Here is a 72,089-nt window from a genome sequence, read left to right as displayed (position 1 = left end):
AGGAACAAAATGTCAGAGGCCAGTTTTTAGGGCAGAAAATAGATATTATAATGTGCAGCATAGAGACAAACTTGAAAGGCCACCAAAATTGTTACTCAGAATGTCAAATGTTTGAGACCAACTTGTTTGGCCATAACAACACAAAATGGAATAAGAATCTTCTGTGACATACTTCATATACCTTAGTTACCAATGATTCCTGTAAGAACATGCAGTTTCATATCCCTGCGATGGTGCAGAATTCCAAACTCCAGTGGAAAACCGACTTCTGATTTCATGGGCCCATTCTGGTTTTGAAATGAAGGCTGAAGTAAATGTAGACTTGTCTTTATAATGGGGAAAAAAAACCTCTATTTTTTTCCATTCAATTCCCTTTACTTATGATTATGTATTTAGACCAAAGTTGGCAAACTGTAGCCTGGGCAAAATCTGGCCTGCCACTTGTTTGTGTAAAGTTTTATTGGAATACAACTGTGCCATTTATTTCTGTGTCCTCTATGGCTCTATATTTGCACCACAACCACATGGTTTAGTAGTTACAACAGAGATTGCTTGGCCTGCAAAACTGAAAATAATTTCTTCTAGATTAAATTTTCACCAATCGCATACCAGATTGTGATATCCATGCCCCACCTCGTGAGAAGGTAAGTTGCATGGCAGCATGAACTATACATATATCTTATTCACTACTGTATTCCTTTCCCTTACCACAGTGTCTGGTACATAACTGATGCTCAATAAATATTGGTTGAACGAATGAGGGAATAAATATTACCCTGAGCATATTCAGGTGTGCAGTCTTTTTCTCCATGCCCAGATACAAGAAAAACTGTCATACTGCACTGCCCCTACATCTTCAGACAGCTACATCATGAAACCTGAATAAGAAGATTGGAAGGAAATGAAGGCTGGAGCAGTAACTGGAGCAATGGCTTAACATCTGAGTCACATTGTTGGCATAGTCCACTCATGTACATCTCTCTTAGATTGTGTGGCTATGATAATGATGATCATCATTTGTGAAGCACTTGGCATGTATCAGGGACTTTGTATGCACTGTATAATATAATATTTATAGCCCTGTAACATATGCACTATTATTATCATTCCCATTTTACAAATGAGCAATGAAGACACAAAGCTTAAATAATTTGCTAAAGGAAGCAGAATAGGAATCCAGGTAAGGTGATTCCGGAGCCTGGTATAGAAGAAGCAGAATTCCTTGTTCAATAGAAGTGTGTTTTGTTTTGTTATGATGGTCAGAATAGTTGCAGGAATTCTCTGATTTTGTCACAGCTTTATAAAATGCTGTTCTGACCATAAATACCAACTTTCCCCCTTCCATCTTTGTGACAAAAAACAAAGGAGTATCTCTGTACTAACTTCTCCAAGGGGTAAATGCTGATGGAAGAGAAGATTTTGAAGAGGTGAAAATTAATGATAACAAATGCAAAGACAGTGACAAATGTTTTGAAGAACTGGGGCATCAGATTTGGTCATCTCTTCTAGAGCAGTTTCAGTGGAAGGGTGAACATTAATAACTAATCAGTTCAGTTCAGTTCAGTCGCTCAGTCATGTCCGACTCTGTAACTCCATGAATCGCAGCATGCCAGGCCTCCCTGTTCATCACCTAATAGTGGAAGGTTGAAAGGAAACAAATATACCCAAACCAGGCAAAGCCATCACAAGAGGGAATAAAAAAACCTCTAAACCAATACCCCTTATTAATATAGATATAAAAACCTTTAAAAATTCTAGAAAAGCAAATTCTGCAATAGGCAAAAAAAAAAAAAAGGAGTACATACCACAACCAAGTAGAGATTATCCCAGTAATGCAATAGTTGATTCAGCATACATAATCAATGCAATTCACCATGTTAATGCATTAAGAACAATATTCTCAATAGATGCAGAAAAAAACACTTAACAAACTCCAGCATCTTTTACCATAAAAACACTTAACAAACTAAACAAAAAGGGGTGGTTCTTCAATCTGACAAAAAACTATGAAAAGTTTAGAGCTAACATCTCAATTAATGATGAAAAATCAAAAGCTTAACATCAAGTACAAAACAAGGATGCCCAGTCTTCCCACTTTTATTTCATATTATTCTGCAAGTTCTAGACAGGGCATTAGGAAAGAAAAAGTAATACAAGGCATTCAAAATGGAAAGAAAGAAGTAAAACTATATTCATAGATGACATGACCTTATACTCCAAAAATGATAAGAAATAGCCACCAAACTATTCGAACTAACAAGCAAATTCAGCAAATTTTTAGACTGTAAGAACAATACACACAAAAGATTGTACAACTATATACAATTGCATTTTTTATACAATTATATTGTATTCCATTGCAATCCCTATACAATGAACAATCTGAAAATCAAATTAAGAAAATAATTTCATTTAAAATCAAAAAGTGTTAAGTACTTAGGGATAAATTTAACCAAAGAGGTGTAAGACTTACACAATAAAAAGCTATGAGAACATTATTTAAATAAATCAAAGATGTATGTAAATATAAAAAGTCCATGTTCAAAGATGGGAAGACTAATATTGTTAAGATGACAATACTCTCAAAATTTATCTACAGATTCACAGCAAGTCCTATTGAAATCTCAGCTGCCCCTTTCTGTAGAAATAGATAAGCTGATACTAAAGCCACATGGAAATAGGAATAGCCAAAACAACTGGGGAAAATAACCAGGTTTGATGGCTCATACTTCCCATTATTAAAGTTTAAGCTCTTGTAGTCAAGATTGTTTGGTACGGGAATAAGGATACCTCTTTCTCTCTCTCCCCCTCTTTTTCTCTCTCTTTCTCCATATATATGTACACTATTGACTTCTCAGGATAGATACCCATAGTGGAATGGTTGGGTCATATGGTAGTTTTATTCCAAATCTTTAAAGTAATCTCCATACTATTCTCCATAGTGGCTGTATTTATTTGTATTCCCACCAACAGTGCAAAAGGGTTCCCTTTTCTCCACACCCTCTCCAGCATTTATGTTTGTAGATTTTTTTTTTATGATGGCCATGCTCACCAGTGTTGAATATTTATATATGGGATAAAAATGAAAGTATAGAGATGAATCTACATATTTATAGTCAATTGATTTTCAACAAGGATGCCAAGATAGTTCAATGGGGGATTCAACAAATGATGCTGTGACAACTGGATATCTACATACAAAAGGATGACTTTGAAACACAATATACAAAATTTGATTCAAATTGTATCAAAGATCTAAATATGAGTTTAAACTATAAAACTCTTAAAAGAAAACATAGGCATAAATCCTCATGACTTTGGATTTGGCAATTTATTTTTTTAGATATAATACTGAAAGCACAAACAACTAAAGAAAAAAAATAGATAAATTGGAATTCATCAAATTTTTTTTCTTCAAAAGACACTATTTTAAAAAGAGAAAGACAATCCATAGAATGGGGGAAAATATTTGTAAATCATATATCTGATCAGGATCTCATACTCAGAGTATATGAAGAACTCTCACAACTCAATAATGAAAATGCAAATAATATAATTTAAAAATAGGCATAGGATTTAAATAGATATTTCTCCAAAGCAGATATACAAATATCTAATAAGCACAAAAAGAACGTGCTCAATTCATTAACCATCAAGGAAATGCAAATCAAAACAGTAGTGGGATACAATTCATACCTACCAAGTATGTCTTTCAAAATGACAGGTAATAACAAACATTGACAAGGATGTGTAGAAACTGGAACTTTCATACATAACTGGTGCAGATTTAAAAATATGCAGATGCTTTGGAAAACAGTTTGGCTGTTCCTCAAATTTTAAACATAGTTACTATACGACACAGCAATTCCATTGGTAGTTATATACCCAAAAGAACTGGAAACACGTCCACAAAGAAGCATGTACACAAATACTCATAGCAGCATTATTCAAATTAAAAAAAAAAAGAATACGCTAAAAAAAATAAATAAATAAAAAATAGTCAAAATGTAGAAACAACCCCAATGTAATCAACTGATAAATGTATAAACAAAATATGGTATATCCATAAAATTGAATATTGTTCAACCATAAAGAAGAATCACATACTGATTGGTGCTACAGCATGGATGAACTTTGAAAACATGCTAAATGAAAGAAACCGAATACAGAAGGCCACATATTGTGTGATGATATTTATATAAAATGTCTAGAATAGGGAATTAGTAATCGGCAGGCTTGGGAGGGGAGATTGGGAAGTGACTGTTAACGGGTATAGGGTTTCTTTTTGGGGTAATGGAAATATTCTGGGTTTGGACAGTGGTGATAGCTACAAATATACTGAAAACCATTTAAACATTGAGTCTTATTCGTCCGTGAATTATACCCCAATTTTGATCATTCTGAGGCTAAAATATAGTAGAGAACCAGAGAAATTCAGATAGGAGATCAAGGTCAACTAAAAAGTTACAAAATGAGGAAACTTAGGTATGTTTCAAAGTATGTTTGAAGATATTAAGGAACTAGTGGAGAAACAGACCAAAAATGTTGGATGGAAATAGAGAACACACTTCTAAATGTTTATCTTTAACTATAGCAGAGAATACAGCAGAGAATACTAAGAATGCATAGTGCATTTGGTTTCCTTTCCATATGACATTAGTAGCTTCTAAGCCCAAACACAGAAAAGAGCAAAATGATCCAATTAATCTTTCCAAGTGCAATATTTATGATACATGTGCATGACAGTTTTTTTAAAATAACAAATGCACATGAGATTTAATGGTTGCTATTTTGTAATAGGTATAAAATTGATAGCATCCAAATAAATGAAAATGAGAAGAATGAGTTGGACTGGGTTTATTAATTTTCCAGTGTTGAAAGGGAAGGAAAAAGCCCTTGTAAATATTGTATGTTGATGCCACATATGATAGAGGTAATACACTATTATGTTTTCAGAATAGCAATTTTTCTCATGCCACTTCTCAAAGTATAAAGCAAACATAATCTGCTTACACTGTAAAGTTTTTTTTCCCCCAAGAATTTGATATTTTATTGATTTGTCTTGAAGTTCAATGAGGGTGAAGATAAGATCCTCTACAACAGAAAAGTGATTCCAGAGCTAGAAGCAGACCTTACAAAATGACAGAGGAAAGTACAGATGTAGCCTAAACAATGCATTCTGGCCCATTTTTGTGCAGTTCCAAAACTGTCTTTTCACATTAGTGACTTGCCAAGAACCGGATCCCAGAAATCTGCCTGAGTTATGTTGGAGAGGAAAGATAATTTCTTCTTTCATGTTCTCCTTCTAGGAAGCTGAGATATCCTTGTAATAAAAAGACAGATTACCTGCAGAAAAACAAACAGAAGTTTAGTAACATGTAGAATCCCTTGGACTGCAAAGAGATCCAACCAGTCCATTCTGAAGGAGATCAGCCCTGGGATTTCTTTGGAAGGAATGATGCTAAAGCTGAAACTCCAGTATTTTGGCCACCTCATGTGAAGAGTTGACTCATTGGAAAAGACTCTGATGCTGGGAGGGATTGAGGGCAGGAGGAGAGGGGGACGACAGAGGATGAGATGGCTGGATGGCATCACTGACTCAATGGACGTGAGTCTGGGTGAACTCCAGGAGTTGGTGATGGACAGGGAGGCTTGGTGTGCTGTGATTCATGCGGTTGCAAAGAGTCAGACACGACTGAGCAACTGAACTGACTGAACTGATACCTCCTTTATACATGAGAGAGACCCAGGGAAACTGAGTAACTCGCAGAAATGGTCCAAACCACCATCTTAAAAAACATTTCCAGCTAAAGACAAAGATGTTGGTGGAGCAGGGATTCTAGTTCAGTTCAGTTCAGTTGCTCTGTCGTGTCCAACTCTTTTGGACACCATGGACTGCAGCATGCCAGGCTTCCCTGTCCATCACCAACACCCAGAACTTGTTCAAACTCATGTCCATCAAGTCAGTGATACCATCCAACCATCTCATCCTCTGTCATCCCCTTTTCCTCCTGCCTTCAATCTTTCCCAGCATCAGGGTCTTTTCCAATGAGTCAGTTTTTCGCATCAGGTGGCCAAAGTATTGGAGCTTGAGCTTCAGCATCAGTCCTTCCAATGAATATTCAGGACTGATTTCCTTTAGGATTGGCTGGTTTGATCTCCTTGCAGTCCAAAGGACTCTCAGGCTTCTTCTCCAACACCACAGTTCAAAAGCATCAACTCTTCGGTGCTCAGCTTTCTTTAAACAACTTTTCTTTTTTAGGGATGTTAGTTACAGGAGGTTATCAGGCAAATCACAATAAACAAGGGCATGGTTGTTATGCAGATTTAAGTCTCTGCCTTTTCCATTGATAACAGTTTCTTAAGTTTTGGTCATACTCCTCTTTCTGGTATAGCCAGGAAGATACAAATGGAAATTTCCCTCATTACTATTACTATCGTTTAGAAGAGGGTAACTTTTGCTATACTTTCATAGCTTCTCCTATATTTGCTGTTTAAAAAATAATCAGACTAAAATAATCCTTATGCCAAAAAGCCATATTTTGGGGTAGCAAATTCTCCTCCCCTTCAAATGAATGAGTACTGACTGTGACAAATGCTTCGAGAAGAACCAGTGATTTTGAACTATTCAAAGCGCAAAAGCTAACCAACACATGCTCTTTATATGCTGAATATTTAACTAAATAAGTTTCCCTTCATGTTCTTTTAATGCTTCAGGTAATAAATAGAAAAATAGATAGACCCACTATCTTGTCTTAGATTAATATGTGCTACTATTAACAGGGCATTATGAATGATAAGATAAACCATCATTGACTCTGTAGGTAGATTTAACTCTCTTCCCTACTCCCTCAACAATTATAATCAATTTTTAAAATTCCTATGGTATACCAAGAGAAAGAGGGAGAGATGTGGGGAGGAAGAGGGATAGAGGTAGATTTTCCTTGTCACTGGAGATCAGGAGATCAGTTTAAATGGTAAACAGTCTTGTTCTCTCACTCTATAACAGAGCTGTGTGACAGAGTAAAGCAATCTGTATGTGGGTGTGCTATTATGCCAGTCCCCAAATAAGCCCAAATAGATTTGAAGCCATAGAATTTCAAAATCTTGAGGAGCTCTGAATACTTGACAGGATTAATTTTTAAAAGCTTCTGACTAAGAAATGAGTTTTATAAAACAGATTTCTATCTAGTTTAAAAGACGCTCTGCTGTTTAACTCTACTCATTGCAGACTAATCGACTTTGGCATTTCACTAATTAAAGTCATTTGGAGCTGAAGCACATTTTCAGAAATTTCAACAGATTGAAAATTCAAGGCATCTATACATTACTGTCTTCCTCTATCTTCTGAAATTTAGCTCTTCCTGATTATATTCTTTAATAGTTTATTTACTTCACTGGTACTTTACTGATTCATTTGCCACTAACAGTTATGGCATTTAGCTAGTGCTCTGAGTAGAGGTTGGAATGGGAGGCCAGTTGGCTTTGAAAGTTGCAAAATTCTTTATTCAATGTCTTTTATTTATCTACTGGTATCATTCTTCTTCTTACTCTCATATCTGTCTATCTATCTACCATTTGTCTGGGCTTCTCAGGTGGTTCAGTGGTAAAGAACACACCCGCCAATGCAGGAGACACAGAAGATGCAAATTCAATCCCTGGGTTGGGAAGAACCCCTGAAAGAGGAAATGGCAACCCACTCCAGTATTCTTGCCTAGGAAATCAGAGAAGCCTGGTGGGCTACAGTCCATGGGATAACAAGAAGTCAGACACAACTGAGCTACTGAGATACACATGCACCATCTATCATCATTATCTATTAATATCTATTATCTAGATATCCAGTTTTCTATATATGTGTGTGTATATATATATATATATATATATATATATATGCATTGTCACCCTGCTTATTTAACTTATATGGAGAATACATCATGCGAAATGCCAGGCTGGATAAAGTACAAGCTGGAATCAAGATTTTGCTGGGAGAGATATCAATAACCTCAGATATGCAGATGACACCACCCTTATAGCAGAAAGTGAAGAGGAACTGAAGAGCCTCTTGATGAAAGTGAAAGAGGAGAGTAAAAAGGTTGGCGTAAAATTCAACATTCAGAAAACTAAGATCATGGCATCCAGTCCCATCACTTCATGGCAAATAGATGGGTAAACAGTGGAAACAGTGACAGACTTTATTTTGGGGGGCTCCAAAATCACTGCAGATAGTGATTGCAGCCATGAAATTGAAAGATGCTTGTTCCTTGGAGGAAAAGCTCTGACCAACCTACACTGTATATTAAAAACTAGAGACATTAATTTATCAGCAAAGGTCTGTCTAGTCAAAGCTATGGTTTTTCCAGTAGTCATGTATGGATGTGAGAGTTGGACTATAAAGAAAGCTGAGCACTGAAGAATTGATGCTTTTGAACTGTAGTGTTGGAGAAGACTCTTGAGAGTCCCTTGGACTGCAAGGAGATCAGACCAGTCAATCCTAAAGGAAATCAGTCCTGAATATTCATTGGAAGGACTGGTGCTGAAGCTGAAACTCCAATACTTTGGCCACCTAATGTGAAGAACTGACTCACTGGAAAAGACCCTGATGCTGGGAAAGATTGAAGGCAGGAGGAAAAGGGGACAACAGAGGATGAGATGGTTGCATGGTATCACCAACTCAATGGACATGAGTTTGAGTAGGCTCCAGGAGTTGGTGATGGACAGGGAGGCCTGGCGTGCTGCAGTCCATGGGGTCACAAGGAGTTGGACACGACTGAGCGACTGAACTGAACTGCTGTATTTATAAGTTTCAGGTATACAGCATTATAATTCAACACCTATATACAGTTCAAAGTGATCATCATCACATTTTTAGTGGCCACCCCTCACTGTATAGTTGACTACTTTCATCCACACCCAATCCCTTTCCCCTCTGGTAACAACTAATCTATTCTCTGTATCTATGAGTTTGCTTTTGTTTTATGTTGTTTGTTTTGTTTTCTTAGATTCCATGCATAAGTGAAATCAAATGGCATCTGTGCTTCTCTGTCTGACATATTTCACTTAGTATTATGCCCTCTAGGTCCATTCATATTGGGGTAAATGGCAGGATTTCATTCTTCTTCATGGCCGGGTAGTATTCCATTCTGTGTGTGTGTGTGTGTGTGTGTGTGTGTGTGTGTGTGTGTGTGTGTGTGTGTGTGTGTACATGTATCACATCTTCTTATCCATTAATTTTTTGATGGACCTTTGGGTTGCTTCCATGTATTTGCTATTGTAAATATCACTTCAATGAAGATCATCATTGTTGTTTAGTCACTAATCCATGTCCAACTCTTGTGACCCCATGGACTGTGTCCTGCCAGGCTTCTCTCTCCATGGGATTCTCCAGGCAAGTATGCTGGAATGGGCTGCCATTTACTTCTCCAGGGTATCTTCCTGACCCAGGGATTGAACCCAGGTCTCATGCATTTCAGGCAGATTCTTTACTGACTAAGCTACGAGGGAAGCCCTCAATGAACATAAGGGTGCATACATGTTTTCAAATTAGTGTTTTTGTGTTCTTCAGATAAATAAGCCAGATAAGTGGTTTATTTAAATGGAATAAGTGGTTAAGTGGTCCGTATGGTAGTTTTATTCTTAATTTTTTGAGTAATCTCTATGCTGTTTTCCAAATTGGCTGCACCAATTTACAGTCCCATCAACAGTATTTGAAGGTTCCCTTTCCTCTACAGCCTCTCTAACATTTGTTATTTCTTGTATTTTCAATTATAGCCATTCTAACAAGTGTGTACTGATATTTCATTGCGGGTTTGATTTGCATTTCCTAATAATTAGTGATATTAAACATCTTTTCATGTGCTGGTTGGTTAGCTGTATATTTTCTCTGAAAAACTGTCTATTCATATCCTCTGCCCAGGTTTTAATTGAATTCTTGTTTTTTCATGTTGAGTACAACATGAAAAATATATAAGTTCATTATATATTTTGGATATTAATCCCTTATCTATATATTATTTGCCAATATCCTCTCCCATTCAATAGGTTGTCTTTTCACTTTGCTGATGGTTTCCTTTGCTGTTTAGAAGTTTTTAAGTTTGATGTAGTCCCATCTGTTTATTTTTCAGTTTGTTTCACTTGCTTTTGGAGTCAGTTTCATAAAAACATTGCTAAGACTGATGTCAAAGAAGTTATCACCTATACTTTCTTCTAGAAATTTTATGATTTGAGGTCTTACTTTCAAGTTTAATCCACTTTGAGTTAACTTTTTTGTGTATGATGTAAGATAGAGATCTGATTTTGTCCTATTGCATGAGGCTGTCCAGTTTTCTCAATACCATTTATTGAAGAGAATATCCATTCTTCCTTGTATGTTTTTTGCTTCATCATAAATTGTTAACATGTGCATGAGTTTATCTCTGGGCACTCAATTCTGTTCCATTGATCTTTCTGTTTTTGTGCCAGTACCATACTGTTTTGATTACTATAGATTTGTAGTATACTTTGAAATGAGGAAACATGATACCTGCAGTTTTGTTTTTTCTCAAGATTGTTTAAACTACCCAGGGTCATTTCTGATTCCATATAAAATTCAGAATTATTTGTTCTAGTTCTGTGAAATATGCCATTGGAATTTTGATAGGGACTGCATTGAATCTGTGGATTGCTTTGGGTATTGTGGACATTTTAACATAGTAATTCCCCCAATCCATGAACATGGAATATCTTTCTATTTATTTATGTCTTCTCCTTATAGTTTTCTGTTTATAGGCCTTTGACATCTTTGGTTAAAATTTTTCCTAGGTATTTTATTCTTTTTCAGGCAATTATAAATGGGATTGCTTCTTTATTTCCATTTCTGATAGTTCATTATTAGTGTGTAGAAATGGCATAGATCTCTGTACATTGATTTTGTATCCTGCAACTTTATTGAATTCAGGTGTTTTTTTTGTTGTTGTTTGTTTTTTGAGGGAGTCTTTAGATCTTTCTACATATGTAGTATCATGTCTTTTGCAAATAGTGAAGTTTTACTTCTTTCTTCCCTATTTGGAGGCCTTTTATTTCTTTTTCTTCCTAATTGCTGTGGCTAGGACTCTTAATACTATGTATAGTAAAAGTGGCAAGAATGTGCATTCTTGTCTTGTTCCTGATCTTAGAGAAAAATTTTTCAACTGTGCACCATTGAGAGTGATGTTAGCTGTGGGTTTGTTATATATAGCCTTTATTATGTTGAGATACTTTCCTCTATATACACTTTGTTGAGGATCTTTTTTATCATCAACAGATGTTGAATTTTGTCAAATACTTTTTCTGTATATATTGAGATGATCTAATGATATTTGTCCTTCATTTTGATAATGTGATGTATCATAGTGATTTATTTGCAGATGTTGAAGCACCCTTGCACCCTTTGAATAAATCCCACTTGATCGTGGTGTATGATCCTTTTAAAGTATTGAGGGATGCAGAACACTAATATTCTGTTGATAATTTTTATATCTACATTTGTAAAGATATTGGTCTATAATTTTCTTTTTTTGTGGCATCATGGTCAATTTTTAGTACCAGGGTAATGCTGGCTTTGTGAAATATGTTTGGAAACTTTTCCTCTTCTTCAGTTTTTTGACAGAATTTGAGAAGAATAGGTATTTGGTTTTTTAATGTTTTGTAGAATTCTCCAATGGAGCTGTCTGGTCCTGGATTTTGTTTGTTGGAATATTTTTGATTACTGTTTTAATCTGCTTGCTAGTAATCAGTTGGTTCAGATTTTCTATTTCTGCATGATTCAGTCTTGGAAGATTATATGTTTCTAGGAATTTATCCATTTTTTCCCTAAGTGGTCCAATTTGTTGGCATATAATTGCTCATACTATTCTCTTATGATCCTTTGTATTCCTATGGTGTCAGTTGTAATTTTTCCTATTATAGCTCTGATTTTCTTTGAATTCTCTTTTTGTCTCAGTATAGCTAAAGTTTTCTTTTCTTTTTTTTTTGAAGAGCCAGCTCTGGGTTTCATTGATTTTTTTTCCAATTTTTTCATTTTTATTTCATTTAATTTTATTCTGATCTTTATTATTTCCTTCTCTTTATCTTTTTCTAGTTCTTTTAGATATAAATTTAAATTGTTTAATAAATTTTTCTTCTTTCTTGATGTAGGTCTGTATTGTTCTAAACTTCCCTTTTGGAACCACTTTTGCTGCATGCAAAATGATTCATCTGTTAGTTGTAGTGGACAAATACTTTGAAATCAGTTCAGTTCACTCACTTAGTCGTGTCTGACTCTTTGAGACCCCATGGACTGCAACACGCCAGGCCTCCCTGTCCATCACCAACTCCTGGAGCTTACTTAAACTCATGTCCATTGAGTTTGTGATGTCATCTAACCATCTCATCCTCTGTTGTCCCCTTCTCCTCCTGCCTTCAATCTTTCCCAGCATCAGGGTCTTTTCCAGTGAGTTGGTTCTTCACATCAGGTGGCCAAAGTATTGGAGTTTCAGCTTCAGCATCAGTCCTTAAAATGAATGTTCAGGACTGATTTCCTTTAGGATTGACTGGTCTGATCTCCTTGCAGTCCAAGGGACTCTCAAGAGTCTTCTCCAACACTACAGTTCAAAAGCATCAATTCTTCAGTGCTCAGCTTTCTTTATAGTCCAACTCTCACATCCATGCATATGCTCTGTGACTTTGCTATCTCTAGTACATGGAACCTCCATCCTTTGATAGTACTGATTATTGTCTTGGAAAGGATATGCAACCTGATATATGGTTGTGTTATAAAAGGATATGTTATCTGCTGATAAAACTGCCTACACTTTCCCTGGTATGTGAAATAGATGTTTAGCAGCAAAGGATCCCCTCATTCTGGGAAAGTTCTTTTTTAATTGTTTCTTTTTGTGATCCAGACCATCATCATAATGAGGGGATTATTTATTCTTTCATTCAATTACTTATTCTTACACCTTTTATTGAGAAAATGTTAACATAATATTAGACATAGAAAGGTCATTTACCTGGGAAATTCCATGGACAGAGGAGCCTGGCGGGCTATAGTCCATGAGGCCATACATAGTTGGACACGACTGAGTGACTAACACTGCCTGATAGGAAAAACTGGATTCAAATACTGGTTCTGCTTAATAGCTAGTAAGTAAGATTTGGGGCATAGTGCTTCCCTGGTGGCTCAGAGGTTAAAGCGTCTACCTGCAATGAGGGAGACCTGGGTTTGATCCCTGACCTGGGAAGATCCCCTGGAGAAGGAAATGGCAACCCACTCCAGTATTCTTGCCTGGAGAATCCCATGGATAGAAGAGCCTGGTGGGCTACAGTCCATGGGTTGCAAACAGTCGGATACGACTGAGCGACTTCACCTAAGATTTGGGGCAAATAGCTTAACACTATGAGATTTGATTTTCTATTCTTGAAAATGGAAGCAGCTACTATAAAACAAAGAAACTATCGCCTAGTATTTACATTCCTGGCAAGGTAGAGATTAAAAGATTATTATAGACAAATTTCCAGTCTATGTTTCTGTGTATATCATAGCAGGACTATCTTCTTATACTATAATTTGAATGAAATAAGAAAGAGCCATAAGATTGACAGAAACTGAACATCAATATTCATGATGTTTTTGCATGGAGACAGAACATTTATGATATTTTCTTAAGCTGTTATGTCTGGTTTATAATGAGTATCCCAGAATTAGCAAATGACTAGACTTTCAAGTCTCCAAAGAATCATTCAGCTCTATGCATCTGTCTGAATTTAAATAATGAAGCTCTGCATGCACAAAAAGGAATCTCAAGGAAAAGGGAGCTTAGAAAATAGTGTGCTTACATGTAAAGATTTCAAGAACGATTCTCCTGCTTGTTAAAATCCAGTGTTTGTAAATTCACACAGAGAAACAACTCTGCCATAAATGCTCAAAAAGTCCAGTGGGATGAAACCCCTTGTGACCTCTTGGTCCTGAAAAGAGGCAAAGGTAAAGGTAACGTAATGCTTTTGGTTCTGATTTCTGGGGTGCTTCAATAGTGTCTGCAAACATCAGATCCTTTAGAAATACTGGAGCTATATTTGAAGTCCAGCTGCATATTTTCTATATACCGGGGCAGGGGGGGGGATGTCAGAGAGAGGCAGAAAAAAATATTAGGGAATGTATACTGTATTCAGAATCAAAATATTTTCATTACTTTACTCCTGAAAGGATCTTGGTCTAAGATAGTATCTAATCATAAAAGCAGTATTAAGTCATAATTGGGGTCCTCTCTATGTGAGACATTTTTACAACAATCTTTAGGAAATGGACAGTGTTTCTTTAAGAATGTTGAATATATATTGCCTTTTTCAACTTTGGCAGCTGATGAATTCAAGGGCACAGTCAGCCTATGGCAATTTAAAGTTACCCATAAGTACATGGGCAAAGGATTATCCATAGTCAGAGCCAGAAAGCACAATCTGAATGTTTAAGGTGAGTTCAGAGAAACTGAGTTTCTGTGGGTCAAGGAGCTTAGATTCAAGCAAGAAATCATAAGATAGACATTTCCCAGAGTTTTTTTCACCTTAGATAAATACTAACTAATAACAGAAGTCTTCATATCTGGCATTCAGAGTAATCTATTTTATTCAAAGCGTGCTACCACACACAAACTGTCATCTCCAAATCTTTATTGCATATGTTACGATGTATGCAACATATACAACATATATAAAATATATGTTACAATTGCAAATGTTTCAATATAATAAAAATCCAGGACAGTGAAATAATGTATATCTTTCTTCTACCTGTAGCAGAAACTATTTACAGTAGCCATAGATGAGGAATATTGTCCTAGGTGCACATAACTACTCTCTATTTTACCCTGAACACTTCAGTTAAGTTCAGTTGCTCAGTCGTGTCCGACTTCTTGCGACCCCATGAATGGCAGCACGCCAGGCCTCCCTGTCCATCACCAACTCTCGGAGTTCACTCAGACTCACGTCCATCGAGGCAGTGATGCCATCCAGCCATCTCATCCTCCGTTGTCCCCTTCTCCTCCTGCCCCCAATCACTCCCAGCATCAGAGTTTTTTCCAATGAGTCAACACTTCACATGAGGTGGCCAAAATACTGAAGTTTCAGCTTTAGCATCATTCCTTCCAAAGAAATCCCAGGGTTGATCTCCTTCAGAATGGACTGCTTGGATCTCCTTGCAGTCCAAGGGACTCTCAAGAGTATTCTCCAGCACCACAGTTCAAAAGCATCAATTCTTTGGCACTCAGCCTTCTTCACAGTCCAAATCTCACATCCATACATGACCACAGGAAAAACCATAGCCTTGACTAGATGGACCTTAGTCGGCAAAGTAATGTCTCTGCTTTTGAATATGCTATCTAGGTTGGTCATAACTTTTCTTCCAAGGAGTAAGCCTCTTTTAATTTCATGGCTGCAGTCACCAGCTGCAGTGATTTTGGAGCCCCCCAAAATAAAGCCTGACACTGTTTCCACTGTTTCCCCATCTATTTCCCATGGAGTGATGGGACCAGATGCCATGATCTTCGTTTTCTGAATGTTGAGCTTTAAGCCAACTTTTTCACTCTCCTCTTTCACTTTCATCAAGAGGCTTTTTAGTTCCTCTTCACTTTCTGCCATAAGGGTGGTGTCATCTGCATATCTGAGGTTATTGATATTTCTCCCGGCTATCTTAATCCCAGCTTGTGCTTCTTCCAGTCCAGCGTTTCTCATGATGTACTCTGCATATAAGTTAAATAAGCAGGGTGACAATATACAGCCTTGGCGTACTCCTTTTCCTATTTGGAACCAGTCTGTTGTTCCATGTCCAGTTCTAACTGTTGCTTCCTGGCCGGCATACAGATTTCTCAAGAGGCAGGTCAGGTGGTCTGATATTCCCATCTCTTTCAGAATTTTCCACAGTTTATTGCGATCCACACAGTCAAAGGCTTTGGCATAGTCAATAAAGCAGAAATAGATGTTTTTCTGGAACTCTCTTGTTTTTCCCATGATCCAGAGGATGTTGGCAATTTGATCTCTGGTTCCTCTGCCTTTTCAAAAACCAGCTTGAACATCAGGGAGTTCATGGTTCATGTATTGCTGAAGCCTGGCTTGGAGAATTTTGAGCATTACTTTACTAGCATGTGAGATGAGTGCAATGTGTGGTAGTTTGAGCATTCTTTGGCATTGCCTTTCTTTGGGATTGGAATGAAAACTGACCTTTTCCAGTCCTGTGGCCACTGCTGAGTTTTGCAAATTTGCTGGCATATTGAGTGCAGCACTTTTGCAGCGTCATCCTTCAGGATTTGAAACAGCTCAATTGGAATTCCATCACCTCCACTAGCTTTGTTCATAGTGATGCTTTCTAAGGCCCACTTGACTTCACATTCCAAGATGTCTGGTTCTAGATTAGTGATCACATCATCATGACTATCTGGGTCGTAAAGATCTTTTTTGTACAGTTCATCCGTGTATTCTTGCCACCTCTTCCTAATATCTTCTGCTTCTGTTAGGTCCAGACAATTTCTGTCCTTTATTGAGCCCGTATTTGCACGAAATGTTCCCTTGGTATCTCTAATTTTCTTGAAGAGATCTCTAGTCTTTCCCAATCTGTTGTTTTCCTCTATTTCTTTGCATTGATGCTGAAGAAGGCTTTCTTATATCTTCTTGCTATTCTTTGGAACTCTGCATTTAGATGCTTATATCTTTCCTTTTCTCCTTTGCTTTTTGCCTCTCTTCTTTTCACAGCTATTTGTAAGGCCCCCCCAGACAGCCATTTTGCTTTTTTGCACTTCTTTTCCATGGGGATGATCTTGATGCCTGTCTCCTGCACAATGTCATGAACCTCCGTCCATAGTTCATCAGGCACTCTATCTATCAGATCTAGGCCCTTAAATCTATTTCTCACTTCCACTGTATAATAATAAGGGATTTGATTTAGGTCATACCTGAATGGTCTAGAGGTTTTCCGAGAGAGAGCCGGCTCACTAAGCATGGCCGAGTGGAGCTACCCATGTCCGAGGTCAGGGGCAGCAGCCTAGAGTGACAGGCTGAGATGGCGCAGGAACAGCCGAGAGGAGCTACCCTGTGTCCTAGGTCAGGGGCAGCACCCGAAAGGAGCTACCCCGCGTCCGAGGTCAGGGGCAGCGACCCTGAGGAGCCACCCTGAGCCCGAGGCTAGGGACTGCAGCTGGAGGGAGCCATCCATGCCCAAGGCCAGGGCCCGCAGTCGGGAGGAGCAACCCCAGGAGCGGTGGCTGTGCAGGCGCAGGAGGGCCTAGAGGAGCTATCCCATGTTGAAGGTCAGGAATGGTGGTGGTAAGGAGATACCCCTCATCCAAGGTAAGGAGCAGCGGCTGTGCTTTGCTGGAGCAGCCGTGAATAGATACCCCCACATCCAAGGTAAGAGAAACCCAAGTAAGATGGTAGGTGTTGCAAGAGGGCATCAGAGGTCAGACACACTGAAACCATGCTCACAGAAAACTAGTCAATCTAATCACACTAGGACCACAGCTTTGTCTAACTCAATGAAACCAAGCCCTGAACACTTAGGCAACATGAATAAAATGGTCTAATGGTTGAGTGTATGTGTGTATTTGCGTGTGGGTGTATGAGAAAGAGAGAGATGTTCCTAACTTCATATTCTTTTATTATTACCATTATCATTGTTTCCTTTGCTAGTCTTTTGGGGGAAATGGCCTAGGGTCATACATGCCATTTCTAATCACTTCATTGTTTTCATATGCATGCTTAGCGCTGTTGTTTTTCCATTAGGCACTTCATTGTGAAAACTTCCCTTCTTCTCTTCATTGTAAGAGGATTCTTTGTTTTTCAGTACACTTATTTAGCTTAACAAACATTATTGAGCCTTACAATTTTCCAGCCACTTAGGCTTCAATGGTTAATAAGATATGCTTCCTATCCTCAAATAGCTTAAAGTCAAACTGAAGAAACATGTACATAGACATCTAACTAGAACACCAACACAAAAAAAGCACAACTGTCTCAGCACATTGAAAGTGCAAAATTAAACATACAAGCAGATTACTTAATGCATCAAATTATAACAAATATAAAAATTTCTCTCAATACTTGTGAAGTTGCTCAGTCATGTCTGACTCTTTGTGACCCGGTGGACTGCAGCCCACCAGGCTCTTCTATCCATGGGATTCTCCAGGCAAGAATACTGGAGTGGGTTGCCATTTCCTTCTCCATCTTAATTGTTATCAATTATGGCTTAAGGCAATGCTGGTATTGTGAATGCTTTTTTTCTAGTATATTACTGTTATGCTTTTTTTGAAATCAGACTCTTTGGGGAATGGTATAAGCCTTAGGACTCCAGGCTCATTATCTAACAATTTCACTAGGAGATGATTTTTTCAAGTTCTCTTCAATACATGCATTAGTAGCCCATGTTCACTATTACAGTTCATTTAGGGAGCTTATAGAGGCCAGTCAACCCAGGCTGTTAGAAGTCACCTAAGGATTAGTTCAGTGGTCTTTAATATTAGCTATATAATAGAATCATCTCAGACACTTAAAACAAAAATTTTTTTAAAGTACACAAGTACACCTGCATACTCCGTTGTCCCTACCCCACAAATACACATGCACACACACACACGCTTCCCCATTGAGACTTTAATTTCACTGCTCTGGGGTGCTGCCTGGGTATCAGAATCCTTGAATGCTTCCCAGGTATTTCTTTTTTTAAAGTTTTATTTATTATTATTATTATTTTTTACTTTACAATATTGTATTGGTTTTGCCATACATCAACATGAATCTGCCACAGGTGTCCCAAGATTAAAAGACATTGTACTAATTCCTTACTATTTCCTCTGATTTGCATATATTTTCTTCCCCCAAACAAGGCAGAAAGAGTATAAATATTGAAGGCTTGAAGGCCTCCAAGCTTATGCTCACGGCACAAATATTCTTCATGATAAGTTTCTGGCAAATTATTGGTTTCTTTGCTTTCTAGTTTTGCACAGTTATAGAAAAACAAGTCAGCAATTTTTTACACTTCTTCCACCAAGACTGGAAGTCTATGCCCCTTCCCCTTTGATTTGGAATGACTTTAGTGATATAACCATGATAAGCAGAATATAGTGGGAATGCTCAGTGTGATTTCTCAGGCTGTGGCAGACAGACCCATGAAGCTTCTGCCTGGTTCTCTCTGAGTCATCACACTAGAAGCCGTGAGTCACCATATGAGAAGTCTAAGCATCCTAAAGCATCTGCCATTCTTTGAAACAGCCAGGCCTCCTGGAAAAATTACCTGAAACATTCTGGTCAGTAGTTCTAATTTTCAAACCATCCCATTTAATGTGCAAGATATTTAAATAAAGAAGTTTCTAGATGATTCTTCCTCTGCCTACTGAGTTATCCAAACTTTTGCATCTTTTCAGATGAAGTCCCTAATACTGTAGAACGGAGACAAGTCATTTCTGCCATTCCCTGTTCAAATTTCTGACCCACATAATTATGAAAAAAATGCACAATTCAGTACCTGGAAAGAAAATACTGTCAAGCCAAAAACATGTGGCATTAGTTGTGGGACCATGTGGTGGATAGAAACTGGAATGATCTTGAGGCTATTGGAAGAAATCTGATGGGCCTCAAGGAGACTGTCTACGTCAAACTAAAGAACAGTTAAGGAAAATGTAACTGTGGTCTGAATTCTCCAATTAATATGCATAGAGTTGCTGAATGAATTATAAAACAAGACCCAACTATATCCTGTCTACAAGGGACTCATTTAAGCTTTAAGGACATTCATAGACTGAAAGGGAGAAGATGGAAAAATGCATTCTTTGCAAGTTGGAAGCAGAAGAGAGCAGAGGTTATAATACTTATATTAAATAAAATATACTTTAGTCAGGAACTTTAGCAAAAGACAGAAAAAATGCTATATAATGATAAAAAGTCAATTCATCAAGAAATTGTAACAAGTGTAAAGGTATACACACCCAGTATCAGAACACATACATATATTAAACAACTTTTAACAAATCTGAAGGAAGAGATAGCAATGCAATTAATAGTAAGAGACTACAATATTCCATTTACAACAAAGGACAGGTCATTCTTACAGAAAATTTATAGGAAAATAATATTGAACTTGAATGCTACTTTAGACCAAATAACCCTAGAAGACCAATAAAGAACTTTTCATCCAACAGAAGCAGAATGCACATTTTTCTCAAGCACACACAAAATATTCTCCAAAAATGTCATATGTTATGTCACAAAAAAGTCTTAACAAATTTAACAAAATTGAAATCATCAGGTATCTTTTGAACCAAAATTTTATGAAACTAGAAAACAATAGTAGGAGGAAATCTAGAAGGTTCACCAATATGTGAAAATTAAACAGTACACTTCTGAACAACCAATGGGGCAAAGAAGAAACCAAAAGGGACATAAAAAGTATCTTGAGACAAAAAAATGGAAAGAGGGCATACTAAAACTTGTGAGATGCAGAAAAAGCAGTTCTAAGAAGTTTATACCAACAAATGCCTAAATTAAGAAAAAAATTTTTTTTCAAACAACCTTAACTTAAACCTAAAGAAACTAGAAAAAGAAGAGCAAACAAACCCAAAAGTAGCAGAAGAAAGGAAATAGTAAAAAGTACAGCAGAAATGAATGAAATAGAGACCAGGGAGACAATAGAAAAGATTTAAAAAACAGTCTATTGAAAAGATAAAGTTGACAAACTAGTTGAAAACTAGACTTAAAAAAAGAGAATTCTAATAAAATTATAAATGAAAAAGGAGATATTACAATTGATACCACAGACATACAAAGGATCATAAAAAAGACTACTATGAACTATTATATGCCGACAAATTAGATAACTCAGAAGAAGCATCTAACATTCTAGAAAGACACAACTTCCTAAGACTGAATCATGAAGTAACAAAAAATTTAAACAGACCAATACTGAGCAAGAAGATTGAATCACTAATCAAAAATCTCCCAACAAACAAAAGCCCAGGACCAGATGGCTTCCGTAATAGATTTCACCAAATATTTAGAGAAGAATTAATACCAATATTTCTCAAACTCTTCCAAAAATTTAAAAAGAAGAATGCTTCCAACTTCATTTTATAAGGCCACCATTATCCTGATATTGAAAGTAGACAAAGACACGAAAAGAAAAGAAAATTAGTGGTCAATAGCCCTAGTGAGGAGAAGGCAATGGCACCCCACTCCAGTACTCTTGCCTGGAAAGTCCCATGGATGGAGGAGCCTGGTAGGCTACAGTCCATGGGATCGCTAAGAGTCAGACACGACTGAGCGACTTCACTTTCACGCATTGGAGAAGGAAATGGCAACCCACTCCAGTATTCTTGCCTGGAGAATCCCAGGGACGGAGGAGCCTGGCGGGCTGCCATCTCTGGGGTCACACAGAGTCGGATAGGACTGAAGTGACTTAGTAGCAGTAGCAACAGCAGCAGCCCTGATGAACATAATACAAAAATTCCCAGCAAAATACTAGCAAACTTAATTCAAGAGCACATTAAAAGTATTATGCACCATGATGAAGTGGGGTTTATTTGCGGGGTACAAGGATGTTTTAACATACACAAATTAATAAATGTGATACACATGTTAATAGAATGAAGGATAAAAATCATGTGATCATTTTAATACATGCAGAAAAAACATTTGAGAAAATTTAACACTCTTTTATGATAAAAACTCTCAACAAAATAAGTATACAAGGAATATACCTCAAGCAATAAATGCCATATACAACAAGCCCACAGCTAATGTGATACAAAAGTGAAAATTTACAAGCGTTTCCTCTAAGATCAGGAATAAGACAAGGATGCCCACTCTTGCTAATCCTTTTTAACAAAGTACTAAAAGTCCTAGCCACAGAAATATCAAGAAAATGAGAAAAAAGTTTACAAATTGAAAAGGAAGAAGTAAAATTATGTCTGTTTTTAGAGGACATGATCTTATACATAGAAAAACCTAAAGACTCCCCCCCACCCCAAAAAAAAAAACCTGTTAGAAGTAATAAGTGAATTCAGTAAAGTTTCAGGATACAAAATCAACATACAAAAATCAGCTGCATTTCTATCCACAAACAACAAATGCAATGGAATGCTGTGAGAGATCACAAAAAAGAATTATTTATATCCTGTGGAGGACAAAAAAACTTTTTTGGAGAAGATGCAATCTCAACTCAGTCATAAAAGATGAATACATTTATCTAAAAGTGGATAAATAATACAATATTTTAAACATATGAGCTCACAGAAGTGAAGACCTAGGCTAAAAGAGACATGCTCTCAGAACAGAGCTCGTTCATATTTAGGGTTTTTACTGTATGTGTGTATATATATATGTATATATGTATATATATATATATATATATATATATATATATATATATAATTATTATGAGGTGTTAGCTCAGTAATTATGGAGGCTGAGAGGTCCCACAATCTGCTATCTGTAAGCTGGAGACCCAGCACAGCAAAGCTGGTGGGGTAATTCTGTCCAAGTCCAAATGTCTGAGAACCAGGAGACCTGATGGTGTAAATCTCAGTTGAGGATAAGGAAATATGGGATGAGATGTCCCACTGCAAGCAGTAAGAAAAAAAAGCCAGGTTGTGGGGGCAGAAATAGATTCCACTGTCTTCCTTTTTTTTTTTTTTTTTTTTCCCTGTTCAGGTCTTCAGTGGATTGGATGATGCATACTCCCACTGTGGAAAGCAATCTATTTATTGAGCACACTAATTCAAATGCTAAACTCATCAGGAAATACCCTCAGAGACACGCCCAGAAATATGTTTAATCTGGACACCCTGTGATCATTCAAGGTGACACATAAAATTAATCATCACAATGTTTAATTCAGTAAGTAAGCAAAGCAACATTTATTTGGTACCTGCAAAGTGACCTTCATTTTGCTAGAAGGTCACATCTAGTAAAAATGCAGCATTCAAACAAATAACTGTAGTTTTCTGACCAAATCTATAGTACCTATTATATTGATAGGTACAAAGTACTATTAGAATCCATTCAATAAAGCATCAATTCAAAAGAAAGCATTAATGCTTAGTTGGAGTTGTTGAGAAATAGACCATATAAGAAAGTTGACAAGTGAATTGAAACTTGATAAGTAGCACTTTAGATTTGCTTGGTGATTCAAATGGTAAAGAATCTGCACACAGTGTAGGAGACCTTGATTCAATCCCTGGGTCAGGAAGATCCCCTGGAGAAGGAAATGGCAGCCCATTCCAGTATTCTTGCCTGGAGAATCCCATGGACAGAGGAGCCTGGCAGGGGGCTCCATGCGATCCATGGGGTCACAAAGAGTCAGAAATGACTGAGCAACTAACACTGATTGACTGACTGAAGTAGCACTTTGCCAGAAAAACAAGAAGTGAGTAGGAGAAGCATTACAAGAGGAGTATAAATATGGTCAAGAATAAATACAAATAGACTTGAGTTTGGGAGCAATGGATGCCATCTAAACTAGCTAGATACATGAGAGGAAATATAGGTGGTCCAGTGGCTGGTGGTCCAGAGATCCAGTGAACCTGGTCGTCCAGTGGCTAAGACTCTGTGCTCCCAATGCAGGGGGCCTTGGTCAGGGAACTAGAGCCTACACACTTCAACTAAGACTTGGCACAGCCAAATTAATTAATTATTTTTTTAAAAAAAGAAGGAAAGAGTGAAGCAGTTTTGTGGAGGACTCTGAATTTAGACTTGATTGGCAAAGGAAAAACGATCACGTGTTTTAAGCAAGTGAGTTACATTGTCAGATTTGCATTTCAGAAAGATTATTTGATCTGCAATTTGGAGAATTGAGTAATGCAAGGCTAGAAGCTGACAGACCTGTTCAGATGCAGTTGCAGTTATCCTGGTGAGAGATAATAGTAGCATGCATTATGAAAGAGATGGGGATTGTGAAGAGAAGAGATCAGATGTAGGAGGATTCTAAGCGAGAATCCAGAAGCCTTGGCATGAGGGATCTAGTCTTTAACATATTCCTTCCCTTATCTCACTAAGAGGATGGGAAGAACGGCTCAATGAGGAATAGATGTGAGGTTTGGCAAGGTCACAAGTTTGAGGAAAAGACCTGGTGGGGGGAAAAATGAACTTGGTTTAATTCATGTTGAGTGTTAAGTACTTTTTAAAATATTTATTTATTTAGGTGCACCTGGTGTTAGTTGCAGCACATGGGATCTTTGATCTTCTTTGCAGCATACTGGATATTTAGTTGAGGTGTTCAAACTCTTAGTTGTAGCATGAGGGATCTAGTTCCCTGACCAGGAATCAAACCCAGGCCCCCAGCATTGGCAGTGCAGAATCTTAGCCACTGGACCACCAGGGAAGTCTTGTAAGTGTTAAATCCCATAACTTACAATGGTTCATACATCTCCTCATAATCTGAATCTGCCTATTATATTTTGCCACTTCTCATCTACCAACTCATCATTAGAGCTATATTGAACTGTGAAGTTCTAAAGTGCAGTGCTCACTATTTGGTGACTGAACAAAAACAATATAACACCTTGAGAAACTACTAAAAAGCTATACCTATACAAAGATAAAACAATGAATACATCAAAATGGAATTCTAAAAGTGTTGATGCAATCTTTTTGCATCAACAAAAGTGAGGGAACGTGAGGGAAAATACAGAAATGAAAACAAAGAGAAAAAAGAGAAAACAGAAAATAAAATGGCAGATTTAAATCTTATCAAATCAATAATTGCCTAAAATGTAAATATTAAAGATATCAATTAAAAGATGAAGATTGGCAAGGTGGATGAAACAAAATAACCAAATTTTATGCTGTTTACAAGAAACTTCAAATGCAATGTTATATATGGGTTAAAATTAAAAGGATAGAAAAAGACCAGAAATATTAATCAAAGAAGCAGGATTGGTTATAATATCAAAATAAAGTGTTCTTAGGAGGCTTCCCAGGTGGTGCAGTGGTAAAGAATACCCTTGCCAATGTAGAAGACACAGGAGGTGTGGGTTGGGAAGATCCCTTAGAGAAGCAAATGGCAACCCACTCCAGTATTCTTGCCTGGAAAATCCCATGGGCAGAGGAGCCTGGCAAGCTACAGTCCACAGGGTTGCAAAGAGTTGATCGGACGTGACTGAGCAGGCACACATGATTGCAAAGTGTACTTGAGAGTGAAGAAACCTATGACAGTGGTTTCTAGGAGCAGAAGATAACAGGGTGGGGGAAAATGAGTAAAAATGATCAAAAGGTACAAATATCCAGTTATAAGATGAACAAATTCTGGGAATGTAATGTGTGGTATGGTGATGATGGTTATTTGAAAGCTGATAAGAAAGTAGATTTTTAAACTTCTTACCACAAAAAAGCTAGGAAAAAAATTGGGTGTTTAAAAAGTAAGTTAAAATGACTCCAAGTGTATTTAAATGTATTTAGCAGAAAAATATTTTAAAGTATTGTTAATATCATTCTAACAATTCTAAGACTAATACTGTGTCTAAAATACACTAAACAGAATTTGGTAGAAGTTTAAAAATACAATCTCTGACTAGAAGCAGAATTTTAACATCCATCTCTTAATAATTTACAGAGCACAGTAGATAGAAAATCAGCAAGGCTATAGAGGGCCTGAACATTATAACCAACCAACAAGATCTGATGTCTATAAATTACACCCAACACCACCCCAATACACATACTTTTCAAGTGCACCTGCACCTGGAACATTTTCCAAGATAGACCATATCCTAAAAAAAGTATCAAAATTTCTTAAATAATTTGAATCACACAAAATTAATTCTATTACCACAAATGAGTTAAAATAGGAGCAAGTGACAGCAACTTTTTTTTTGATTTGTGGTTTTGTTGTTGTTGTGGCTGCTGAGGTGCGTGCAGAATTCAGTCCACAACAGATGGATAATAACAAAATAAAAATGAATGAGAGAATGGCACCAAAAAGGGCACAGTAAGGGTATGTCCTACTCCAGAGCTTCATCATTACCAAAACAACAGCAATAGCTAAAATGCTAGTAAAAACTGTCAAAATCAACTTTTGCAGAATCTGGAATCTAGTCTAATGCTTACAACCACCAAGGGAAACCTTAGTGAAGAAAGAATCTGCAGCACTGTGGTAAGAGAGTGTTGTGACATTTTAAGTAGCCTACCTAAAATGCTAAGGCCATAAAGGTGGGAACCTGCATGCCTGGGACAGATTGTTAGTGCAGAGGCAATGAGGACCACATTCTCAAAGAATTGGGGTTGGGTGTCTCTATCTTATGGCTCTTTGAGGACCCAGAACAAGGACTTGCCTTCTTCTTTTTTTCTTCTCTCATCTCTCTCTTTTGTCTTTAAAGAAATAAAGAGGATTCCTAGGACTGGAGTGGCTTCCCAGGTGGTGTTTGCTGTCAGGTGATGTCTGCTAAAAGCATTTAAAGCAAAATATTGACCATGACAACTTGGAGCAAGGGAATAAAAGCCAGGCTAAGCAAGAGAGACTAGAAAGTCTGAGAGGAAAGAGTCTGAGCAAGAAGATACATGGGGGAATAAGGTTGTTAAAAGGTCTCACATATATTGCAGGGAATGGAGAAGGTCAACAGCATGCCCAGTGCTGGATGCATGCACAGAAAAGCCTGAGAAGATCCTCAGTTTTCACCTCCAGCTGATCTCTAGCATCCAACAGCATGAAGCGAAGGCCAAGACAGAACTGTAAACAGCCTGATTAACCACTGAAGGAGCACCCTCAAGCACAGCCAATCAACAATGCTTGGAAAAATACTTCCATGTATTTTGTTTCTCGTTTATCCTTTACGTTTCTTTTCAATTGCTTTGTGTTTTGTTTGCTCCAGGAACTTAAGAAAACTTTGTTAAAATGCTCGCTGACCAATAGGTAATATAAAGTGGACCCCAATAACATATAGTACAAAAAATGAAGATTTTACAAAAATGATTTAAGAAAGTCACTAAGCAAATAACAGAAACCTTCAACAAAGATGGGGACTTGCACATGACCCCAAATAACCAGAACAATCTTGAAAAAAATGCAGGACTCACAGTTTCATATTTTCAAACTTATTACAAGCCTACTATATAGTACTAGCATCCAGATAGGTATGTAGATCAGTGGAAGAGAACTGAGTCCAGAAATAAGCTCATACATCTATGGTCAACTGATTTTTTACAAAGGTTCCAAAACCAATTAATGGGGGAAAGCACAGACTCTTCAAAAATGATGCTGGATATCCACATGCAAAAGTATGAGGCTGGGCCACACCATATACGAAAATTGACTCAAAATGAATCAAATACCTAAACTTGAAGAGCTAATCTATATAAACCTCTTATAAAGAAACATACCAAGAAATCTTTATGCTGTTAGACTTAGTAACTGTTAAATATGACCAAAAAGAACAAGAAAAATATAGATGAACTGCACTTCATCAAAACTTTTATGTATCAAAAGATGCTATCAAGACGTGAAAATATTCACTAATCATATATCTGGTAAGGACCAGTATCTAAAATGTTAATATATACTGAACTCTTACAAATCAATAACACAAAGGCAAACATCACAACTTTAAAAATGGACAATAAATTTGAATATACATTTGTCCAAAGGAGATATGCAAGTGATCAATGATATATGAAGAGATACTCAAAACATCATTAGGCATTAGAGACATGCAGATCATTAGAGACACAAGATATTGCTTCTTACCCAGTAAGATGGCTATAATAATATTTTTTAATGGACAACAACAAAGATTAACATAGGTGGTGCAGATACTGGACTCATATTAGTGACAGGAATATACAATGTACACATTTATGTAATTAGTGGAGGAAATGTAAAAGAGTACAGCAAATGTGAAAAAGAGTTTGGCTGTTCCTCAAAAAGTTAAAGAGAATTCTATGACCCAGAAATTCCATTCCTAGTATATACCAAAAAAAAATTGAAAATGGGTATTCAAAATTTGTACACGAATGTTGATAGCAGCACTAGTCATGGTAGCCAATAAATGGATGGGAACCAAATGTTCATGAATGAATGGATAGACAGATTATGTTATATCTGTGGAATGGAATATTTTTCTGTTATAAAAAAGGATAACATGCTACAACATGGAGGCAATTGGAAAACATTATGCTAAGAGAAGAAGCCAAACACAAAAAGTCACAGATTGCATAATTATACCTGCATGAAATTTCCATAATAGGTAAAACCATAGAAACAGAAAGATTAGTGGTTTTCAGGGGCTGGGGCAGGGTAAAATAGGGAATGAGTGCATCATGGGTATGGGAATTTCTCTTTGGGGTGATGAAAATGATTTGGAATCATTTAGAGGTGATGGTTGCTCAACGCTGTGAATGTACTGAATGTCACTAAACTGTGCATTTTGTTATTTTTTAAATTTATTTATTTTTAATTAAAGGACAATTGCTTTATAGAATTTTGTTTTCTGTCTAAACTCAACATGAATCAGCCATAGGTATCCATATGTCCTCTCCCTCTTGAACGTCCCTCCCATATCCCTTCCCCATCCCACCCCTCTAGGTTGATACAGAGCCCCTGTTTGAGTTCCCTGAGACATAAAACAAATTCCCATGGCTATCTATTTTACATATGGCAATGTAAGTTCCCATGTTACTCTCTCCATACATCTCACCCTCACCTCCCATCTCCCAGTGTCCTCTACTCTGTTGTTTATGTCTGTTTCTTCATTCAGTTCAGTTCAGTTCAGTTCAGTTCAGTTCAGTTCAGTTCAGTCGCTCAGTCGTGTCTGACTCTTTGTGACCCCATGAATTGCAGCATGCCAGGCCTCCCTGTCCATCACCAACTCCTGGAGTTCACTCAGACTCACGTCCATTGAGTCAGTGATGCCATCCAGCCATCTCATCCTCTGTCGTCCCCTTCTCCTCCTGCCCTCAATCCCTCCCAGCATCAGAGTCTTTTCCAATGAGTCAACTCTTCGCATGAGGTGGCCAAAGTACTGGAGTTTCAGCTTTAGCATCATTCCTTCCAAAGAAATCCCAGGGCTGATCTCCTTCAGAATGGACTGGTTGGATCTCCCTGCAGTCCAAGGGACTCTCATTACTGCCCTGCATATAAATTCTTCAATACCATCTTTCTAGACTCCATACATATGCATTAGAATATGATATTTATCTTTCTCTTTCTGACTCACTTCACTCTGTATAATAGGCTCTAGGTTCATCCATCTCAATAGAACTGACTCAAATATGTTCCTTTTTATGGCTGAGTAATATTCCATTGTGTATATGTACCACAACTTCTTTATTTATTCATCTGTCAATGGACATCTAGGTTCCTTCCACGTTCTGGCTATTGTAAGCAGTGTTGCAATGAACATTGGGGTACATGTCTCTTTTTCAATTTTGGTTTCCTAAGGGTATATGCCTAGGAGTGGGATTTCTGGGTCATATGGTGGTTTTATTCCTCATTTTTAAAGGAATCTCCATACTGTCTTCCATAGTGATTGTATTATCAATTTATAGTCCTACCAGCACTGCAAGAGGGTTCCCTTTTCTCCACATCCTTTCTAGAATTTATTGTTTGTAGACTTTTTGATGATGGCCATTCTGATCAGTGTGAAGTGATATCTCATTGTAGTTTTGATTTGCATTTCTCTAACAATGAGCAATATTGAGTATCTTTTCGTGTGTTTGTTAGCCATCTGCAAGTCTTCTTTGGAGAAATGTCTGCTTAGGTCTTTTTTCCCACTTTTTGATTGAGTTGTTTGTTTTTCTGGTATTGAGTTGTATGAACTACTTGTATATTTTGGAAATTAATTATTTGTCAGTTGTTTCCTTTGCTATCGTTTTCTCCCATTCTTAGGGTTTTCTTTTCATCTTGTTTCTACTTTCCTTTGCTGTGCAAAAGCTTTAAGTTTAATTAGGTCTCACTTGTTTATTTTTGTTTTTATTTCCATTAATCTAGGAGGTGAGTCATAGAGGATCTTGCTTTGATTTGTGTCATTGAATGTTCTGCCTATGTCTTCCTCTAAGAGTTTTATAGTTTCTTGTCTTACATTTAGGCCTTTAATCCATTTTGAGTTTATCTTTGTGTATGGTGGTAGGAAGTGTTCTAATTTCATTCGTTTACATGTAGCTGTCCAGTTTTCCCAGCACTACTCATTGAAGAGGCTGTCTTTGCCCCATTGTATATTCTTGCCTCCTTTGTCAAAACTAAGGTACCCATAGGTGTGTGGGTTCATTTCTGAGTTTTCTATCTTGTTCCATTGGTCTGTATTTCTGTTTTTATGCTAGTACCATACTGTCTTGATGGCTGTAGCTTTGTAGTATAATCTGAAGTCGGGAAGATTGATTCCTCCAGCTCCATTCTTCTTTCTCAAGACTCCTTTGGCTATTCCTGGTCTTTTGTGTTTCCATATGAATTGTGAAATTTTTTGCTTTAGTTCTGTGAAAAATGCCATTGGTAATTTGATAGGGATTACAATGAATCTGTAGATTGCATTTGGTAGTATAGTCATTTACACAATATTGGTTCTTCCTACCCAGGAACATGAAATATCTCTCCATCTGTTTATGTCATCTTTGATTTCTTTCATCAGTGTCTTGTAATTTTCTGTACAGTTCTTTCATCTCCTTAGGTAGGTTTATTCTTAGATATTAAAAATGAACTCATTATTTCTCTAAAATATGCAACCACTTTATAGGGCCATTTAACTGTTTACCTGTTTCAAAGCTAAGCATATACTTGTCCTGTGATCTATCAATTTCACCCCTGTGTATTTAACCAAAGGAAAGTAAAACATAAGCACTCCAAAAGATTTGAACAATATATGTCATTGTGTCTTTAGTCATAAAAGCAAGATATTGAAAACAATGCACATGTCTATCAATAGGAGAATGATTTTAAAATGGTGTTATATTCATATAATAGAATACTACTTTTCAGTCAAAGGACCAAACTACTGATACAAGCAACAACAGCACCCATTTCATAGATATAATGAGCAAAATAAACCAGTCATAAAGGAGTATAGACTGTATTATTCTATGTATGTTGTTGTTGTCTAATCACTCAGTCATGTCTGACTCTTTGCAACCTTGTGGACTATAGCCCTCAGGCTCTGTGCATGGGATTTCCCAGGCAAGAACCAACCCAAGAGTGGGTTGTCATTTCCTACTCCAGGGGATCTTCCAGACCCAGGGATTGAACTCATGTCTCCTGCACTGTCAGCCAAATTCTTTCCCACTGAGCCACCTGGGAAGTTTAACATAAGTCTCTTAGAATTCAGGTATATAATGCAAAGTTGGATATAGAAAAGGCAGACAAACCAGAGATCAAATTGCCAACATCTGTTGGATCATTGAAAAAGCAAGAGAGTTCCAGAAAAACATCTACTTCTGATTTATTGACTATGCCAAAGCCTTTAACTGTGTGGATCACCACAAACTGTGGAAAATTCTTAAAGAGATGGGAATAACAGACCACCTGACTTGCTTCCTGAGAAATCTCTATGCAAGTCAGGAAGCAACAGTTAGAACTGGACATGGAACAACAGACTGGTTCCAAATCGGGAAAGGAGTACATCAAGGCTGTAAATATTGTCACCCTGCTTATTTAACTTACATGCAGAGTGCATCATGAGAAATGCTGGGCTGGATGAAGCACAAGCTAGCATTAAGATTGCTGGGAGAAATATCAATAACCTCAGATATGCAGATGACACCACCCTTATGGCAGAAAGTGAAGAACTAAAAAGCCTTTTGATGAAAGTGAAAGAGGAGAGTGAAAAAGTTGGCTTAAAACTCAACATTCAGAAAACTAAGATCATGGCATCTGATCCCATCACTTCATGGGAAATAGATGGGGAAACAGTGGAAATGGTGTCAGATTTTATTTTGGGGGGTTCCAAAATCACTGCAGATGGTGACTGCAGCCATGAAATTAAAAGATGCTTACTCCTTGGAAGGAAAGTTATGACCAACCTAGAGAGCATATTAAAAAGCAGAGACATTACTTTGCCAACAAAGGTCTGTCTAGTCAAAGCTATGATTTTTTCCAGTAGTCATGTATGGATGTGAAAGTTGGACTATAAAGAATACTGAGCCCTGAAGAACTGATGCTTTTGAACTGTGGTGTTGGAGAAGACTCTTGAGAGTCCCTTGGACTGCAAAGACATCCAACCAGTCCATCCTGGGGGAGATCAGTCCTGGGTGTTCATTGGAAGGACTGATGTTGAAGCTGAAATGCCAATAACTTGGCCACCTGATGCCAAAAACTCATTAGAAAAGACCCTGATGCTGAGAAAGATTGAAGGTGGGAGGAGAAGGGGACGACAGAGGATGAGATGGTTGGATGACATCACTGACTCAGTGGACTTGGGTTTGATTAAACTCTGGGGGTTGGTGATGGACAGAAAAGTCTGGCATGCTGCAGTCCATGGGGTCACAAAGAGAGAGTCATACACGACTGAGCGACTGAACTGAACTGAACAGAAAGTAAGGAAAATTTGCTCTTTGAAATAAGAACAATGATTCGTTTATCTCCCCATCACCACAAAAATATTAAGGATATTTCATGTGTTGAAACCATATTTGCACCTACATTCACTTTCCACTGAGGATTTCCAGTCTATACTGGATACAAACACCAACATTGATGAAAAAAGATTAAAGAGAACTTAACATTTTATTGTTACTGAATTAAATGAGCAGCCCCCCTCTTTGGGCCCTAGCTGAAATGAAGCTCTGAGCTCTGTCATTGGGTTTTTTCCCTTTTGTGTTCTTGCTGCCAATAAGGAAAATGAATTGGGTGCAAGAAAGACAGGGTTGGGCTTCCCTGGTGGCTCAGTGATAAAGAATCCACCTGCCAATGCAGAAGACAAGAATTCAATCCCTGACCCAGGAAGATCCCACATGCTGTGGAACAACTAAGCCCATAAGCTACAACTACTGAGCCTGTGCCTGGGAACTACAGCTACTGAGCTCATGTGCCCAACTACTGAAGCCTGCATACCCTAAAGCCTGTGATTGGCAATAAGATAAACCACCATAGTGAGAAACCAGTGCATCCCAACTAGTGAGTAAGTCCCGGCTCAGCACAAGTAGAGGAAAGCCCACGCAGCAATGAAGACCCAGCACAGCCAAAAATAAATTAAAAATTTAAAAAATAAGAATTCAGAGAACTTAATTCTTAAAAGAAAGACCGGCTTTTATTCAATGGCCAGAGAATTGAGAAGGGGAGCGCTTGCTCTGAAAGCATCTTCTCCCTGGCCTAAGGCCAGGAGAAAGTTTTTACAGGGGAGGGGCAAAGGGGAGGGATCTGAGTGAAGTCCAACATCATCTAAATTCTTGTAAATGGCAGAGAGTTTCACGAATTGAGTCCACACTCTCTGTCTCTCCTTGTATGGTCAAGACCACCCAGTAGTGGTGCAGGTGGGGAGGAGATCTTAGCATGATAATGTATTCTAATGTGTATATGAGAAAAGCCTACTTTGTCAACCATTTTGGATCTAGCCGGTTTGGTCTAGTTTTGCCCCATTGGTGGCTTCCTGTTTTCCTGTTGATAAAGCACATCTAGCCTATACCATTAAAGATACTTTCTGCATCTGAGCCAGGGGCTCTATGGCATGGGTGACTTTATGAATTTGGATGCTTTGGGAAAAAAATGGCAAAATCATAAAGGTCAGGATGTATATTTTCAAATGGTTGTTGAAATGAAGGTGCAGTTGATCAATCCATTCTATCAAGCAATAGACTTAAATAATTTTTATTTAATACATATTGTTTAGTTTGTGTATATGTGAGTGCATGCTTAGGTTATTTTAAATGAATGAACTGATTATTATGGTGTTATGCTAGACATACATTTATTTCCATGATTAAAAACAGAATAAAACACTATAGCTGTATTCTGCAACAGAAGATGTAGTTAATAAAAACATTCACTTGAATAGGTTTTCACTTGATTAATAATGGATGTTTAAGGATCAGTTGTTTTCTTTCTTATGTTGTCTTCTTGAAATAATTTGAAAAAACAAGCAGACTATGATATATTCCCTCAGAGATCCTTTGTCCTCCAGCCAGACTGCTAAGGAACACACCTATAGATCAACAAGTTGTATTCACTACTCACTGTACTGATGGGGGGGATGCACACCCTGGGGAATCATGGCACATCTCAGTAAGAGGGTGTTAGAAAGAACTTACTGTGGAATTTCAGCTTTTATTAGGTGATTTGGAAGACTGTGTGTGCTCAGTTGCTCTGTCGTGTCTGATTCTGTGCAACCCCATGGACTGTAGCCAGCCAGGCTCATCTGTCCATGCGATTCCCCAGGCAAGAATACTGGACTGGGTTGCCATGCCTTCCTCCAGGGTATCTTCCTGACCCAGGGATTGAACTCATGTCTCCTGTGTCTCCTGCATTGGCAGGCGGATTCTTTACTGCTGAGCTACCTGGGAAGCCCGATTTGGGAGATTGGGTGTTGTCAAAAATCAGGGGCAATCTTATGATTGTGTCTCCCAATAAATTTTCTTTAAAGAGAGAGCAAGGATAAAACTGCTCTTCCCAGGTGGCACAGTGGTAAAAAATCTGCCTGCAGTGCAGGAGACATGGGTTCAATCCCTGGGTTGGGAAGATCCCCTGGAGAAGAAAATGGCAACCCACTCCTACTCTTGCCTAGAGAATCCCATGGACAGAGGAACCTGGCAGGCTACAGTCCATGGAGTCGCAAAGAGTCAGACATGACTGACTAAACACAGAACAGCATATATATTTATGCACATATATATGTATAAATAAATATATATAGTTGTGTATAATAAACAGAAACCTAAATTAAATAGACGCAAGAGACCAGAAGGGGGAGCTCTCATGCCCTGTGATGATAGCTGCTGCTGCTGATGCTGCTGCTGCTGCTGCTGCTGCTGCTGCTGCGTCGCTTCAGTCGTGTCCGACTCTGTGCGACCCCAGAGACGGCAGCCCACCAGGCTCCCCGGTCCCTGGGATTCTCCAGGCAAGAACACTGGAGCAGATCCCAACAAAAAGACTCATCATCTTGTCTTCTTTCCTCGCAAGGACTCAGCCAGTGAAAAGCCATGAACTCTTTGTTTACTATAGCCCTCCCAACTTCCTTTTCCCCTCTAAAAGTGCTCTTCACTTGCTGTGCAGGGACTTGCACATGGCTCACCATGGTTGCAAACCCTGAATTGCAATCCTCTGCTGATCTGAAATAATCTCATCTTTGCTGGGGAAATATCTGGTAGTCTATTTTTTTTTTAGGTCAAAAATATACAAAGAGATTTATTGCATTTATTATAAGGAACTGGCTCATGGGATTGTGGAGGCTGCTGAAGACAAAGTCTGCAGTGTGGGCTGGTGGGCTGGAGACCCAGAAGAGCTGATAGTGCAGATAAAGTCTGAAGGCAGTCTATTACAAATTGGAAAGATTAAGCTAGTTGTAGGTTCTTCTATGGTTGTATTTAACCTGAGAGAAGGAGAAATACTGAGAAACAGCAGGCTAAGAATAAAAGAGAAAATTAGGCTTAAAATTAAAAATAACCATTAGTAAACTCTTATATCTATCATCTGGAATCTATTTAAGTTTTTTTGAGCACTGTGTTTTTTCTCCTCTTACTGATAGGTGAAGAGGAGCAAAATATACTACCCCCATGTATTCTTCTTTGGCATAAAGATTATCTCAAGCTGGTTATTGTTAAGAAACCGTAGACACACGAGAAGCTCTGAAAACTGAACAGAAGTTTCCTTTTTGCAAGGCACGTTTACATTTATAAGGGAAATTTCCATTTTAAGGGTGTCTCCCTCTGTTTACCAGGCAGAGGAAGATGATGAAACCTCTAGAAAATTTGTACCAATGGAAAAGGCAAAAACTTAAATCTGTGTAACAATTGTACTCTAGTTTTAACTGTATGTTTCTTGGTAACCTCCCATAAGTGACCCTGCATCCACCTCCAAATCTTCTTTTGTCTTCAGCTGGAGATGGTATTTAAGGTGATTCTTGGGCTATTTCATAGAGTTACTCAGTTTTTCCTGACTTCCATGTATACAGGAGATATGCCTGTGTTGACTGAAAGGAAAACGAGAAGTGTAAGAGCTGTGTGTTTATTCAGGGTCTTACCGAGGACCATAGACAGGGAGACAGTCCCTCAGCTGCTCTGAGAAACCTCTCTGAAGAAATAGAGGGAGAAGCCAGTTTATATTTGATTTGGGTAGGGAATATGTGCAGTCCAGCATACATCTCAGCAAAAGGTTAGCCACAAGGATTTAGTATCTATGTGCTTTTTTATGTATGGAAAAATGCAAGAATGTGGGTTCATAAACATTTTTTCCAGACGTATATCCAACCATTTAAGGGTCTGTGTTTCCAAAGCACAGAGTGCTTTACCCTGCTTTCTTCATCCTGAATTCCTTTCAGAACGCACTGTTGGTCAGTGACTACAGTGACTAATAACTTAATCCTTGTAGAACCAGATGGTGAGCAACATTCTTTGTTTTAAACATGTTGTTGAGCTTATGTTTGTTTTTCTCTTGTTAATGTCTTTTCTTATAGAGGGGGGTCTCAGCTAAGATAGTAGAGGGAAAATTATTTTTCCACCCCTATATTTGGATGACATAAAACTACCCAAGGTCCTAAAACTTGCCTTAAGTATCCTCATTGGCAAACCCAAATAGATGAATGTGAATGTGCAGTACCTATGTGTCCTCTCCAAGTTTCTAAATTTATTCTCTCAGATTTTACCAAATCACTTTTCTCAAGATAAACCAACATAAACTCACAGTTGTTTGCACACTTAATTTGGAGTCAAACAGACCTAGTTTCAAATTCCAGTCTTACCCAAAAATGGGCAAGTTACTCGACCACAATGAGCCTCAGTTCTTTTATCTACAAAAAGGGAAATATGTTAATAACTCATAGATACATTTCAAGTTCTGCATGATATAAAAAATGCAAAACATGTTGAACATAGCCCAAGAGATGACAGATGCTATTATTGTTACTGTTCCTATTATTGTTAGTATTATTAAATTATTATGCCCACATCTACATTCTGATTATACAATACAGTTAGTATGCTTCATGTCTTGCAGATAGTAACATACAGTTCTCTAAAAGTCACGTGGGTAAGGACTGTATGCTGTTAAATATAGACAGATTTCATAAACTTTAAACATTAGTTATAGTTGTATCCTTTTGCTTAAAAAGAATTCTATCCTACCTGTCCATCAAAGTGAGCCAATGAAGTATTTGTGTATTGGAACAGTGTTTTCTATACAATATCACTCTGGATAATTTTTCTTACACAAAAATAATATTGTATTAGTTTTTGGTGTATAGTGAAGTGAATCTGTGGTACAAATACATATTCACTCTCTTTTAGCTTTTTGCCCATATAGGTTATTACAAAATATTGAGTAGAGTTCCCTGTGCTATACAGTAGGATGTTATTAGTTAGCTATTTTACATATAGTAGTGTGTCTGTCAATCACAGTCTTTCAGTTTATCCCACTTCCTTTTACTCCCAAGTAACCATAAGTTTGTTTTCTACATCTGTAAATTTATTTCAGTTTCATAGATAAGTTCATTTGTTGTCTTTTTTTTTTAGCTTCTACATATAAGCAATATTATATGATACATGTCTTTCTCTGTCTGACTCATTTCACTCAGTATGAGAGGTTCATCCATGTTGCTGCAAATGGCATTATTCTGTTCTTTTTTATGGCTGAGTAATATTCCACTATATATATATATGTATATATATATATTCCACTATATATATATATATATATATATATATATATATGTACCCCACATCTTCTTTATTCATTACTCTGTTGATGGACATTTAGATTGCTTCCATGTCCTGGCTGTTGTACATAGTGCTGCAATGAGCATTGAGGTGCATGCATCTTTTCCAAGTATGGTTATCTCCAAGTATATTCCAAGGAGTGGGATTATTGGATCATATAGTAGCTTTATTTTCAGTTTTTTAAGGAACCTCTACACTGTTTTCCACAGTGGCTGTACCAGTTTGCATTCTGATCAATAATGTAGGAGAGTTCCCTTTTCTCCGCACACTCTCCAGCATTTATTGTTTATCTCCAGCATTTATTGTTTCTAGACTTTTTTTTTTTTTTTGCCAAGCGTATTTTTCTTCAAGTTAACAGTGCACATAGAACAAGCTGCTACCCCCAACACCATATTTTCAGGGCAGGTTCTCACCATCTCATTGAGAGAGCCCATCAATTTTTTACCCTAATCTTACATTTACTCTCCGTAAGTTAAAAAAATAAAAAAGAAGAAGAAGAAGAAGGGAAACAGAAGAAAGAAAAGATTTCCACTGGTTGGCAATGTGGCCTCATCCCCCACTCTAGTTGGCAGTGACAGTTTTCCATGAAAGACTCTGTGGAGGCCCAGGGCCCTGGGGGACTATGGCTGGCCCCTGGCCACTTTTCTGGGGGACTGTACCCCACTCCCAGGGTTTCCTCCTTTTCCTCCCAGGGCAGTGGGCCCTGCAAGGACCAAGAAACATGACAGGCACACAAGCCCTGACCTGTTGGACACTGCAGGGAGCTGAAGACCCCTGACCCTGTGTGCAGGAACTAATGCCAGAGAGTTAAATTATAATATTCAGAACATGAGCAGGGTAGGGAAGAAAGACAAGAGAGAGTGCAGGAGTCCAGTGGGGACCCACCTGCCTTCATTTGGGGGCATTTTCAACACAGGGTTAAAGGCAGCACTAAGGAGGTGAGAGTCCTTGAGATGTGGGCCTGGCCTCAGGAGGGTGTCTGTGGGGCCAGGACTGGGGAGAGTGGGATGGGGGGAAGGGCTACCCTAGGACAGCCTGCTTCCCCAGGGATCCCCATCTGGGCCCCCACATCCAGCTATCTCCCTGCTTCCCTCCAGGCTGTGACTTTCAGGAGATGTGAACCCCTGCAGTCCCAAGAGTTGGGGGTGGGCAATAAGCAGGGGCTATCCTGCCTGTATCCACACCTGGCGGGGGGTGCTCAAAATTCCTGGCAAAGTGGGGCCAGGAAGGTCACCCCAGCAGTGGACACCTGGACTGGTGTCAAGGTCTCTGCCGTGTCCTCCACCCGCTGTGGGGACGGTCAAAGCTGTGGAGGCTTTGAGATGCCCCACCTGGCTGGCACAGGACACAGAGCTGCAGGGCAGGGGGGCGAGATAACTGGCGGGTGGGGTTAAAGACGCTAGTGAGAGGTGGGGGGTGGGGGCCCAGGAGGAGCCCACCTCTGCACACTGTACCTGCACACGGACCTAGTGACTTGACATATTTGTCACCAGGAATGGGCAGCAAACACACAGCACATGACCCATTCTGCCATAAACCCAATGAGTTTTCCAAAAGGGGCCAGCTGCAGTGGTTTTCCCACAGGTGCCCTTGGCCATGCAGCAGCCTGTGTCCCATGGCCACGGAAATTACAAGGCAGCCTCCTGACACACTGAGATGTGCATATTTTGGGGGTTCTGGGAATGTCCCCACCAAAGTGACTGTGGAGCATCAAGTTTCAGTCACAGCTCGAAGGCAGCCGTTACATTTTTCACAAGGACGGAAATAGAGACACCTAACACCTGGTGTTATGGAGGCGGGTCCGCTGCAGAACATGGTGTGTAGCTGACAGTGTCTTCTCACAGGCTACCTTGAGGTTGTTGGGGTGCTTGTGCATCCACGCCAAGAGTATGGCGGCAAAGCCATCCCCAGTGCTGACAGATGGTGTCCACCTTGTGCATCTCCCTGGGGATGTGCTGAGTCACTGTGGAGCCATCAGGGGTCCATGTCCTCTGGCTCCCCAGCACTGGCAGGTAGTCAGTGCCCCTCAAGGACAGCAGGTAGGAGCTGGTGATGACCACCGTGTTGGGCCCCATGGAGTATAACTTGTCCATAACCTCTAAGACTTCATCCTGGCTGTGGATCTTTCTCCTGGTCAGCAACTCAGCCTCAAACTGGTTGGGGGTGATGATGTCTGCTACTAGCACTACCTTCTCTCTGTAAACAAGAAGGTGGTCCTCTGGCAATGTACATGGTGCCTTCTCCATTATGCTCGTCTCCCATCACGGGTTGCACGTGTACATGAGCCTGGTACATGTACATGAGTCTCACCCATAGCCCCTGAAAATGTAATCATCCTGATTAGTGTTGTTCAGCTTCAGCTCCTAGACAGATCATGGAGCTGGTCTGGGTTTGGCACTTGGCCCTTCCAATTTGAGTAGCCTGTGTGGTTTGAAAACTGGACAGAGTTTACCGCAGCAGCCTCAAGCCCCAAAACCTGTAGGGAATGTGGCCGACTGATTGCTCAGGTAGCTGGGGTCATGCCTCCATGCCACTGGGCAGTGGGCTGCCCCCTCCTCACCGCCCCCCCCCCCTGCAGTTTGGGCTCCAATCTGCTGCTGTCCTGCTCCAGCACAGGCGCTCCATTTGGAGGAAAGGCTGCCTCCCTCTCTGTAGACTTTTTGATGATGGTCATTCTGACTGGTGTGAAGTGATAACTCATTATAGTTTTGATTTGCATTTCTCTAGTAATTAGTGATGTTGAACATCTCATGTGCTTTTTAACCATCTGTATGTCTTCTTTGGAGAAATAGCTTTATATCTTCTGCCCATTTTTAAATTGGGTTGTTTGCTCTTTCTATTTTGAGCTACATGGGTTGTTTGTATATTTTGGAGATCAGTCCCTTGTTAGTTGCTTCATTTGCAAATATTTCCTCCCATTCTGAGAGTTGTCTTTTCATTGTGCTTATAGTTTCCTTTGCTGTGCAACATTGTAAATCAGTTATACCCCAATAAAATGTTTAAAGAATGTACATTGAGAGATGAGCAGATAAAAAGGAAGTCATACATATATAAAATGGAATATTATTCAGCCATAAAATGAATGAAATAATGCCTTTTGCAGCAACATGGATGGGCCTAGAGATTAATACTAAGTGAAGTAAGTCAAACAGAGAAAGACAAATATCATATGATACTGCTTGTATGTGGAATCTTAAAAAAAAATGGTACAAATGAACTTATTTACAAAATGCAAGTAGAGTCACAGATATAGAAAACAAACTTATGGTTACCAGAAGGTAAAGAAGAGGAGGGGGATAAGTTAGGAGACTCGAATCAACATATACACACTACTATGTATAAAATAGATAACTAATAAGAACCTACTGTATAGTACAGGGAACTCTACTCAATATTCTGTAATCATCTATATGGAAAAAAATCTAAAAAAGAGTAAATATATGTATATATATATAAGTGAGTCACTTTGTTATACACCTAAAATGAACACAAGATTGTAAATCAACTATACTCCAATAAAATTTTTAAAAATAAAGAAATAAAATAAGACTATCAACAGGGGGCGGTTCTAAAGTGGTGGAGGAAAAGGATGGGGAGACCACTTTCTGCCCACAAATTCATCAAAAGAACATTTGAACATCGAGTAAATTCCACAAAACAACTTCTGAATGCTGGCAGAAGACATCAGGCACCCAGGAAAGCAGCCCATTGTCTTCGAAAGGAGGTGGAAAAAAATATAAAAGGTAAAAAGAGAGACAAAAAAGTCAGGGATGGAGATCCATCCCGGGAAGGGAGTCTTAAAAAAGAGAGAAGTTTCCAAACACCAGGAAATACTCTCACCGGTGAGTCTGTGGTGAGCCTTGGAACCTCAGAGGGCAACATAACCGGGAGGAAAAATAAATAAATAAATTAAACCCACAGAATATGTGCCCAATGGTAACTCCCAGCGAATAAGCAGCACAGATGCCTGCATCCACCACTAACAAGTGGGGGCTGGGCAGGGAGGCTCGGGCTGCATTGCTTAGAGTAAGGACCAGGCCTGAATGCCCCAAGGGCAATATGAGGGAACTAACTTGAGATAACAAACCAGACTATGGGATAGCTACCCCACGAAAAGCCCTAACGTAAGACACTGTCAAGCCCACAGAACAAAGGACTTAGCAGAGCTAGCCTGCAGCAGACCAGCCCATCCCCCACCAGAGACAGGCAGGCGAGGGCAGCCAGAGCTGGAAGGGGTCAATTGCAGCCCCAGAGAGGCATCATCTACCTTACTGCAAGCAGGCTTCATTGCTATCCAAGACTTCTTGGGATTCTGAACAGTCAACATCCACCTGAGAAGGTGCGCTGGTTGTACACCCAGAAAACTGAGCGGCAGGGCTGGGGGAGGTGATAAGTCGCAGCTACCGCGCTCACCAAACACCTGGTCACCTAAGCTGCTCGGAGCTGGGAAGGGCACAAAATGCAGGCCCAACCGAGTCTGTGCCTTTGTGGAGTACCTGAGTGCCTGAACCTGAGCGGCTTAAATCTGGAAAGTGCATACAACCCAGGGCCGGCCTCAGACAGTTCCCAGGAGAGCAACCTAGAGCCTAAGCAGTGTAGACAGGGAAAGCACACATGCCATGAGCTGGGGCAAACCTGTTGTGGCTGAGACACTGCGAGCACTCCCCACAGATGCCAGTGATATATGTTTGCAGCATTCATCCCTCCCCACAGAACGACTGAACAAGGGAGCCTAAAAAGTGTCCACCACTGCCCTTTTGTGTCAGGGCAGAAATTAGACACTGAAGAGACCGGCAAACAGAAAAAGCAAAAAAAACCAGGGACCTGCCTTGGAAGTGACAGGTGCAATAGATTAAAACCCTGTAGTTAGCACTGACTACAGAGGAAGGGGCCTATAGATCTTGAGAAGTATAAGCCAGATCAAGGAACTATTTGAAAGTGAAGTACAGATGGAGAAGTCTTGAGGCTACTGCAAGATTAAGACAGAAAACCAGAAGCAGGAGGCTTAAGTTCAAATCCTGAAAACACCAGAGAACTCCTGAATCCAGGGAACATTAATCGACAGGAGCTCATCAAACACCTCCATACCTACACTAAAACCAAGCACCACCCAAGGGCCAACAAGTTCCAGAGCAAGACATACCACACAAATTCTCCAGCAACACAGGAACATAGCCCCAAGCTTCAATATATAGGCTGCCCAAAGTCACTTTAAACCCACTGACACCTCATAACACATTACTGGATACTTCATTGAACTCCAGAGAGAAGAAATTCAGCTCCACCCACCAGAACACCAAAACAAGCTTCCCTAACCAGGAAACCTTGACAAACCACCTGTCCAAACCCACCCACGGCAAGGAACCACCACAATAAAGAGAACTCCACAAATTGCCAGAAAATGGAAATGCCACCCCAAACACAGCAATCTAAACAAGATCAAGACACAGAGGAATAACCAGCAGGTAAAGGAACAGGATAAATGCCCACCAAACCAAACAAAAGAGGAAGAGATAGGGAATCTACCTGATAAAAAATTCTGAATAATGATATTGAAAATGATCCAAAATCTTGAAAACAAAATGGAGTTACAGATAAATAGTCTGGAAACAAGGATTGAGAAGATGCAAGAAAGGTTTAACAAGGACCACCTAGAAGAAATAAAATAGAGTCAATATATAATGGATAATGGAATAAATGAGATCAAAAACACTCTAGAGGGAACCAACAGTAGAATAACGGAGGCAGAAGACAGGATTAGTGAGGTAGAAGATAGAATGGTAGAAATAAATTAAACGGAGAGGAAAAAAGAAAAATGAATTAAAAGAAATGAGGACAACCTCAGAGACCTCTGGGACAATGTTAAACGCCCCAACATTTAAATCATAGGAGTCCCAGGAGAAAAAGAAAAAAGAAAGACCATGAGAAAATACTTGAGGAGATAATAGTTGAATACTTCCCTAAAATGGGGAAGGAAATAATCACCCAAGTCCAAGAAACCCAGAGAGTCCCAAACAGGATAAACCCAAGACAAAACACCACAAGACACATATTAATCAAATTAACAAAAATCAAACACAAAGAACAAATATCAAAAGAAGCAAGGGAAAAACAACAAATAACACACAAGGGGATTCCCATAAGGATAACAGCTGATCTTTCAATGGAAACTCTTTAGGCCAGGAGGGAATGACAGGACATACTTAAAGTGATGAAAGAAAATAACCTATAGCCCAGATTATTGTACCCAGCAAGGATCTCATTCAAATATGAAGGAGAAATCAAAAGCTTTACAGACAAGCAAAAACTGAAAGAATTCAGCACCATCACACCAGCTCTCCAACAAATGCTAAAGGATCTTCTTTAGACAGGAAACACAAAAAGGGTGTATAAACTCGAACCCAAAACAACAAAGTAAATGGCAATGGGATCATAGTTATCAATAATTACCTTAAATGTAAATGGGTTGAATGCCCCAACCAAAAGACAAAGACTGGCCGAATGGATACAACAACAAGACCCCTATATATGTTGTTTACAAAAGACCCATCTCAAAACAAGGGACACATACAGACTGAAAGTGAAGGGCTGGAAAAAGATATTCCACGCAAATAGAGACCAAAAGAAAGCAGGAGTAGCAATACTCATATCAGATAAAATAGACTTTAAAACAAAGGCTGTGAAAAGAGACAAAGAAGGACGCTACATAACGATCAAAGGATCAATTAAAGAAGAAGATATAACAATTATAAATATATATGCACCCAACATAGGAGCATCACAATATATAAGACAAATGCTAACAAAAATGAAAGGGGAAATTAACAGTAACACAATAATAGTGGGAGACATTAATACCCACTCACACCTATGGATAGATCAACTAAACAGAAAATTAATAAGGATACACAAACTTTAAATGGTACAATAGACCAGTTAGACCTAATTGATATCTATAGGACATTTCACCCCAAAACAAAGAATTTCACCTTTTCCTCAAGTGCACATGAAACCCACAGGATAGATGACTTCCTGGGCCATAAATCTAGCCTTGGTATATTCAAAAGAATTGAAATTATTGCAAGCATATTTTCTGACCACAATGCAGTAAGATTAGATCTCAATTACAGGAGAACAACTATTAAAAATTCCAACATATGGAGGCTGAACAACACACTGCTGAATAACCAACAATTCACAGAAGAAATAAAAAAAAGAAATCAAAACATGCGTAGAAACAAATGAAAATGAAAACACAACAACCCAAAACCTGCGGGACACTTTAAAAGCAATGCTAAGGGGAAGGATCATAGCAATACAGGCATCCCTCAAGAAACAAGAAAAAAGTCAAATAAATAACCTAACTCTACACCTAAAGCAGAGAAGGCAATGGCACCCTACTCCAGTACTCTTGCCTGGAAAGTCCCATGGCCGGAGGAGCCTGGTAGGTTACAGTCCATGGGGTCACTACAAGTTGGACACGACTGAAAGACTTCACTTTCACTTTTCACTTTCATGCATTGGAGAAGGAAATGGCAACCCACTCCAGTGTTCTTGCCTGGAGAATCCCAGGGACCGCAGAGCCTGATGGGCTGCCGTCTATGGGGTCGCATAGAGTCGGACACGACTGAAGCGACTTAGCTGCTACACCTAAAGCAACTAGAAAAGGAAGAAATGAAGAACCCCAGGGTTAGTAGAAGGAAATAAAGCTTAAAAATTAGGGCAGCAATGAATGCAAAAGAAACAAAAGAGACCATAGTAAAAATCAACAAAGCCAGAAGCTGGTTCTTTGAAAGGATAAATAAAATTGACAAACCATTAGCCAGACTCATCAAAAAACAAAGGGAGAAAAGCGAAATCAATAAAATTAGAAATGAAAATGGAGAGAACACAACAGACAACACAGAAATACAAAGGATCATAAGAGACTGCTATCAGCAATTATATGCCAATAAAATGGACAACATGGAAGAAATGGGCAAATTCTTAGAAAAGTACAACTTTCCAAAACTGAGCCAGGAAGAAATATAAAACCTTAACAGACCCATCACTAACACAGAAATTGAAACTGTAATCAGAAATCTTCCAGTAAACAAAAGCCCAGGTCCAGACAGCTTCACAGCTGAATTCTCCAAACATTTAGAGAAGAGCTAACACCAATCCTAAAGCCACCATCACCCTAATACCAAAGCCTGACAAGGATGCCACAAAAAATGAAAACTACAGACCAATATCACTGATGAACATAGATGCAAAAATCCTTAAGAAAATTCTAGCAGTCAGAATCCAACAACACATTAAAAAGGTCATACATCATGACCAAGTGGGCTTTATCCCAGGGATGCAAGGATTCTTCAATATCCTCAAATCAATCAGTGTAGTACACCATATTAACAAAATGAAAAATAAGACATATGATTATCTCAATAGATGCAGAGAAAGCTTTTGACAAAATTCAACATTCATTTATGAGGAAAAATCCTCCAGAGAGCAGAAATAGAAGGAACATACCTCAATATAATAAAAGCTATATATGACAAACCCACAGCAAACATTATCATCAATGGTGAAAAACTGAAAGCATTTCCCCTAAAGTCAGGAACAAGACAAAGGTGCCACTCTCACCACTACTATTCAACATAGTTTTGGAAGTTTCGGCCACAGCAAATCAGAGCAGAGAAAGAAATAAAAGGAATCCAGGTTAGAAAAGAAGAAGTAAAACTCTCACTGTTTGCAGATGACATGCTCCTCTACATAGAAAACCCTAAAGACTCCACCAGAAAATTACTAGAGCTATTCAGCAATACGTGAACCATGAACTCCCAGATGTTCAAGCAGGTTTTAGAAAAGGCAGAGGAACCAGAGATCAAATTGCCAACATCTGCTGGATCATGGAAAAAGCAAGAGAGTTCCAGAAAAAAAAACGTCTATTTCTGCTTTATTGACTATGCCAAAGCCTTTGACTGTGTGGATCACAATAAACTGTGGAAAATTCTGAAAGAGATGGGAATACCAGACCACCTGACCCGCCTCTTGAGAAACCTATATGCAGGTCAGGAAGCAACAGTTAAAACTGGACATGGAAAAACAGACTGGTTCCAAATAGGAAAAGGAGTATGTCAAGGCTGTATATTGTCATCCTGCTTATTTAACTTATATGCAGAGTACATCATGAGAAATACTGGGCTGGAATCAAGATTTCCAGGAGAAATATCAATAAGCTCAGATATGCAGATGACACCACCCTTATGGCAGAAAGTGAAGAGGAACTAAAAAGCCTCTTGATGAAAGTGAAAGAGGAGAGTGAAAAAGTTGACTCAAAGCTCAACATTCAGAAAACAAAGATCATGGCATCCAGTCCCATCACTTCATGGGAAATAGATGGGGAAACAGTGGAAACAGTGTCAGACTTCTTTGGGGGAGCTCCAAAATCACTGCAGATGGTGATTGTAGCCATGAAATTAAAAGACGCTTACTCCTTGGAGAAAAGTTATGACCAACCTAGACAGCATATTCAAAAGCAGAGACATTATTTTGCCAACAAAGGTCCATCTAGTCAAGGCTATGGTTTTTCCAGTAGTCATGTATGGATGTGAGAGTTGGACTGTGAAGAAAGCTGAGTGCCGAAGAATTGATGCTTTTGAACTGTGGTGTCGGAGAAGACTCTTGAGAGTCCCTTGGACTGCAAGGAGATCCAACTAGTCCATTCTGAAGGAGATCAGCCCTGGGATTTCTTTGGAAGGAATGATGCTAAAGCTGAAACTCCAGTACTTTGGCCACCTCATGCGAAGAGTTGACTCATTGGAAAAGACTCTGATGCTGGGAGAGATTGAGGGCAGGAGGAGAAGGGGACAACAGAGGATGAGATGGCTGGATGGCATCACTGACTTGTTGATCGTGAGTCTGAGTGAACTCCGGGAGTTGGTGATAGATAGGGAGGCCTGGAGTGCTGCGATTCATGGGATCGCAAAGAGTCGGACACGACTGAGTGACTGAAGTGAATTGAACTGAACTGAATGCATGTATATGGAATTTAGAAAGATGCTAATGATAATCCTGTATGCGAGACAGCAAAAGAGACACAGATATATAGAATACTCTTTTGGACTGTGTGGGAGAGGGCGAGGGTGTGTTGATTGGGAGAATGGCATCGAAACATGTATGTTATCATATATGAAATGAATTGCCAGTCCAGGTTTGATGCATGACACAGGATGCTCGGGGCTGTTTCATTGGCATGACCCAGACAGATGGTAAGGGGAGGGAGGTGGGAGGGGGATTCAGGATAGGGAACACATGTACACCTGTGGTGGATTCATGTCAATGTATGGCAAAACCAATACAATATTGTAAATTAAAAATAAATAAATGAAGACAAATTGGAGGGAAAAAAAAGAGTATCAACAAATTATAATGGTTTATGACTCTGGTTCGATCCCTGGGTTGCAAAGACCCCTAGGAGAAGGGAATGGCTACCCACTCCAGTATTCTTGCCTAGGAAATCCTATGGACAGAGGAGCCTGGTGGGCCACAGAACACGGGGTTGCAAACAGTCAGACACAACTGAGTGACTAACATTACTATACACTACAAGCATTTTTAAAAAAGGAGAACAAAAGGAACTTAGGGAAATGAACATTGTAACAGGAAAGATGTGAAATTATTCTCAAATTATGGCTCAGTTGTGAATCTAATTTAATCACTTGATTTATACTCCAAACGTTATCTAACCATTCCAATAACAACATTGGTAGAAATTTTCATAATTAGCCTTGTAGTAGTATATACTTTTAATTATGACAATAATTAATAAAAATGTAAAATGTCATCCAAAGAGTTTAGTCCAGAATTTCTGCATTCTTACTGATAAGAGTCAAATAGATTTGCAATAGAGGTCAAAAACTTAGAATCTTCTGGTCATTCTGGCTCACGGGTATTCTGCTTTTTAAACTAAATACACCCCATATCATTTCTATATGATAAATAGATTTATTTGTGCTCTAATCTGCTTAAAGAAGCAGAAATTCATTTTAGGGAAGTTATTGTCTTCTACCAGGGCCACTTGGTTTTGCCTTTGTTCCATCTTTTCTATATATTTGATCCAGTTTCATGTAGAGTGTGCTATGTGATTATTTTTACTTTTGAATTCTAAAAGGCATCAGTGGAATTGTTATATGTAAACAGAAAATTCATTTGCATATTTAAGCATCACAAAACCAGGATACACAAACACAAATTCTTTTGTTAATAGCAACTTGCAAAAAACTAGACACAGATAAGCTGATTATTTAGAAGCACAACTGGTAATCCTGAGGATGCTCTGAGTGTTTGCCTTTTGGTACAAGTAAAGAAATTAGTAAAAAGGTCCACACTTGTGGTCTCATGATTTTTTACATCAAAAGAGTAAAGTTTAGCCATGGATAAATTTCATATTCTAGGATTAGCATAGCAGATAAAGAACAGAGAAATAATCTTGTTATTTGCATGATGGAACAAGTCACAACTCTGAATTTGCATGAACAGGGCTCTCCTCAAAGGTAGATAGAGTCAATAATGAATTACCCACATGGTGTGATTCATGCAATTCACCCAAAATAGTCTCCACCTAGCAGTGCAGAATAAGATGGTAGCATAAATCATCCCAAGATAGATCATAGGGCAGGTTGCATTATGATACAGATCGCAGATCTACATTAAAAAAGAAAAGAAAAGAAAACACCTAGAGTCTAAATAGTTGTAAAGCAGCTGCAAATAGTGTGAACCATCAGGAAAATTTTTAGTTGGGTAGTATTTTCGAGCCATGTCCCTCTATTCTGCCTCCCCTTGTAATACACATCCTACAAACATTTTCTGAGTTCTATTTCACACACCCTGAAGTTAGTATTCTGCAGAACTAAACTAATCCCTTAAAATGCATTGCTTCTTCTTCCTTTTCTTCCTCATTCAAATCTTACACATTCTTTGAAGTTCAGGTCAGTTTCAACTTTCTTTGAGACATGAAATGTTTATTCCAGAGATTTAAATACTGTCTTTTATTGTACATGGCTAATTTCATTTGTGTTAACTCTGTAGAAGGGAAAAGTTTGCCTAAATTATTCAACATTCTTTTAGGCAGTTAGGGGGAAGTACAAAGGTTCTTCCAGATCTTTTGGACCTTGATTGTTTTCAGCTCAAAATAATGCACATGCCAAAGAAATGTTGGGGTGGCAAATTTTGCTCCCCTACACAGATAACATAACTTAATTTTCATATTTAAACCCAAGCTTTTAGATGGCTTGTGGAGTGGTAAAATTAACTTATTGATTGAACTTATTAGAATGTGATTGCTGATATAAATCAAAAACAATAACTGCATGGTGCATGTGTGTGCGCTCAGTTGATAAGTCATATCTGAATCTTCATGACTCCATGGACTGTAGCCCTCTACCCATTGGTTTTCCAGGCAAGAATGCTGGTCGGTTGCCATTTCCTTCTCCAGGGACTCTTCCTAACACAGGGACCAAATCCGAGTCTCCTACATTGGCATCTGGATTCTTTACCACTGACCCACCTGGGAAGCCTAATTGCATGGTACAAAATGGGTGTAATCTTTATGAAATGAATATAATCTTTTGTTTTTCAACTAAAATATCAGATGTCTATATATTCTCAACTTGAAGATACTATCCTAAATTAGGGATTATATAATTAAATAGAAGTTAGAAAGATAGCTAATTGAAGTATTAATAATAACACAGTTCACTTCCCATTACAGTTTGCAAAGTTCAAAAGAATAGTTTAATTAAAACTAAATTTAATTTATTTTTAAGAAAATTACATTAGGACCATTTCAGTGATGTTTAACAGATGAGACAAAATTATATTAATATACTTAAGAAACTAATACCATTTGAATAATTATGTTTTAATAAATGAATAAGCATTATCTATATGCCTGAAAAATTTGATCAAAACTCACATTATTCTGACTGTCCTAGAACTATGGCTCATTGTCTCTCTGCAGTCCTCCTTACAGATGCATTCTATTGGAAATTCTCACTTCGTAAGAAAAAAGGTCCCCTAAATCCTCCTGAATTTCATAGAATTTTTCAAGGAATCTCTGTCCTAGTTTGTGATCCCCAGAAGTAGTCTCATGGATTAGTGTACCAGTAGTTCATTAGAGAAGTGGTCCCAGGAAGTAACAGTAAAGGAGAAGAGATATGAGACAGGAGAAAGAAGAAAGTCAATAGACTGTTTTAATTAGCAGGTCAGGGTGTGGGTAACTGGTGCTTAGTCTTGCTAGGGATCTCTGGGAACAACCCAGAGATGTTCCACTCAAAGGAGAGGAAGCTGGGCTCTTCATCTTCCATTTCCTGTCCACCACTGGCTTCAGGCTCTTTTAGGTTTCCATGGCTAATTTAACAATCACCACAAATTTAGCAGTTTAAAACAATACAAATTTATTATTGCTATTATTATTATTTTGGTTGTTATTAATCATCTTACAATTCTATAGCTCAGAAGCCCACAGTGGGTTTTAGTGAGCTAAAAGCAGAATGTTAGCTTGGCTGCATTTCCTTCTGGAGCTCCGGAGAATATTTCCTTTCATTGCTTCTCATTTTTCAGATCTAAAGGTTTTCCATACCTCAGAGTGCACTTTCAGCCATTTCAGTTCAGTCACTCAGTCATGTCTGACTCTTTGTGATCCCATGGACTGCATCACACAAGACCTCCCTGTCCATCACCAACTCCTGGAATTTATTCAAACTCATGTCCATTGAGTCTGTGATGCCATCCAACCATCTTATCCTCTATTGACCCCTTCTCCTCCTGCCTTCAATCTTTCCCAGCATTAGTGTCTTTTCAAATGAGTCAGTTCTTTGCATCAGGTGGCCAAAATATTGGAGTTTCAGCTTCAACATCAGTCCTTCCAATGAATATTCAGGACTGATCTCCTCTAGGACGGACTGGTTGGATCTCCTTGCAGTCCAGTCTCCTCCAAGAGTGTACTTTTTCCACCTTCAAAACCAGCAATATTGGGCTAAGTACTTTTCCTGCCTCCATGTCTTTGTTTCTCTCTTTCCGACTCGCTGTTCCATTTATAAGAACTCATATGTGTTTACCTTACCCAGATAATCTAGGGTAATCATCACACCTCAAAGTTAGTCCTATTTTTCCTTCTTTGTGTTACCTAATTGATGCTTTGAACTGTGGTGTTGGAGAAGACTCTTGAGAGTACCTTGCACTGCAAGGAGATCCAACCAGTCCATTCTGAAGGAGATTAGCCCTGGGATTTCTTTGGAAGGAATGATGCTAAAGCTGAAACTCCAGTACTTTGGCCACCTCATGCGAAGAGTTGACTCATTGGAGAAGACTCTGATGCTGGGAGGGATTGGGGGCAGGAGGAGAAGGGGACGACAGAGAATGAGATGGCTGGATGGCATCACCGACTCGATGGACGTGAGTCTGAGTGAACTCCAGGAGTTGGTAATGGACAGGGAGGCCTGACGTGCTGCGATTCATGGGATCATAAAGAGTTGGACATGACTGAGTGACTGAACTGAACTGAACTGAACTGAATACATTCACAGGTTCTGAGAATTAAGACATAGGCATCTTTAGTTGGCAGGGAGTATTATCTGGCTTCCCAAAAGTTTTGTTCCTAGCCATGGAAAGTCCTAACATCGAGTTACAGTTACTTGCAGAAACAGTCTCTTGGCATATAAGAGAATGGTGAGTACCCAATGGAAACAGTTTTCTCTGATCCAAATTCCTTGCCTTCATTGAAACAGAGATCTTTTCGAAGAACACAATTTTACTTTCAGCCTTCTCAAACATGCTATTAATCTCGTGGCCCACAGGCTTCAAGTCTTATATTGTTAGTAACCTATTTATCCCACCTCTGTCTGTATCCAATGTCCACATACCATGGTGTAGTAGTAAAGAATATAGAGTCTGGAACCAAACCGTTCTTCAATCCCAGTTCTTTTACCTATTTTAACAGTGCAGTTTGGCAAGTTACTTAATATCCCTGTGTCTCAGTTTTCTCATCTGTAAAGTATTAATAATATCTTCCTAAAAGGGAGGTTGTGTGGATTATATAGCATAATATATGTCAAGTAGTGTGAACAGCCCTGTATTAATAAGAGCTACATTAATGTTTGCCAGACGATAATGATGATCTGTCAATCTAAAGAATATTCTTTTTCATTTACCAACTTCCTTTTCCATTATTAATCCTTTCATTTACTTGGATGACTTTAAAATCGATAAAATAACTTATACACTCTTGACTCTCCAAACATTCACATGTACTGGATTTCAGTAAGACTTCTGATCCTACCTAACTGACCACAACCTTCTATTTTTTCAGCTCATTTTCTTCCATTACACCTGCTCTTTGAAACTATTGTGATTTTCTGTCAAATTATTCTTCCACTTTCTCCTAGTTCATCAGCTCTGAACTCAATGTATATACTCTTTCCTCGCCTGCGTCCAATGGTCAATCACTGAAGTATTTCCTGACTTGCAATTTTAGTTCTTTATCATCTTTTCCTTTTAATCATGCCTACATTACAGATCACTAAATTTGGAACAGTTTTAGAAATAGTCCTCTTTGCTCCTACATCAAAACTTGCTTGTTGATGGCTGTGTAAATGTCTAGATTAGTTATGCTGCAAAATATTGTCAATAATAGCTGAGATATCAGAGGTGTTTATCAATCTCCTTCCACGCATGTGTGCTAAGTTGCTTCAGTTGTGTCCTATTCTTTGAAACCCTATGGACTGTACCTCACCAGGTTCCTATGTCTGTGGCATTCTCCAGGCAAGAATACAGGAGTGGGTTGTCATGCCCTCCTCCAGGGGATCTTCCCCATCCAGGGGTCAAATCCACAGTCCCTATGTCTCCTGTGTTGGCAGGCAGATTCTTTACCACTAGTGCCATGTAGGAAGCACTGTCAAGCTCCTTATATTTGTTTAATCAGTTTCTCTTTTAGTTAACCTACACAATTATTATAACCTTTGTCACTTTCTTTCATCTTCCTATCCACTATCCCTTCTCCTCTCAGTAGAGGACTTTAACTCTGACCTATCATAGAAAAATATTCATTAAGGAAGAGTTTCGATTTCCATCAGAGGTCTGGATGTAACTTTTTATACCCTGTATATTCTATTGTGCTTCCTTCAAACTATAGAGGGATCACTGTCTCTTCCCTAACCCAAAGCTAACCTTCCCAGTACCATGCTATGTCCCATCTCCTTCCACAGCCTTTTTTGGGGGCAAGTTTGCCTGATTGTTTTCCCTGACTCTCTGTGTTGGTGTCTGCACAGTAGTTAAGTAGACTTTGCACCCGGACTCACCGAGGAGAAATTCTTCACCAGTCAGCCCAGTCAGAGATTCTGGGAATCTTTGCCATTTTTTTTCTTACCCCTCCACTCCAGGGAGAGGCAGGCAATTGCCCAATCTGAGTTAAGGGGTGTATTACATGTGATTTTTTTATTGTATCTTGGATATTTTGTGTATTATATTATGAGACACTTGATCTTATTTATTTGATTTTATATCCCTTTTAGCAGATAATTACTTTGTTGAAGTGTAGCTGAGGGCCAATTGAATCTGTATGTTCAGTTTCTTACTTGGCCCTGCAACACCACCTTCAGAAAAGTAGAACACTGATTCACATTTCTGGATTGAAAACAAATGGAAACTCACCTTCCCCCTAAACCCAAGGAAAGTGGACCATCAATTTACACTGTCCTTGCCTCAGAGTGAAGGTATAAGCTCAGTTTCCCATGGGACCTTGCTGAAAACGGGGGTTGTGACATGGGGGTAGGGAGGTAGGAACAGAGATTCAACTCTCCTGCCTCAAACCACTTCATTGTGCCTTGGTGATATCTGGTAGGTATGGAGGCTTAGTTCCTCCCTGGGCTTGGCTGACATGGGAATGGTGAGGGGATTGAGATCTCTATTAATGTCTCCTTTGTTGTTTAGTCTTACTGATTCCAGTTGGGGGTAGAGGCTCAGCTTGCTACTGTGCCTCGCTGATATGAGAGAGGATGAGGTGAAGTACAGCTGTGGTTACCTCACTTCACATTACCTTATTAAGTCTTTTTTTGCCTATTGAGAGTGAAGGCTGTTCTCACTGCTGTACCCTGTTGAAACTTATGTGGCTTGGGAATTAGAGCACTGCTATCTTCTGCCAGGTAGAAGATGGAAGCTTAGCTCCATGGCTGTTTCTGCAATTACACTGGTTGGAAAATGAAAAGGCTGCTACCTAGTTCTGTCAGGGTTGGGAATAGGGTGGAAAATCACGACTCAACCCTGGTGAAATCACTGGCGAGTAGTGTGTGAGTTTTCTGTTGGTGTTTGGCTGGAGAACTGTGAGCATTCCAAAACTTTTCTGTTATCAGGCCATATGTTTTCTGGTCCTTTTGCTAAGAGAAACAGGTGTTTCTTGGAACGTTTTTTGTCTCTGCCTGGTGACAGTTCCTTGTTGGAGGATTCTATAGAACTTTTTCCTCAATATATGGTAGCCAATAAGGAAACCCAGAGAACTAACAACCATATCATTCCTTAAACCCCAATACCTCCAAGCAGCCCATCCACTTTTCCACCTTTCAGGATATCCCTATGATATTTATTGTGCTACATCCAGAGTTTTTAATAGAAAGATGGAGGACATGGGAGGAAAAGGGGTACTCCATTTTAGCAGAAACAGAAGTTCCATTTCATATTATTTTAATTAACAAACTTATCTACTGAGTAACTACTGAATGCAAAGTGTCATGCTAGGCGATACGAAGAAACTCAGGAATTCAGTCTTACCCAATCCTTCTGGAGGTTTACAGTATATTTAGCTAGATTGAACATAGTGGCATAAAGTGAAGTGCAAGCTTTATATCACTATACAGTAGAAAGTTTTAAAACTATCGAAGTAGAAAGAGTTCAGTGTAGGTTGAAGCAGACAGAAGGGAAAGTGTAATTTACGCTAATGATCATTACATTAAAACAATTCCATAACACAAAATTACTGATGTTAAAACAGAATGATAGTTTGCCACTATCTGTTCATTGTGTTCTTTGATTACATGTTTGCCTGTTTGTTGAATGACAAAAATGGCAGAAGTGGGAGACCAAAAAAGTCTAAAAAAGTGAAATAATTTCATCTTACATCTTCAATTTATGCCTTTATTTGGAGAACATTCATATTATATAAAGCATTCTATTTCCATATGGGGATCGCTGCCATTTCCTTGCATAGCCTTCCTGCCTACATTCCACCTTCTCTTTCTGCCTCCTATTTTTTCATTTTCTTTTCTGCTTTCTTCCTTCTCTATATATTCATTGAACACTTCCTGAACTTCATTTTTTTTTGTGCTGAACAATGTTGTAAGTACAATGTACAAGATCCCTTTTTCTTGGACTTTGTTGACTAGATTAGCAAAGTACACAACTGTAGCTACAATATCAAACAATATATTTTAAAAATACCAAATATGTCATATTAAAATACACGCAGTAGGAATTTGAGGGACAATTTTCTATCATCTTTCTGACTGAAAGATCACATATTTTACCCAGAATATATTCTACTGTCCTTTTCTCCCTGCCATCCCTCCTAACCTCTTGGCCCCAGCTGTCATATCCATACTTAAATTTGCATTCCAAATAGAGATGAACAATCAAGCCCATAAATTTAACCTCACATTTCAGTAGCCAATCTAAACATTTTTGGGAATGCTAAAGAAGGAGGACTGTGAAATACTGAAGGCAAGGTGATTAAAGCTTTCTTTCCAGAAAAGATGGGAGAAATGAAGTGATACATTTTAGCATCATCCCAAGTTAATTTAGAATTTCTCATTTTATAGTCTAATCACTCAAGTATTAAAACATCCTTCTATAAAAATTTGGTATGAAATGTTCCATTCAGCCCAGGAGTGAAATTATTCCTGTATTTGAGAAAAAGTGAAAAGAAAAACAACAGATGTTGAATTAGAGGAATAAGAATTTCAGATGGTTTATTTTCTTTGGAATTCATGTAACTTTAGGACAGATCCATTTATTTAAATTACATTTTACAGATGGGTTGTCTGAGAAGAGATTCCTCCTGGGAGTGGAACAAAATTAAAAAAAAAAAAAAGAAAGGAAAAAAAGAAGAAAGAAACTCTGAGTTCTTTTCTGCTATGATTCTTTATGTTTTTTGGCATTTGTATTCCCCCTTATGAATAGACTGTTTTATTATACCCATTCTTCTACCAAGCATAGGAAAGCCTTACCTCCAATGTAAAAACACATGGCCTCTCTAACTCCCAGCAGAATCAAATCACTGTACTCTTGACAATCAGGGTTCCTTCTAGGCAGTTGCATGCAATGTCAATTTCTGTACAAGTTGCTCCTTCCATAAGAGTCAAGTTCATTTTAGGAGGAAAATACCCTGTGTGCCTTCTATACCAAAGAAACCTTCTAGAATCCATTTTTTCCCAAAGCAAAGAATTTTGTGAATGAGCCTACTTTCAAGATGGAATTTGTTGGAGACAATTGTATAAATTCCAACCATAGTTCCTTATGCTTGTTCCCTCCAACTCTTATTTTTCTTGTGTGTTCTGGTATTCTTATTTGTCTTCTTTGACATATCTCTCTCACTCTCTTGCTGTTCTCTCTGTGTCTCTGTTTGTCCCCCCCACCCCCCATCCTCTCTCTCTCTTTTAATTCTACTTTCTGATTCGAATTCCTTTCTACCAACATACTTCTCTCTGTGGAATTAGTCTTCTGTGTGATACATACTTCCAGTCAATAACTGAGATTTTTAGATTCAACATCCAAAAAAATGCTTTGGTCTTTTTCTACAATTTGAAAGGACTAGGGAGCCCCTTTCAGGAATCTCTGACCTTAGCTACAAAACTGTCTTTTAACCAATCTGTCTCTGTCTTTAAAACCTCATCCAAGCTCAAGGATTTGCTTATTTTCTCTACATGCATAAGTGTGCATGCTCAGTAGATGGTACATATATGTGTGTATGTGCATGCTCAATTGTGTCCAACTCTTTGCGACTCCATGGACTATAGCCCTTCAGGTTTCTCTGTCCATGAGATTTCCCAGGCAAGAATACGGAGTGGGTTGCCATTTCCTCCTCCAGGGGATCTTCCTGACCCAGGGATCAAACCATGTCTCCTGCATTGCAGGCAGATTCTTTACCATTGAGCAACCTGTGAAGCTGCATAGTATAACCTCAAGTTATATTTGTAATTGTTCCAGTAATTCCAGTAATTGTTCCTTAATTTCATTCTTCTCCCCCATCTTTAAGTGCATTACAAGTTTAGTTACAAAATATTAAACATTTACAAAATGTTGACTTTTCACTAAGATATGATAACCTGACTATACAGATGGACAACACCTAGACAATGTTTAGAAATAGAATTCTCATCCACAGTTGCAACAACCAGCCCAGAAATCCAACCCATCATCCACACTAATCATCCCAGAAGCCAGCATGCTATCTAAATGTCAGACCTGTAGGAAGTCAGGCCATAATCTCTAGCTACCAGTTTAAGAAGCCAAATAATAGCTCCTGTAATAATTGGGCCCAAACAGCCAGGATTTGGTTAATAACTGATAGCTCCTCTAATTTTTGCCTCCACTTTCAAGTTAGTACCTACCAGAAAAAGCCAAATAAGCACTCCTGCTAAGTCACTTCAGTCGTGTCTGACTCTGCGACCCCAGAGGGCAGCCCACCAGGCTCCCCCATCCCTGGGATTCTCCAGGCAAGAACACTGGAAATAAGCACTCCTAAGCAATCACATATGATGCCCAGCCTCCAGCTGCTCCATTTCAACAGCCTTCAATCAGGGCATTACTGGAGCCTTCCTTTTTTCTACTCTAAAACTTTCCCACTCCTCTGTCTGAATTTCTATCAAAACACAAGTGATGGTAGCTGACTCTGTTGCTATAATAAGCTTTGAATAAACAGTATTTACTTGGCGGGGCCTCAAGGTCAGCCAGAGGTGAGGGCTTAGGGTCTTCTCAGCTCTTTCTAAGACAGGTGTCCAAACCTGCACATGTATGCAGCCTTTCAGCTTTCCAAGAATACATCTAAGATTTTAAAAAGTCTTTAGGACGTGTCTTCAGATTCCTTTTGAGGGCTCTGGTCAGTCTTTTCCTTGTCCCAGGTGCAGTGTTACATAATTGACCATGGTTGTTTTCACCAAACCCCAGTGATAAGGCTTTTCCCAAGAAGTGATCACTGAGTCAGCTCAAATACTGACAAGGCCCTGTGATTGGGACTTTTCCAAGGAGATGTAAAGTGAGAAGTATGAAAGTGTTAGTCACTCAGTTTTGTCCACCTCTTTGCCACTCCATGGATTGTAGCCTCTGTCCATGGAATTCTCCAGGTGAGAATACTGGAGTGGGTGGCCATTCCTTTCTCAGGGGATCTTCCAGACCCAAGGATTGAACCCAGGTCTCCTGCATTGCAGGCTAATTCTTTACCATCTGAACCACCAGGGAAACCCAGGCAAGGAGATGTGAGATGGCCAGTTCTCTATGGATGAGGCTTTTCAAGGGACTCCAAATCAAGCCAGCCCCCTTCATGGTTACATGGTTGTTGGATTTCATAGCAACTATGGGACTGTGAATGGGAGGCTGCTCTTTTCAAGGTTGCCATTTACCTGGGGAGAGATGTTTGGTGTAGCCTAAGTCTACTCTATGGACAGTAACCTGCCAGACTCTCTGTCCATGGGATTCTCCAGGCAAGAATACTGGAGTGGGTTGCCATTCCCTTCTCCAGGGGATCTTCCCAACCCAGGGATTGAACTTGCATCTCTTACATCTTCTGCATTGGCAGATGGGTTCTTTGCCGTTAGAGCCACCTGGGAAGCCCAGTCTAAGTAAAAAAATCTCAAATTTTACTGTTCCTCCAGAAGTTCATCCAGTCCCATCACTTCATGGCAAATAGATGGGGAAACAGTGGAAACAGTGGCAGACTTTATTTTGCTGTTGCTGCTGCTGCTAGGTTGCTTCAGTCATGTCTGACTCTGTGCAACCCCAGAGACAGCAGCCCACCAGGCTCCCCCAGTCCCTGGGATTCTCCAGGCAAGAACACCGAAGTGGGTTGCCATTTCCTTCTCGAATGCATGAAAGTGAAAAGTAAAAGTGAAGTTGCTCAGTCATGTCCGACTCTTAGCGACCCCATGGACTGCAGCCTACCAGGCTCCTCCATCCATGGGATTTTCCAGGCAAGAGTACTGGAGCTGGTTGCCATTGCCTTCTCTAACTTTATTTTGGAGGGGCTCCAAAATAACTGCAGATGGTGACTGCAGCCATGAAACTAAAAGACGCATACTCCTTGGGAAGAAAGTTATGATCAACCTAGACAGCGTATTAAAAATCAGACACATTATTTTGTCAACAAAGGTCCATCTAGTCAAGGCTATGGTTTTACCAGTAGTCATGTATGGATGTGAGAGTTGGACTATAAAGAAAGCTGAGTACTGAAGAATTGATGCTTTTGAACCATGGTGTTGGAGAAAACTCTTGAGAGTCCCTTGGACTGCAAGGAGGTCCAACCAATCCATCCTAATGGAGATCTATCCTGAGCGTTAATTGGAAGGACTGATGTTGAAACTGAAACTCCAACACTTTGGCGACCTGATGCGAAGAGCTGACTCATTTGAAAAGACCCTGATTCTGGGAAAGATTGAGGGCAGGAGGAGAAGGGGATGACAGAAGATAAGATGGTTGGATGGCATCACCAACTCAATGGACATGAGTTTGGGTAAACTCCGGGAGTTGGTGATGGAGAGGGAGGCTTGGCATAATGCAGTCCATGGGGTTGCAAAGAGTTGGACATGACTGAGCAACTGAAATGAACTGAGCTGAATTGAACCAAAGGTTCAGGAGTTTTCCTGAATAAATTGTTATTGGATTTTTGAGAGCTTTTTGTTAATTTCTAGAGATCTGAAAAAGTTGATCTAGACCATTATTGTCAGTGTTTTTATTGCTTTTAAAAATTAAAAAAAACAAACAAATTTACAGAGGTCCTCACTCTACCATCCCAAATATCCTCACATTGTTTCTCCTCTACACTGATAAATTCAATTGTTTTTACTTTTCTATTGCTGGAATTTTGTATTTGTATTCGAGTGAGATTGACCTCTGATTTTCTTTTACCTAACACTGTCCATATCCAATTTTGAAATTAAATTTTATGTGGAAAATTTTTCATCAGGCAAGATTTTCTTAAGGTTCTAGCAAGCGGTTAGAAAAGGCTCAAATTATCTTCATTCAATAATGCTATGCTATGCTAAGTCGCTTCAGTTGTGTCCGACTCTGTGTGACCCCATAGACGGCAGCCAACCAGGCTCCCCCGTTCCTGGGCTTCTCCAAGCAAGAACACTGGAGTGGGTTGCCATTTCCTTCTCCAATGCATGAAGATGAAAAGTGAAAGGGAAGTTGCTCAGTCGTGTCTGACCCTCAGCGACCCCATGGACTGCAGCCTACCAGGGTCCTCTGTCCATGGGATTTTCCAGGCAAGAGTACTGGAGTGGTCATTCAATAATAAATTTAGGTAATTTGAGGGGGAGTTCTGTTATAAAGCCTGATATATTTCCCGCCAACCCCATTCCTCTATGTAAAACCCTCTTGGGCTTCAGTTGATAGCCTTGGGTGTTTCCCAAAGTCCACGAACTTTGTGCTTCTTCATCAGTATTTTGTTTTCTCTTAAGCCTTGTGAAAATTTTCAACAGTTCTGCTTAGCTTCTCAGTTTGTTAGCAGCTGCTTTCTGGTTGACCCTTCTTTTCCTTGTCCTAAGCCACCTATAAATTGCTGAATGCCTAGAAAAGCAAAGCAACTCAGAGACATGAGGAGCCAGCTCACTTCACTGTGTACTTTTTCTCTTCTTGATGTTGTTCTTACAAATCCTAATATTTGGAAACCTGAAACTCCTATTTTTGTCTACCTAGCTCTGTTTGAGTGCTTTTTGCCACTCCCTTAGCCCCTATTGTTTATGAATCAACAAATGAACAGGGGAAATGCAGCACAAGATGTTGGGTTAAGAACAAAGAGAGAAAAGGGTAACAAGATGTCTGGGTCTCTCTTCATAAGGGCACTAATCCCATCACAAGAGCCTCACCTTCTTGACCTCAACCAAATACTGTACTATCACATTGGGCATTAAAGACTCAATATATGAATTTTGCAGGGACACAGTTCAGTTCATACTCCCATGCTTCCCTCCCACAACCAGTCATCACCCATTCTAGCCTGAGGCTTTCTGTTATAATACTTTAATCTGCATTTTAAATAATTTATGTAAATTTATTGTATGATATATACACTTTTTTTTACTCAGTATAATCATTTTGAGACTAACCCATGTTGTTGTATCAATAGTTCATTACTTTGTATTGCTTACTTGTATCACTACTTGTATCACTTTATAGTATTCCATTATGTGACTATACCATGGGTTGTTTATTGATTCACCAATAGATGAACATAATTGAACCTGGGCTTCCCAGGTGGTGCTAGTGGTAAAGAACTAGCCTGCCAATGCAGGAGACATAAGAGATGCAGGTTTAATCCCTGGGTCAGGAAGAACCCCTGCAGGAGAACATAGCAACCCACTCTAGTATTCTTACCTGGAGAATCCCATGGACATAGGAGCCTAGTGGACTACAGTCCATAGAGTTGCAAAGAGTTAGACATGACTGAAGCAACTTGGCACTCATACATGCATAAATGAACCTGCTATAAACATTTATGTATCAGCTTTTGTGTGGATATATGCCTTTATTTCTCTTGGGCAAATATCTGAGAATCTGGATATATAGTAGGTATAGATCTAACTGAAAACAACTCTGCAAAACTTTCTAATGTGTCTTTATCATTTTTCATTCCTACCTGTCATGTATAAAACTAAGTATGGTCAATCATTTCAATTTTAGCAGTTCTAATATGGCATCCAGTCCCATCACTTCATGGCAAAGAGATGGAGAAACAGCGTAAATAGTGGCAGACTTTATTTCTTTTGGCTCCAAAATCAATGCAGATGGTGACTGTAGCCTTGAAATAACGGACTTTTGGACTCAGAGGGAGAGGGAGAGGGTGGGATGATTTGGGAGAATGACATTCTAACATGTATACTATCATGTGAATTGAATCGCCAGTCTATGTCTGACGCAGGATGCAGCATGCTTGGGGCTGGTGCATGGGGATGACCCAGAAAGATGTTATGGGGAGGGAGGTGGGAGGGGGGTTCATGTTTGGGAATGCATGTAAGAATTAAAGATTTTAAAATTTAAAAAATAAAAAACTTAAAAAAAAAAAAAAGACGCTTACTCCTTGGAAGGGAAGTTATGACCAACCTAGACAGCATATTAAAAAGCAGAGATAATACTTTGCCAACAAATGTCCATCTAGTCAAAGGCTATGGTTTTACCAGTAGTCATGTATGGATTTGAGTTGGACCATAAAGAAAGCTGAGTGCTGAAGAATTGATGCTTTTGAACTGTGGTGTTGGAGAAAACTCTTGAGAGTCCCTTGGACTGCAAGGAGATCCAACCAGTCCATCCTAAAGGAAATCAATCCTGAATGTTCATTGAAAGGATTGATGTTGAAGCTGAAACTCCAATACCTTGGCCGCCTGTTGCAAAGAGCTGACTCATTTGAAAAGAACCTGATGCTGGGAAAGATTGAAGGCAGGAGGAGAAGGGGATGACAGGATGAGATGGTTGGATGGCATCACTGAATCAATGGGCATGAGTTTGGGTAAACTCCGGGAGTTGGTGATGAACAGGGAGGCCTGGCATGCTGCAGTTCATGGAGTATGAGAGTCCGACACGACTGAGTGACTGAACTGAACTGAATATGTTTATAATGGTATTGCATAGTGGTTGGTTTAATGCATTCCTAAATGACTACTGACATTGATCAATTTTCATGTATCTGTTATTCAAAGAAGTTTTTTGTGTGATGTGTCTGTAAAATATTTTACCTATTTTTTAATTTTTTTCTCAGGAATTCCCTGGTGGTCCAGTGACTAAGACTCTGTGCTCCCGATACAGGGTGGCTGGGTTCAAATCCTGGTCAGGGAACTAGATCCCACGTGCCACAACTAAGGCTCTATGCAGCCAAATGAATAAAAATAAATATTTAAAATAAATAAATAAATTGTTTTCTCATTATTAAGTTTTAAAGTACACAATGTAGTCTGTATATAAGTCCTATGGGGCTTCCCTCGTGGCTTAGAGGTTAAAGCATCCACCTGGAATGTGGGAGACCCGGGGTTCGATCCCTGGGTCGGGAAGATCCCCTGGAGAAGGAAAATGGCAGCCCTCTCCAGTACTCTTGCCTGGAGAATCCCATGGAGGGAGAAGCCTGGTAGGCTACAGTCCATGGGGTCGCAAAGAGTTGGAAATGACTTCACTTTCACTTTCACGTTCACTTATAAGTCCTTATAATCAAATACATGATTCATAAATATTTTATCTTAGTCCATATTTTGTGTTTTCATTTTCTTAACTGTGTTTTTTTGAGACAAGAGTTTTTAATTTTGATGAAGTAAAATATACCAATGTTTTTTAGCATGGATGCATTATTGGTGTTGAATCTAAAACAAAAATCTTTGTCTTAATACAAGGCCACACACAAAAAACTTCCCCTATGCATTCTTCTGTAATTTGTATAGTTTTAGAGTTTACATTAAGGTCTCTGATCCTTACTGGATTAAATTGGTTTGAGGTATGAATTGAAGGTCCTTTTATTAAATAAATGGCTATCTAATTTTCCAATGCTGTTTGTCAAACTGGTTTTTCTCTATTAAAGAACTTCTGCACGTGTGGAAAAAAATCAGCTGTCAATATACATGGGAATCTATTTCTGGACAGTTAGTTATCTTCTATTGGCCTGTTTGTCTACATTTGTATCAGCATCACATTGCTTTGATTAATGTCTTGAAATTATGTAAAATACGTTTTGGAATTATGTAGTATAGTTTTCAAAATTTGTTCTTTTCCAAAGTTGTTTGGTTATTTCAGCTTATTTGCACTTTCATATAAATTTTAGCATGTTCATCAATTTTCAGGAAAAAAGAATGAGCTTTTGATTGGGATTATGTTAAATATATAATTTGAGAATTTATATTGAATACTAAGCTTTCCAATGAACAAACTATATCTCTCCATTTATTTATGCCTTCCTTAATTTCCCTCAGCAACATTTTTTTTAATTTTTATTTTTACTTTATTTTACTTTACAATACTGTATTGGTTTTGCCATACATTGACATGAATCCACCACGGGTGTACATGAGTTCCCAAACATGAACCCCGCTCCCATCTCCTACCCCACATCATCTCTCTGGATCATCCCTGTGCACCAGCCCCAAGCATCCTGTATCCTGCATCGAACATAGACTGGCGATTTGTTTCTTATGTGATAGTATACATGTTTCAATGCCATTCTCCCAAATCATCCCACCCTCTCCCTCTCCCTCAGAGTCCAAAAGTCTGCTCTACACATTTGTGTCTCTTTTGCTGTCTCGCATGCAGGGTTATCATTACCATCTTTCTAAATTCCATATATATGTGTTAGTATACTGTATTGGTGTTTTTCTTTCTGGCTTACTTCACTCTGTATAATCGGCTCCAGTTTCATCCATCTCATCAGAACTGATTCAAATGTATTCTTTTTAATGGCTGAGTAATACTCCATTGTGTATATGTACCACAGCTTTCTTATCCATTCATCTGCTGATGGACATCTAGGTTGTTTCCATGTCCTGGCTATTATAAACAGTGCTGCAATGAACACTGGGGTACGTGTGTCTCTTTCAGTTCTGGTTTTCTCGGTGTGTATGCCCAGCAGTGGAATTGCTGGGTCATAAGGCAGTTCTATTTGCAATTTTTAAAGGAATCTCCATCCACACTGTTCTCCATAGTGGCTGTACTAGTTTGCATTCCCACCAACAGTGTAGGAGGGTTCCCTTTTCTCCACACCCTCTCCAGCATTTACTGCTTGTAGACTTTTGGATCACAGCCATTCTGACTGGTGTGAACTGGTACCTCATTGTGGTCTTGATTTGCATTTCTCTAATAATGAGTGATGTTGAGCATATTTTCATGTGTTTGTTAGCCATCCGTATGTCTTCTTTGGAGAAATGTCTATTTAGTTCTTTGGCCCATTTTTTGATTGGGTCATTTATTTTTCTGGACTTGAGCTGCATAAGTTGCTTGTATATTTTTGAGATTGGTTGTTTGTCAGTTGCTTCATTTGCTATTATTTTCTCCCATTCAGAAGACTGTCTTTTCACCTTGCTTATATTTTCCTCTGTTGTGCAGAAGCTTTTAATTTTAATTAGATCCCATTTGTTTATTTTTGCTTTTATTTCCAGAATTCTGGGAGGTGGATCATAGAGGATCCTGCTGTGACTTATGTTGAAGAGTGTTTTGCCTATGTTCTCCTCTAGAAGTTTTATAGTTTCTGGTCTTATGTTTAGCTCTTTAATCCATTTTGAGTTTATTTTTGTGTGCGGTGTTAGAAAGTGATCTAGTTTCATCCTTTTACAAGTGGTTGACCAGTTTTCCCAGCACCACTTGTTAAAGAGATTGTCTTTACTCCATTGTATATTCTTGCCTCCTTTGTCCATATGTGTGTGGATTTATCTCTGGGCTTTCTATCTTGTAGTTTATCACTAAGTATTTCATATTCCTGATGCTATTTTAAATTATACTGGTTTTTATTTCAACTTATATTGAGCTTATTTCCATCAGCTTTGTTGTTGATCCTATAAAATAATCTACATGGATAATTATTATGGACATTATTTCTTGAAATATTTTTTTCTGTGCCTCCCTTCCTTTGGAGACTCCAATTACATCTATATTAGGTTGCTCGAAGCTGTTCCTAATCTTACTGAGGCCATTTTCATCACTTGGAATTCTTTTTTCTGTGTTTTGTTTTGAATATGTCTTCTAGTTTACTAATCTATTCTTCTGTAATATCTAATTAATCATTAATCTATTCCATATATTTTTCATTCATACTTTGTCATTTTTATTTCTGGAAGTTTGATTTGGGTCTTTAAAAATATCTTCCATATCTTATTTTTTGAAAATACGAAAAATAGCTCAGATACCTTTTTGCATGTCTATGTTATTTCTAACTTTTGGGTCAGTTCTGAAGTGGTTTAACTGACTATTTTCCTCATTATCATTAAAGTTTCCTTGGCTTTTTGTATGCCTGGTAATCTCTGGTTGAAACCCAGACATTGTAGATTTTGCCTTATCAGGGGCTGGATAATTTGTATTTCTATAAATATTCTTAAGCTTTTTCTGGGACACAGTGAATTTACTGGGAATCTATTTTATCCTTTTGGATCTTACTGTTAGGCTTTGTTAGGTGGAACTAGAGAAGTGTTCAGTCCAGGGTTAATTATTCCCAATTACTGAGGCAAGATCTTCATGGATATACTACCTGAGGTCTCATGAATCATGAGGTTTTCTCATCTTTTGGGTGGAAACAAGCTGTTCCTGTCCTTATCTGAATACTGGGCACTGTTATCACTAATCCTTAATGAAAGTTGTTTTCCCAGTCTCAGGTAGTTTCCTCTTATGCATAAACTTACCAATGCTCAGCTAATACTGAGAGGGCTCCCTCGAGATCTTGTGAGTTTTCTGTCTATATAGCTCTCTCCACTTTGGCATCCTATCTTGTCTAGCTGCTTTGATCTCCCCCACAGTTTCAGTTCTATCTCCTTGTCTCAGAGAATCCTCTGGGCTCTGCTTGGATTCTGAAATGGCATGTGGAGGTAAAAGGATTGTGATCTCTAAACAGTGCATCAAAACAAAACGATTTCTCTTTAGAGTCATGTGGAGACAATAAGAACTTTCAGAGAAGTTCAATCATGAGCAGGGGATTGGTTTGCAGAGCTGTACAGGTGTGAGTCAGGGCAGAACATTCTAAGATAATTGTTGTACAGTTTCCCATTTGATTAATACACAATTTTTAGGACAATGGTTAATATATTCTTTCTCCTTGATTTATAGTTGCACTAAATATCTGCCTTGAATCAATGTGCCAGAGAGCCTGTCAGCAGATTGTCCTTTTGAGCAACCTACTGCCAAAAACAAAATGCCTCTGACAAAGACGTATTGCTTCCTGAACTGAATGTCAGAATTTTGTATTATGATTTTGATTAAATATAGACTCAATATTTATTTCTGTCAAGAATCATCTCTGAAATTGCTATGGAAGTCGAAGAGACACTATTCAATGTACTAAATATTTATTTTCCATGCACCTCATTTAAAGGGTATATTGAAATGTGTAAAAAGCTTACAAACTGTTTTCTGGATGGGAGGGTACATGAGTGCTTCAGGTGTAATAAATGCATCTGCTCCATCCCCATTGTCAGATAAAGGAGTATTAAAAAATTACTCAGAGTCTATAGACTCTAATCCAAATAACTGAAATAGTACCACCATTTAAGTAAATCTTAAAGTTTAGTACTAGGGAAATAGAAGTCTTAGGGGAAATAGGATGGCTGCTTTCAGATATTGAATGGCTGCCATGTGAAAGAGATTAAAATTATTCTGTTTGGCTCAGGAGAGCACAGTTCATATCAATTGTTCAAAGTTTTAATGTGTTAGATTTGGTTTAGCTGGAGAGAGAATTTTCTAACAAGATTCTTCCATCTTGTAATAAGTTTCTTCATGTAATAATTGTCACATTTTTGCTACACAGATACTTTACATTTTCAAAGCATTTTTTCACTTCAATCTGCAAAACAATTCAGTGAAGCAGGTAAGGGGAATGATGCCAGTGCACTGATTTACATCAACTTGCAGCCAATTTTGTGCATTTTTTCCCAAATTGGTATTCAGAAATGTTGTATTATTAGCTTGAAATTGGTCATAATAGGAGTATTAATATTAACACAAATGCAAAACAACAAATGCTACAAATTCTTAACAACCTCCCAATCAGTTGTTAAATATTTATGAACCCATCATTGTAGAAGGACAAATAAGAAGTCTGAAGTTTAGACAAGTTCAATGACTTCCCAATATCTAACAGTAAGTAGGAGACTGAGCAACTGAATCAGCTATACCTTAGGGTAGGGATCGATCAGAAAGTTATTGACTGTGAGCTTACATCCTGTGTTTGTGTGACCCTCAAATTAAGACTGTTTGTCACATTTTAAAAGATTGTAAAAAAAAAAGAGAGAGAGAGAGAGAGAGAGAGAGAGGGTATGTGTTATAGGCAAATTTGTCACAGGCAAGCAGACTGAAATATTTATTATTTCACCCACTACAGAAAATGTTGGTCTAGAGCCTCAGCTCTATAATATTCCCTGTGCAAAGACTGCTCCTTGTCCATCAAATTCCATTTTCTACATCTACAGTAATTGACCTGTACCTGGAGACATGATCGCCTAGCTAAGCTATATTACTCAGCATCCCTCATGGCCAGGTGCGAACAAATGACTAAGCTCTCCCCAAAGGGATGAGCATAGAAGTGATCTGTGCAATTTGAGTGTCATTTTTTTAAAATGAAGATTGCTCTTGGGATTACTACCCAGTTTCCTGCCTGCTAACTGGAAAATTTGAAGGTTGGAGTAATAATATCAAAAACCACTTATTGAGGATGACAAAACTTCCCTGCTGATCTGCACTACTAGAATCAATTTGTGAAGCAGAGTCCATTTATTCACCCAGGATTTTTTCATGAGGAAAAATTGTTATGTAAGAAAGATTATGATGTAAAATAAGTATGTGTGCACTGAAATTTAAATAAAAGGCCCAATATTTTCTTGGAGAGGAAAACATGGACAATAACTTAAGCTAGCCTTTGATGTGGTACTTTCTTGATATCTGTGTTAATGAGTAGAAAGGGCACGCTCATACATTATTCTTTTCTGCTATATTGGGCTTTCTCTGACAAAATGTGTAATTAAGCTAGTTCCTGTGAGTTATCCTAAAAGCCAATTCAGTGTACAAAGGTTCCCATTTTTCCACATCTTCACCAACACTTCTTATTAATATTTCCTGTGTTTTTGATGATAGCGTTCCTAACAGGTGTGAGATGATATCTCATTGTGGTTTTGATTGGCATTTCCCTGATGATCTGTGATGGTGAGAACTTTTTCATGTACATATTAGCATTTGGATGCCTTCTTTAGAACTGTCTATTCAGATCCTTTCCCCTTTTAAAAAATTTAAGTCACTTTGGTTTTAGTTAATCACTATTGAGTTGAATGAATTCTTTGTATATTGTGGACGCATGCTCAGTCCCTTCACTTGTGTCTGACTATTGGTGACTGTATGGACTTGTAGCTCACGAGGCTCCTCTATGCATGGGATTCTCCAGGCAAGAATACTGGAGTAGTTTGCCATTTCCTCCTCTCGGGGATCTTCTTGACCCATGATGGATCAAACCCACATCTCTTACATCTCTTGCATTGGCAGACAGGTTCTTTACCACTAGCACCACCTGGGAAGCTCCTTGATTGAATATGTGGCTTGCAAATATTTTCTTTCATTCTATAGTTTGCTTTGTATACCATTGGTGAGAATATAAACTGGTACAGCCATTATGGGAAATAGTATGGTAGTTTCTCAAGAGATTTAAAAAAAAGAACTGCCATAAGATCCAGCAATCTCTCTTCTGGCTATGTATCCAAAGGGAATGAAACCATTATCTCAAAGAGATATCTAGACTCCCATGTTAATTGCAGCATTAGTTACAAAAGCCAGTCGTGTCTGACTCTTTGCAACCCCATAGACTGTAGCCCACCAGGCTCCTCTGTCCAAGGAATTCTCCAAGCAAGAATACTGGAGTGGGTTGCCATTTCCTTCCTCAGGGGATCTGAATTTGAGCAAACTCCAGGAGATAATGGAGGACAGAGGAACTTGGCATGCTGTACTCCATAGGGTCACAAAGAGTTGGACACAACTACCAGCTGAAAAACAATGACAACAACAACAATAATTTATAATAGCCAAGGTATAGAAACAGACTAAATGTCTGTCAATGAAAAAAAATGGATCAACAAAATGTGATATATACATATACACATATATACACACATACACACACACTGGAATATTATTCAGCCTTTAAAAAGAAAGAATCCTGCCATTTCCAACAACATAAATGAAACTGGAGGACACTATTCTAAGTAAAATAAGTCAGACAATGACAAATACTGTATGGTATTACATATATGTGGAATCTAAGAAAAATTTTCTAAAAGTCAAATAATGAAATGGAAAGAGGTTTCCAGGGACTGGAGGATAGGGGAATACTGGTAAAATGATACAAACTTTCAGCCATAAAATGAATATGTTCTGAAGAGCTAATGTATGCCATGGAAACTACAGCTGATAACAATGTATTGTTTAATTGCAATATGCTAAGAGAGTAGAACTTCAATATTCTCAACAAAAGGGAGTTTAAATATATGAGTGTCAGGGGGGGTTTAACTTTAGGATTTTTGTATGCTGTTTTTTGTTTTTCATGAACTTTCTGTTCCTTATCAGTTCCTGCTAGACATGAACAAGTGGAGCGGCACACTGTTTCCAGGACTGAGGTCATGGGATGGAACACATGTATGGATTTTTTTTCAGTTACCTTTTACCCTAAGGTAAGAGTCTGAGTGAACTCCAGGAGTTGGCAATGGACAGGGAGGCCTGGCGTGCTGCGATTCATGGGGTTGCAAAGGGTCAGACATGACTGAGCGACTGAACTGAACTGAACTGAACTGAAAACTGTTTAGTCATGACCCTCTTATGCAAGATATGGATTGTCTTCTGGCCTTGTGATGATTGTTATTTTTTTTTATTTTTTTGGTAACAGTTGTTATATGTCTGTTTTTTTGTTTTTTTGTCTAACTTTATTTTTTACCTAAAGCTTTTTTTGTTTAACAATATATAAGCTCATGTAAACATGAATAAAGCACTCTTGTTCTACTAGAGGCTTGGGTCCCCCATGACCTGTTTTTTTATTTTTTCCTGGCTAGCTTTTTGGGGTGTGGAGGCATGTCGAGCTCACTTTTTTGTTTGGGCTTTTAAGACCTCCTTGAGAGGACGCCCTGTGCCTTTGAGAGTGGTACAAGCCCTATTCTAGGGCTTTATTGGTTTTCCACATAACCCAGGGAATATTAGTCTCTTTCTCTTTTGCCTTCTTTTCGTCGACTCTGATCCACCAGACCCCTGTCTGTAAAAAAGACCACAACAAGTGGCACCTGAACAGGGACCTGGAATTCACAGGTATTCTGGATGGAGTGACTGGGACCTACTGAGGTCGG

At 38.7% G+C, this 72,089-nt stretch overlaps 1 pseudogene; it reads right to left on the bottom strand.

The window, feature by feature from the left end:
- Positions 1–39,577: 39,577 nt before the first annotated feature.
- Positions 39,578–57,078, bottom strand: LOC101109154 (pyridoxal kinase-like; annotated as a pseudogene).
- Between the last annotated feature and the right edge of the window lie 15,011 nt (positions 57,079–72,089).

The sequence above is a fragment of the Ovis aries genome, chromosome X (genome assembly GCF_016772045.2).
Source record: "Ovis aries strain OAR_USU_Benz2616 breed Rambouillet chromosome X, ARS-UI_Ramb_v3.0, whole genome shotgun sequence".
Lineage (NCBI taxonomy): Eukaryota > Metazoa > Chordata > Mammalia > Artiodactyla > Bovidae > Ovis > Ovis aries.
The sequence above is the reverse complement of the archived record's forward strand: the minus strand, read 5'-3'. Positions and strand labels throughout refer to the sequence as shown.